Source organism: Stenella coeruleoalba, assembly GCF_951394435.1.
Source record: "Stenella coeruleoalba genome assembly, chromosome: 5".
NCBI lineage: Eukaryota > Metazoa > Chordata > Mammalia > Artiodactyla > Delphinidae > Stenella > Stenella coeruleoalba.
Genome location: NC_137150.1, coordinates 46,392,198 through 46,448,082, shown reverse-complemented (window position 1 = coordinate 46,448,082; position 55,885 = coordinate 46,392,198). Strand labels below are relative to the sequence as shown.

Here is a 55,885-nt window from a genome sequence, read left to right as displayed (position 1 = left end):
GCATTTTAACAAGACTTCTAGGTGATTTTTATGCACATTAAAGTTTGAGAAGCACTTACCTGGAGGACTTAGAATAGGATGGAGGATGTGAATTGAAGAGAAAGTTTTCAGAATACCGTATGTTCATAAACTAACAACAGCTGGTCATTGCCAGGGTGCCTTTGTGAGGTTTGCCACTGTTGTTCATCTGATATATAGTTAGTCTCCAATTATGGGGCAAGGGAGGGATCAGATGATAAAGATTAACTTTGCTTTATGAAAATCACTGAATCATTTTATTTTAGTGAAAATGTTTGAATGCTTCATGGCTACCACATCTTTCATTTTCATCGCTTTTAAAACACTTTTGGTTATCATTATAACAAGCCTTGTTGGGCAGCCAACTATAAAATGAAGTGATTAATGTATAACGTCATCTTTTCCCAAGTAGGAAATAGGGAACATAAATGGTTACCAATAACACTTGATGTTAATTTTTAAGAGCAGGGGTTGCGGTAAGTGGATGGATATATAGATAAATGACACAGAGGACCAGCCTTCTACTACCATAATAGAGGCCCTCGGGTCTCTGGAAGGCAGGAATTCCAAAGTGTGAAGAGGGATCCTTTACAAGCCTGGAGGTATCTTCATTCATTTGCTCATTTATTCAACAAATACATTTTTGTGACCATCTTCTATTGTAAATACCAGACACAATGCTGGGTGCTAAGGGTATATGGGGTATAAAGACAAACAAGGTCTTTGCTCTCATTGAATTTATCACCTAGGGTCATGATAGACAATAAATAAATAACTGAACAGAAGAAGATACGTTTGGATAGTGATATTGATAAAAGGTATGAGGAAAATAAAGCAAAACAATGTGATGGAACGTGACTAAGGAGGGGCATCAGTGAAGTTCTCTCTGATTGTTGGGCTGAATCCTGAAAGATAAGAGGAGGCAGTTCCACAAACAAATGGGCACAGAACATTCCAAGGATGGGAGCAGAAGTGTAAAGCTACTGAGGGACAGAAAAGCTATTCCAGGGACAGAAAAGTCAGCGTTGCCAGGGTAGAGTGTGAGAGATGCTCACAGAGAGCCCAAGATGAGGGTGGAAGAATTAGGGATCAGTTCATGTGGGATGAGGTAGCCTGGGCAAGAAACTTGGGTTTCTTTTAAGTGAGAAGGAAGCCTTTAGAAGGTTTAAAGATGGGTCCATTTGGACGCAATGAGTCCAAATACACTGGCTGTTACTAACCCTTCTGAGTGAACTACTCACCAAGATTCTAAGTAAGTTGTTGGACCCATAAGGCAAGAAGTTTAAGGCTTGAGGTCCCACATAACACCTGTGTGGGAACTTGAAGGTGCTTTAAGATAAGCTGTATATTTGAATAAACGTAAATTTTCTTTTCAAGGAGTGTCCGACAGACTCCAGTCACAAACCGCAGGAACCTTGACAAACCAGTCTATTTGTCTCAATAAGAATGCTTCGCCCTTCACGATGATTCTGCGTTAAACAATGCACTTTATGGCAAGTGTATCAGTCAGGGTGCAGGGAAACAGAACGAGCAGGACCATGTATTGAAATTTATGGCAAGGAATTGCCTTATGGTATTGTGAGGGCTGGTGGAGCAAGTCCAAAAGGAGTAGAGCTGCGCCAGGAGGGAAGATCAGCGCAGACTGGGCACAGGCTAAAGCTGTTGTCCACAGGCAGTGAAAGGAAGAGGACTGAACTCCATGGGCACAGGCAGAAGTTTTGTCCAGTGTTGGCATTTCTTTTCTGTCTTAGGGAAGCCTCAGTCCTGCTTCTAAGGCCTTCCAACTGATTTAAGTCCGGCTCTCCCAAATTATCCAGGATAATCTCCTTACTTAAAATCCATTGATTGGGGACTTTAACTATATAGGCAAAATTTCTTCAGAGCAACACTTAGATTAGTGTTTGATTGAATAACTGGGAAGAGCCTTGCCATGTTCATCAAGAAAACAAGTCATCACAGCAAGGTTAAAGACATGCTTTTATAATCTTAAACAGGTTCAATAAATGGTTAATGGTTTCTTACATGTATCAAAATCCATGGCAGACTCACTTATATGCAACCATTATGCCATTAACCCAGCAAATGCTGTTACTCTGAACAGTGAGAGGAATCGATGACCATTATTCATTTAGAAGGTGTTAGGTTAATGACAAGGCTTTCGCCACATAAAGGAGATTGCTAGTGAAGCTAATGTAGGTTGTTTTATGAGCCTTATCTACAAAGTCCCTTGTGAGTATTAGGAGTTGCTGGGAGTTTTAGGGTGTTCTGGGTGAAGAGAGGAAGCCAGGTTGCAAGTAGGAATCATTTCCAGGTAAGCATTTCAGGTGACTTTCCTGAAAGAGATCTGAGAAGACAAGGATTCAGCTCTACAAAACTCCAGTAATTTGTTGAGATCTATTTTCTCATTCTAAGTACGTAACCACTTTTATGAATAATTTTGTATTTTAATTTTATGTTCATTTTCTTAAACAAAGCTCCCCAAATTGTAAGCTTTGGGCCCAGGAAACAGGTATCTACCCTTGCATATGAATTGCATATGAATTTTTTATCACTTGTTTTTTAACTCAGAAAAATAAATTATCCCAGAAAGATTATCCCTGTCAAAGAACTTGCAAAGGCCTATCGGTTAGTTATTGGTTTAATTGTCCTGAAACCCAGTCAATTACAATGAAAATTCCTTGTCTAGTTGAGAGACAAATCTCAGTAAAGCAGCTAGGGTTTATTTCAGAAGTAACATTTTGTCTTTCACAGTGGACCTCAGAAGAGCTCTGAGGCATTCAGAATGCCTTGTGATTCTGACGTGCTTACCTTCAGACAACAGAGGACAGAATCAACTAATGTGCAGAAATCCACACTATCTTGTACCACTGGTATTAGGCCAGTGGAAAGGGTTTTCATTTGTAACTTTGCTTATGAGGTAGGTCCAGGTTGCATTTTTGTCTTATTAAAAAACAGAATATGCTGTTTTTCATATACTTTCTTATATGAAAAACAACATATATTCACACTGATCAAATATTAGAACATATAAAAAATTATTCAGTGAGAAGTCTACCTCCGTTCCATGATGCTGATCTGTCCAGTTCCCACTATCACCTATTTCTGGCAACCACTACTGCAAGTGTCTGTGTATCCTTTGAGGGTTTCTTCATGCATCTATGATTTTAGATTTTGATCCCCACTTTCTTTTGATTTTGATTTGCCTGGTATACTTTTCCCATCCTTTTATTTCAAATTTTTGGAATCATTTTATTTTAGACGTGAATTGGGTTTTTGCCTTTGATCCAACTAAAAAATCAATTTTTTAAAATCATGAAATTGAGCACATTTAAATTTGTTGTTTATTAGACAGTTTGGTTTTGTATTTCTCATACTCTTTTCTGCTATTTACTGTGTATATATTTTTTGAAGTTTTCACTGGACCTGTAATCTTTTTCTTTGTTTTATTTGAGGGGGGTGGGTGGGTGGGTGTTATATGTTTGTTCTGGTAGTACCTTTATACTTATAGAGTCATATAATTATAATTGTTGTCACCCTTTATCTTTCTAGGGCAGTAACAATTAAATCCATGCTGACTGATGATAAATGAACATGTTTCTTCATTCCCCTCCCCCTCTTCCACCACACAATTTTGTTCAATAATATGATTTTTCTTTCTGCTTCTGTTTTGTTAAATTTGCTTATATGGCTATTACTTGACTTGTTGGTTTAAGTCCTTTGTCTCTCAGCTGTTACTGATCTATCATGAATGAAACTTCTTTCTTACTTTCCCAATTTTTGTTAATTGTATCATTTCTACGTTGTCAGGCATGTGGCATTTGCCTTCTAATTTGTCATCCTAAACTTTATGTTGTTTTAATCTCACTTCTACGTTAAAATATATTTGGTGCTCACCACCAAATCTTTTCCTCAGTCATTTCTCAGTTTATGTTGTAGTAATTTCCTCAAAAAGGACTCTTGGGAACAATAGTCCATGAACTCCCTGCACGTTGAAACTATTGGAAGTTTTCAGATTTGATGGACAGTTTGGATGTTTATAGTATTTGTACCTCACATGTTCTTTCCTTACTTATCTTGTGGGAGTTGCTCTCTTTACTGTCTACTGGTATTGATCATTGCTATGAAGATATCAAATGCAATACATATATTTCTCTTCTTTTTTACTTTTTTTTTTTTTTTTTTCGGTACACGGGCCTCTCACTGCTGTGGCCTCTTCCGTTGCGGAGCACAGGCTCCAGACGCGCAGGCTCAGCGGCCATGGCTCACGGGCCCAGCCGCTCCGCGGCATGTGGGATCTGCCCGGACCGGGGCACGAACCCGTGTCCCCTGCATCGGCAGGCGGACTCTCAATCACTGCGCCACCAGGGAAGCCCTATTTCTCTTCTTTTGAGTGGCTTGATCATTTTGCTTGGCTGCCAAATGATTCTGCCCTTATCTTTAAAGTCTAGTAACTTTAGTGGGATATGCCTTGTTTTTGACTCTTCTGTTATTCCTGGCACAAGTTATGTCCTTTTTTTTTCCCCAGAGCAAGAAAAGTTAGGTCTTTTATTTATATCTTTTTTGCCTCCAACTCCTTCTTTCCACTAGAGATATTGCCAAACTCCATCTTTGCCACAATTTTTAAAAATTGTCTCAGGCCAGTAACAAAGATTGGCTATCTCTAAGCTATACAAGACATAAATTATACCAAGAAATACCAAATTTACCAAGAAATAAAAGGATCAGGATTTTGGAAAAGTGAAGACACATTAATAAAACTGTGATTGTGTTTGGAACTGAGTTACCAAAAATGCAGAAGCACGGCTGAAGCTCCTGCAGCTTCACTGGTCATTTAAAAGTTCCAAAATATATGCTATGGGCTGAACTGTGTTTCCCCAAATTCCTAACCCCACAGCATCGTATAATGTGACTCCATTAAAGATAGGTCCATTAAAGAGGTAATTAACAGTATGTCCTTTTTATATATGTCAGGTTGTCTCTTATTTGAGGAAAGTTTTATTACATGGCACTTTATAATTTTTCTTAATTTTTCTTTCTTAAGGACTCAGCCCATTTCTGTATTTGTTGGGTCTTTTTTTCCCCAATATCTATCATTTCCTTCTAATTTGTTCTGTTTTTAATTTTCATCTTATTTGTTTTTCTTACTCATACACTCTACGCTTCCCATTGTGTTACCATGCAGTCTGTTCTCACTTGTGATATTTCTTTTCCTGAGTTCTGCCAGCTGACATTTCATCACTTCCCGTTGTGTCTTCATCTCATCCCTGAGATGAAGGGACTTCTGCTCTGTGATCTTCTTTCATAGAGACAGGAGCGTTTTCAAATTTTCAAATTTAATTTGTGGCAAAATGCTTAGTAACAGTATTTGTCCAATGGCAACACGTTCCTGGTGGCGATCTATGTATTGATTAGTTTTGCTGCTCTTTTTAAAATTCATTTTGTTTAGTTTTAAATTTTGCTTGTAACACATTTATGTCTATGCTATGCCAGTTTTTAAAATTTACGCTTTTAATCAATTATCTTTAATGAGTTTAGTTTTCTTAGACTTGAAATTTGTAGCAGGTCCCTGGGTGAGAGCCTGGGACATGGGATCAGTGTGGCCTTCAAGTTTTACAACCTACAGAGGCGGACTGCTTTTAGCAGAAGATGGCTCGTGGGTGTGCTTCTTTATATAGTCCTGCCTCATATGTTTCGCTGAACCAAATGAGGTTGGGGAGAGCTTTTGCTCCCAGCCTTCTTCACCCCGTGTAGCATCCATAGATAGAAAAGAAAGTTACAGCATTTGGACCGCAGGGTGAGCCCCTCATCTTTAGTGAGCATCTCTTTGCCAGCACTTTCTGAAATGCTGCAGCTGCTGCTGGCCTTTTTATACTCTCCATGCGGATTGATTCATCTTGTGTAACTTCTGCCCAAGCTCAGCTGTTTGGCTACCCTTCTTCATGTTATGTAGGCTGCAGGTTACATCTACCTTTGGGTTTTGCTGAACGTGGAATTTATTCTCAGAGTTACTTCCCCTCATTTTCTTGGTTTTTCTTGTATAATATCCAAGAGCAAAGGGGGCAAGATATTGACTTTTATAGTTATGTTTGTACGAGAAGTGGAGAGTTTTGTTGTTGTTGTTGTTTTTTAATCCAAATATATAAAGATGCCTCTACACTGTGAGGTTATTCAATGTTCATGTAGTTTCTTTGTTTCATAATTCTTGGCTTGGTATTTAAAGTGCCCCTCAGTCCAGCTCCAATCTCATTCTACTTTCCTCTCCTTTGTGTTAAATTGTGCTGAATTACTCAGAGTTACCTGAAGAGTAGCTCTGTTTCTCCATACTTGTATTTACTTTGTTCCTTCTAGTTGACATTTCTTTTCCCCCTTGCAAACCCTTCCTCATCTCCATAGTCCTCATTATCAGTGAAAATCCTCTCTGGGCTTCAAGATCTATCTCAAATAGCATCTGATTCTTCAAGCTCTTTCTCTGATCTCTGCGTATTGTTATAAGCTCTTTATATGTTTAACCACATAATTTACATTGCTCATATTCTCTTAGAATGGTATCATATTATAGATGACATTTTGGTTATTAGGCTACTGCTCCCACCTTCTACCAGTTGGAAGGAAGCCTGTGACTTAGTCATATTTGTGTCCCATTATGCCTGAGCACAGTACGTAATATATTTTCAATAAACATTTGTTGAAATGACAAAATTTAGCAAAAGGCCAAAATTATTTTTTTGAATGCATGGCACAGTTTCATTCCACTTCTCACTGATGCACATATAACCATTCATGGGGATAATTTGTCTCTTTTTCTTCTGAAGCCACAGATCCCTGCAGGTCAAACTATCTTATAAGGATGTGATTGCAGATGTACTTGTTTAGTCATGCAGACAGTCAAACTGTGTTTTGATGCTTTTAATTGTCTTATTTCAGAATAATTTGTTCTTTGCTTATTATGAGTCCTTGAGAGCTGTTAGGTAGATTAAAAAACAAAAATGGAAAACACAAACTTCTTTAGACTTCTCTTGTGAAATGGTAGATCTCTATCATGTTATAAATACATTACTAGGACAAACTCTGTTAAAATTTAACTTTTAAATTTAAATTGAACTAAAAGGAAGAGCAGAAGCTTAAGAGGAAATTTTCCCAGAGCACTCTTGGTTTTAAGAACATCCACATTTTGAGAAGTGAAATTTGAACATTTCTCCCCACTATTTCATTTAATTGGATCTTTTGCCAAGTATAATTTATATGTCATTTTCTTCATCATTTTGTAGCACTGAAAGCAGTATTTGATGAGAAAAGCCTATTCCCCAAAGAAATTCTGGATCGTGAACGAAGAGCCAGGCAATTATGTCAAGACACAAGTAGTGACGTAAAGATTAAAAGGAATAAGAAGCCATTATAATTGAAAGAAAAATAAATATTTCATGGTCACATAAAGTATGTATATAAAATGCAAAAAAAATGGAATCAAAAATATTGTTCCTTTCTTTTACTTTATATTTGAACTTCAGGAAGCTTCATTTTGAAACAATGTTTTAGTGCTGCTTTTATCCATCACCTTTCACTTTCTCTGCATTTTAAATAGAAAAATATGACTAAAGAGGGGGGCAATAGCAATTGGTATTATCTATTCTCAAGTGTTTTTATATAAAAAATGTACAACTCCAGGACAAAGTGTTCTAACCAGTCACACTTCTTGTTGCTCCTATAGATAAATATTTTTGGTCAGTTTTCATTGTAAAATCAATTTGCATTGAAATTAAATATGTACTGACACAGTGAATATCTATATAAACTTGACTTAGAAAAGCATTCAGACTTACATGCACTTTCTAGGTTTTTAAAAAATGATTCTGATAATGCAATTAAACCTTGTCAATAGCAGCTATTACTATTAATTTTTAATGACTTTTATTTATCCTTCCGTGTACTTCTTTTTTTTTTTTTTTTTTTTTTTTTTGTGGTACGCGGGCCTCTCACTGTTGTGGCCTCTCCCGTTGCGGAGCACAGGCTCCGGACGCGCAGGCTCAGAGGTCATGGCTCACGGGCCTAGCCGCTCTGCGGCATGTGGGATCTTCCCAGACCGGGGCACGAACCTGTGTCCCCTGCATCGGCAGGCGGAACCTCAACCACTTGCACCACCAGGGAAGCCCCTTCCGTGTACTTCTTGAGAAATTACTGCATATGTTCTACTTCTATACTTTGTTATACTATACTCTAAAATTGAGAGGCATGGCACACCAAAGAGGGAATAGCCTTGGGGGAAAAATAGGGGACTGGGGCTGTGTAAAAGCTTCATTTTCTGTGTAAGGTCAAGTAGGGACTGTGTCGTTCTGAAACACATCACTTTTTTGATCCATTTTTCTTTATAAATATTATCTACTAGGCAACCAGTATTCTTATAAAACATTAGCTAATGTGTCCTGTAGGAATAATTAATCAATTCATTCACATAACTTTAGTTATGTGAGTATTATCTACTAGGCAACCAGTATTATTATCAACTAGGCAACCAGTATTCTTATAAAACATTAGCTAATGTGTCCTGTAGGAATAATTAATCAATTCATTCACATAACTTTAGTTTTTTTTGTATTTTAAAGACTCCTTTAAAAATATGTTTTTTAAGAATTTTGCAGTAACACACACAAGTAAAGAAATTGACAATATGTAAGGGTCTATGGTCTACTCTGTCCAGTTACTGTAAAAGTTTATCATATTTAAACCTCACAATAATTGTATAAGATATATCTATTTTAAGGTTGAAATCTGAGATTTGCATACATTAAGAGAGTGCCCAATTATTGATGGCAGAGTTGGGATTGGAGCCTAGATCTGTTTTACTCCAAAGGCCATGGTTTTCACCTTTCACTATTCTGTTCACACATTTCTTATTAGTATAAAGTCAGTGGAATGAACTCTAACTGTAGAATTTTCAGCATCGGTGGAGCAAATGATTTAGCTTGGTAGAGAGGGTGGCAGAAGAAAGATTTTCAGAAGACAGTTGCCTATTTCATCTACATTTAAGTGAATCCTGAGTCAGACGTTGTGAGTTCTATGAATATCCTTCTCCTTCTCATTGAATGACAGTCACATATGGGAAAAATGTAGGAGAAAGATATTTGGAAGAATCAATCTCAACAAATGTTGGAGAATGTTGTCAGAGCAGTAATGGTCCTGGAAACCATATTCTAGAGGAACAAATAAAGAAATGGGGAGGTCTGACTTATGAAAGAGAATTCATGGGAGATACAAACTATCCTCAAATATTTCAAAGCTGCAGAGATACAAACTATCCTCAAATATTTCAAAGCTGCAGGGAAGAAAGAGAGTAGAACTGACAGGCACAATGCTAAGAAGGCAGATTCTAGAATTTCTTCCTAATCCCTGTTGAACTTGAAAAGGTTTCTTATTTTCCCTTTCCTTCCCATCTTCACTTCTCATCTTGGTACAGAATTGTTGGCAGCAGGCCCACTGTACAGCTAGGGAAGGAAATAGGAGGAGCTGAGAGAAGACCCAGCAGAAATAAGCTTACTGGACCCAAGAGTATGGGAGGGGTTCATGGGAGAGGGAATTAGTGGGTGGGAAGGCAGAGGGGTGAGTGGAGATGACCAGCATAGTTGGGAGATTGGTCATATTGTACAAATAAATATTGAGTAAATAAATGAATAAATTAGTAAATATATAGAGGATAATGAGAGCCGAGTGTCTCACTGTTATAGAAGGTATTTATAAAATTTGAAAGGGAGAACACTAGAAACAACCCTGAGATTTGGGATTGGGATTACACATAACAGTGTGAACTCATGATTTTAGATAGGTAGATAGATAGATAGATAGATAGAATGAAATGTTTAGGAGTGATTGAAAATTGTGATTGCATCTTGCTCTCAAATGATTCAAAAAATACTAATTATAATGTTTATATATATTTATGTATACAACAAACACACCACATATATTTATCTACACACACACACACACTATATATATATATATATATATATATATATGAAAGGAAAAAGAGAGAGAGGGAGGGAAAGAGAGATAGGTATATAGATAGAGCACACATATGTGGTGAAATGTTAACAACTGAAGAAACAGAGAGAAGGAGAGACGGAGATGGTAGTTCTTTGTATTATATCAGCAACTCTTCTGTAACTTTAAGGTATTTAAAGTAAATTATTTTTAAAAAATGAAAAATTTTGCCTTAATCCAAAGGGTTCCTTGAGATGTCAAAGCAGAGGCTGAATAACTCTCACAGGGATATTGAAGAGAATTCTTGGATTAGTTGGCAGGTTTGGCTGGACAATACATCATTTCAAACTTAGAGCATATGATCTATGAATCACAGATTGGTGACAGTACAGTGGAGTGAAATTTGAGCCTTATTTCCAGAAATTTAAAGGAATATTAAGATGTTAAAGAGATGTAATATGGTTACCAAATACTTCGTGAAGGCCCTTTTCTGCATCCATCCATCCATCTCTCCCACCAGTTATTGAAGGCATATGCAAGGGACTGTTTTAGACACCAAGAATACACATATAAATAGAATACACTTCTCCTGCCATCAGCTTTCTGGAGTGAAGGCACATAAAATGCAGTGGTTTTAAAGTAAAGATTGAATGAGCCCTCTAGTTTTTCTGTTATAATTTGGAAATTCTTTTACTAGACCTATTTTATATTTTTTTAGCCCTGGAGACAACTCTGTTTGAAGTGATTGTTCTGAAATAGCTTGGTTCATGTAGACAGAACTTCTCTCTGTGGCCTACTACATGTGCATAGCACTATGCTGCGTGTGACCCTAATTCATCCTTAGTTAACTTCAGGGCCTGCTTTGCAAAAGGAATTAAGAGGAGCTGTGTCAGACAGCTCATTAATAGAGCTGTCTATTCTCTATATTTAATGAGAATAGAACTTTTAAGAGTATGAAAGTCTCTTTTAATGTTACTGTTTCTAATAATGTGGAACAAAAACACTCACAAAAGGAAAAAATAAAAAGACATTTAGTTATTCTGTCTTAACTCTTTTATGTCTTACAGCATCTAATTGTGCCAGGCAGGTAGCAGGGTCTCACCTATCAAATGTTAATAGAACAGAAGACTTTATAAGCTGTTTCTGAAATTAACATTTAGGTTCAATTATTTAAGAGCCATTTTTCTGCAGTGGAAAAATGGCAAAATAGCATGTGCTATAATTTTCAATAGGCTACTTTGTTTGTATTGTGTAGACTTACACTAAATATAATTTAGCCTGTTCTCTTTACAGAACATTTTCCTCTTATCACTCAAAATATATAGAGCAAACTGACAAAGGAAAGAATGCCTGAAATTAATCCATACTCAGATGGAAGAATTAACTTCTATGTCCTTTACAAATGAGAGCGCTTGCTTATATGTTTTTAGTTTGGAATTAAATACATTTTTACTTTAAAAAAAACTATAAAACGCTAAGAAAGATAATGAGATTGAAGCTGCAACCCCTTGCTATTATTTTTATACACATTCAAGTGTATTTTTTACAGTGGCGGTAGTGATGGTGCTCAAATTTATAGCAGGATGCTTTGGCTCTCACTAATGAATGTTTTTTTTTTCTTGATGATCTAGGAGCAAATAGAGTTATAGAGAAAACAGATTTGTGAAAATATTTAAAAGGTTTGCAGCAATATTTTATGGACAATCATGGTATCTTTACTGTCAGTTTAAAGAGCTTAAACCAGGGAGGAGAAATTCATGGCCATTGCTTTTTACTACCCAAGAGACGGGAAAGTATACATTCTGCTGGAACTGCTGTAACGTGAGGTTCTTACCGAACAACTTCATTAAGTGATCTTACTAAGACAGAGTGTCTGTCTCTGTCATTGGAAGGAAAAGTAATGGCCTTTCCCTGAGTAAGTCACATTATGATCTGAGTAATGTACAGACATAATAATTTGGAAGCCAGGGGTACTTGTGATGGATATTTGCTGGTGTCACTGCATGGGTAGAAGAGCGTTGATTGAATGATAGTCTTAGGCATTCAGACTTATTTATGAATTGCCGAGTAGAACAGGAGGAAGGATAATGTTCTCGTGTTGTATAATTCTGTGTTTGGAAAGTTATCTCCAACAGCGTTAAGTTGAAGCTGGAATAGAGTTTGCTTATGTTAGAGTAAGTAATACTAGAATATAACCCAAGATTTAGAAAACATTTAGAGATACCTAGATGGAAAATTAAGAATTTTAGTAAATTAAGAGATTATGGCCTATGACTATCATCAGCCTTCTGTGGCCTGAGCTATAGCCCTGTTAGGACACTGAAAGAGGTTAACAGGGTCCTTGCAAAAGTTTTTTTTTTAATGAATTTTTTTAAAGGTATCTACATTAATTTTATTTCTTTCTCATAAATTTATCAGAAATAATATTACATTTAGTGATCAATAGTGAATATTTGGGGCTTCCCTGTTGGTGCAGTTGTTGAGAGTCTGCCTGCCGATGCAGAGGACACAGGTTCATGCCCCGGTCCGGGAAGAACCCACATGCCGTGGAGCGGCTGGGCCCGTGAGCCATGGCCTCTGAGCCTGCGCGTCCGGAACCTGTGCTCCGCAACGCAAGAGGCCACAGCAGTGAGAGGCCCGTGTACCGCAAAAAAAAAAAAAAAAAAAAAAAAATAGTGAATATTTGTTTAATTGAAACTGGACCAAAATTTCCCCTTCTCTTCTCAGAGGCCTCTGATGAATAACACAATGTGTTTAATATCTGATTGTCATTGAGGTGATTTTTTTTATAGTATTTTTTTTTAAATTTATTTATTTTTGGCTGTGTTGGGCTTCTCATTGCAGTGGCTTCTCTTGTTGTGGAGCACGGGCTCTAGGTGCGCAGGTCTCAGTTGTTGTGGCACGCGGGCTCAGTAGTTGTGGCTTGCAGGCTCTAGAGCGCAGGCTCAGTAGTTGTGACGCATGGGCTTATTTGCTCCACAGCATATGGGATCTTCCTGGACCAGGGCTCGAACCCATGTCCCCTGCTTTGGCAGGCAGATTCTTAACCACTGCATCACCAGGGAAGTCCCTGAGTGATTGATTTGAACTAGAAAAATGAGATCAAAACCCATTCAATTGTACATCCATTTTTTATTAATAACCTGTTTGTAGAGAAAATCATGTAGAATTTTAAAAGCATATACAAGTAACACCAATGTTTATTATCAAATTATTCATATTTAATAATATCTTGATATTATCCTGATAATTTGATAAGACAATAATCTTAATCTGGTGTTTTTGCTCAACATAAAGACTATATTTCTTCAATATTCTCTCTGTTTCCTAAGGATTCAAATGGGCCTTGTATCCCTAGGAAACTCCTCTGACTATTGTATAATTTGATGAATTGTTGAGAACTCTATAAATGCAGCAGTAATTTGTCTCTGCAGTTTGGACTTGATTTAACTTTATTCTTTTTCTTATAGGCATTCTGAAATATTTATGATGGAATACATTGGTAATCTGATATGGGAGTTCTGTAAAAAACAAGAAGAACTAATTACTAGCAGATTTACAACCACTAGCACATTCTTCCACATTGTTTCTACTTAAAAAAGAAGTGAAATAATGGATGAAATAATAATTCAAACTTAATTATTTTAAAAAATTCTAATGTTTTCTCCCTCAATTCTTGCATATTTCATAATTGATCATTAACCTGGTCATGTTAGTTCTTCTGTACAAATGTGAACACCTGCTTTGGTTTTAGAGGAATTAATCGAGCAGTGTTCAAGATAAGTAGAGTTGGCCTTGACTGATCAGGTGCTCCATGTACTAGTGTTTCCCAGCAGGCACATTTTAGCTGTAACATTACAGTGAGTAATCAGAAGCCAATTTCGGGTAAGTACCTTGAAATTAAATAGTGTTTGAATGAAGTATGTATGCAACAACATTGACCATGAGTGTTTAATAGAGTAAGGGAATGGCATTTCAATTCACTCTGGTGCAGGTATTATTTAAATGTATCAAATTAACACATTACTTTTATTTTCCTTAAAAGATTAAATTTTCCTTAAAATTTCACTACAAATTTGAAGGCCAAATTCTTATAAGACTATTCATCAGGTTGCTTAGTTCACCAGTGCTTTGTGTTTTCTGATGAGACACAATCCCAAACCCAATGAGGTAAGTGAATTTTTAAAACAATTTTTTTGCATGAGCTTGTAGTTTATTAAGGGTCTAAAAATTTCCTGGGAGAAATGGATGCTCAAAGAATATACATTTTGATTATTAAGACTGTTAATAATGATAAGGCAACTCCCAGATTCTACTACTAGGGAAAAATCACATCCTTCATAATATTGCTTATTATTCTAATATAAACCAAGTACTTAAAAATGGGCCAAATGAATTGCCACTTGCTGACTTAAAATTTTTGATAACATTTTGACTATTTATGTATCTACAAACTGATATTTTGGTCAGAAATCTTCTGAGATATTGAATATATTAGAAAATGATACTCAGAAATTTATTTTGCACGTAAAACATCTTTTACACTTTTACTTTTACTATTGTTGCACTACCACTCACAACCTTATGTGCTAATTTAATCTTCAATAAGACATTTGCTTGATAACATATATTTATATTATCAGTTTATCAACACATTATTTTCTAACAATTGCTTTGGATTGTGTTTTGAGTTTTTTTTCCTTTGTAAATTGTATATCTAAGTTTAACTACACATATTAGAAAAGAAATGGAAATGTCTACAACTTAGTTTTGGAAAATAATTGACTATTAGTAATCTATTAGTAATCTTTATGTATAATAGTGATTCTTAGCCATTTAGGGGTCATGGAATCCTTCCTAATAATCTGCAAAACACACTAGAACTATAGTTCTTCATTTCTTTAAGGCTAACAAAACATTATTCCGGAGGTTTTCATATTTACGTCCAATAAAGGATTACTTCCTAGTAACCTATTAAACTAGTAGGAGTTATTGAAAGTGACTAAAATGGATTATTTGTAAGATAAAACTAGTGTTACTAAAATTTTAAATACTTTGAAATTTTATTTTAAATTTATTCATTTAAAGTACTTAAAATTTAAAATACTTCAGAGTCAGTATTCTACTAAGTCTGCAGTAATATTGTAAAACTCATTCTGCTCCAGAGGTAATGAGATGGTTGAATTTCCTGGAGTTTTAGTGGAGAGCAGTTTAATACGGTGTCATTAGTGTTGTGAATTGGTTACAGTTTTCAGTTGCAGTTTTCTTATATTTGTTAATTTATTTGTCAAATTATTCTTTGATTTAAAAAAATTGCTTTCTTCATTTCTTGTTATTGTACCATTTATATTTGATTGTAATTTTGTTTCTTTATAATTTTTTTCTGAGTTTTTAAAACCTCTCTTTGGAAAAGTACGAGGTGGGTTTGGAGGTTATTTCACCATTCCGTGAAGTGTGAGACTTGTTGCTGTAAGAAGTTAGCCAGATTACTCAACTGATTTAGAATACTTGAATTTCCTAATATTATAGGTTCAAAACCACACTGGAGTGTGTTAGGTTTTTATTCCATTTCTCCTTTTGTTCTTTAAACTATTTTAGAGTAGTCTGAACAGAAATTTCCCTTGATATCAGAGCAGCAAGTATCCCATTTAAAACCATGGAAAAGATGCAAAAAACTATCACATAGCTATTCAGAGATAGTATTGCTATTGATGATATTCCAGCATTATAATTTCTCCTTTAATTTAAAAAAACTGCAGTACATCTGTACTGCTTCCTGAATGCATATTAAAAATGCTATTAACACATGGCCTATTTCTCCTAATAGAAGATGCTTAGTCTGAGAATTGACATTAGAATCTTCTTGTGGTAGTTTGTAGACAGAAATAAGACAGAAAGTTCTAATAGATAGAAATCTTTCTATTGAGCTTTCTATGGTAAACTCTGATTATTTTGAAAACTAACAAATTTTGAATTAACCAATGCAGAGAGGTCAAAATGGATAAGATCTTGTTGTGGAGTCTCCTGTTGACTTTTTCTGGAAGTCAAGCCTCAAGCCCCTTGGCTCAAAGAAATACCGAATTTGCAGTGGATCTTTATCAAGCTGTTTGTTTATCTCATAAGAACAACATCATAATTTCCCCTTTTGGAACAACTCTGGCCCTTGGAATGGTACAGCTGGGAGCAAAAGGAATAACACAACAGCAGATAAGACAAAGTTTAAAATTTCAAGAAACCTCAACTGGTGAGCTTCTTACATATGATTATTTATACTGGATAAGATCTGGCCAAATTTATTTTTAAACTATCAGAGAAGCTCAGGGTCATAGAACTTTAATAAATATAAAAAGTTATGAAAAGTATGAAATTATAATAAAATGGAGAATTTTAAATGCAAATAATTGTCAATGTAAATAATTATAATTGTTTCTTAATGAAAATATTACCAAAATAATTTATTAAAAAATTAATTCTATACACATAAAAATTGTGACTATGTCTGTATATTTTATTCTAGCCTGTTTTAGCCAGTTTTAAGTGAGATTATGTTGTATGTGCACATGTGTATGTGTATGAGTAGATATACACCCATATATTTGTATACACATATTCTTCTACTAGCACTTACTGTGTCCTGATCATTTTTTCATATCATGCAACTGCTTCAGAATGTAGTTTTTAATTGCTGTGTCTTTTTGCCTCTGATGAAAACATTATTGCGTACTCACCTAACCCTTCTTCATTAGGTAACATCCAATACTTCTCTTATAAAAATGCTTCAGTGAGTACCCTCACCCAGAAATCTTTGTGTGCATCTCTTATTATTGTGTAAGCTTTTAAAGATTAGTTTTTAATTAGAATTTAACCTTTTCACTTAAGTGAGACCAAGAAAAAGCATTCATTTATATTTTTAAAAGCTTATTTAATAGTTTTTAAAGAAAAATTTAAAAAAGAAGCATTTATATAACCCATTGCATGTGAGTAGTTGTTTTCTAGTGTCCCAAAGGCCTATCTGAGATACTGTGTTGATGTTTTAGTGCTGGTATCCCATTTCAGGGGGTAGTTTTCCATCTCCCTGGTTATCCTGTGCTTCCAATTTCCATTTTAGTTTAAAATGTTTATATCACTGTCAGATACTGTGTCCTAAACAACAGAGGTGACTTCCAGATTTTTGATTTGGACATTTAGTGACTGTAACTATAACCAATTGCAGTATGTTTGCCTTAGCACAGAGTAGTTATTTTTAGGAAATTGTTTTTCTGAATAAACTATTTACAAGGTTTTATTTGCTTCGTTTTAAATAAAGGCAATTTTATGTAGAAAAGAAGTTGGTGATAGTGAAGTTAATTGCAAGAGTTTTCCTTTGTAGATAATGTAAAATGAAGCCACTGTGTTGCAGATCTAGTCTTCATTGTCTGTATTAATTTCAGCAAATCCCACTACCCAGTCCCGGAAACATTTATATCACATGATACTGCTTTGGAAAGTAATAGAGGATTTATGAAGATATGTAAAGTTGATTCCACGATAAACTAGCAAAATTAGAGCCTCCGAAATTTAAATTACTTTAAATGAATCCATCTTATAGAGGAACATGGGAGTCTTAACAACTCTGGATTGTGAATATAAAAATAATCATAGTAATAATAATGATGACATTATCAAACATATATATATAGTGTACCAGTCACTGTTTCATGTGCTTATCTCATTTAATCCTCACAATTACTCTGTGAGTCAGACATAACCCTGCTATACGGATGAGGATACCAAGTCAGAGAAAGGTTGAGTAACTTGCCCAGAACTAATTCTAAAAATGATTCCCTGAGGGTTATAGGTCACAAGAGCAATAATGAACATTTTAATATTTTCTTTGAAAGAGTATATATGGACAATAAAACATTAACCTTTTAACACACGTAACAAAATCTACCAAACTTGCTTTCTATTATACTTCGTTAAGGGAGGGAGAAAGAAGCACAGATGGAGGATAAGTACAAAAAAGAAAAGAAGACCAACCAAAAAGGGAGAAAATAGAAATATTAAACTCTGGAAAATAAAAAAAGGAAGGGAAAATTAAGAAATAAAGTAAAAGAAGACAGAGTTAAGGAAGGGAACAGAGAGAAAAAGTGCAGGAAAATGAAAAGAAAGAAAAGCAAAATGGTGTTAAGGGTAGAACAAAGGGTATGACAGATTAGAAGGTAGTGCCTAGCAGAGCCATATTGGAACCCAAGACAAAAAGAAAAATCAGTAACAATGAGCCTGTCTTTATTTATTTAAAATTTTTATATTTTATTCATCATGGATTTCTTTATGTTAATATTGATTTAAAAATATATTGCAGTAAAATATTACTTATCTTGATTACTGAATTTGTTGGCAACTCCTTAAATTTTATGCCAAAATGAGTGTCTCATTGACCCATCTTGGTCCTGGCCCTGCCTTCAGTTCCCTCTGATTGTCAAACGGTGCTATCTGTTCAGTCAGGCTATATTTTACTTTTCCAGCTACCAACCTGTTTCACATCTAAACTGCTTATTCTTCAGATGGGCATACAACTCCTAGCACCCTACCCCCACTGGAGCTCTCAGTATCCTCACTTATCCTTCTTTCCCCATTGCCAAAGCGTCGGCTCAGAATTTACCTTCTCCAGTTTACTGAGCATCTGATAATACTCCATTTTGCTTTGCCTCTAATGATGCTGCTTATTAATCGAAGACTAACTTAAAGGTGCTTCTTTATTCCAAGAGGGTTATAGAAAGAGAAGAGCATGAACTCCTGTCTCAGTTAAGCATACAAATGACCTTGTGATCGGGTACCTTTCAAGTTATCTTATCTCTCTGGACTTTATTTATTTATTTAATTTTATTTTTTTTTCTCTCTGGATTTTAGATTCCTCATTATAAAAAGAGGAGTTTGGATTAGATGATTTCTCTGGACCTTTCAGCTAAAATAATCTATAATTCTATGACTGCCTTTGTTTTCATCTTTGGATCTCTCACATTGTACACATGGTTGGTCTTTGGGCTTTTAACAGCAGGAGAAGTAAACATGTACTAAATTTTAGAACATTTTTTTGGAGGTCTGGTACAACCAAACCAAAAGTCACATTCACTCCATGACTGGTAGGTTTTCCATGGCTCTATTTTAGGAAATGAAATAAACTTATTCTCATTGCTTACTAGGAGCCATGGATATGTATTCTTTTTGATCTGTGCTAAAAGAAACTATTAATCTGTAAATTAAATCAAATGTATAAGGCAGATAACTTTATATTCTCCAAACTTGTGCTACTGGTGACATTTTTTCATTGACTTCTGAGTCCAGTGATTTATCAAAGGGCAGCTGACTGTCAAACAGTCTTAGACCTTAAGTACATGACATAAATTTATTTGCTCTGACAAATGAGTTGGAACTATTTTTTTCTCCCCCTCTCCTTTTTTCCCCATTCCTTTAAAGATGTTCATAAATTACAAACTTCTGAAAATTGGTTTCAAATTCTGCCACTTTATTTCTGACCTAACTTAATTCTTTTGGAGAAGCTCTATGCCTTCCCTCAGAAAGTCTTCTTTGTAGGCTCTCAGCTGTTGAGATATTCTCTCAGCTTCCAATAGCAAGAAATGATTGCATCTGAAATCATTGTATAAACAAGTAAAATAGATTAACATTCTTCCTTATGTAAGGAATTCCAGGGTTGTAAAGAATTGTTGATATTCTTCATATCCAATCATATGGAAGTAAGTTTTTGTAACTAAAATTGTTTATGTCTGTGTCTATATCGCCACAAATGGAGAATCATGGAGTTTGAAATATGATGCAATATACCTTCCAAGCCTGCTCTATGGTTATGTAGGTTGTATCTGCACAAGAGCACCAGGACAAAGAGGCAAGTGGGGACTGAAATGTAGTCTCCACTCAGCTGGACAAGGTATGGGCATGCAGCCTACCACCACCACTCAGTGAGGGCATGAGTTCTTATTTGCGCAAAAATGCCCTGTGGACTGCTAGCTCTCTGACAAAAGGTTTACACACACACTTACACACCTTATTTCCAATAGACACCTCATAGCAAGTTCCTCTCAGTCTTTATTTTCCCTCTTTATTCAATGGACATCTCCCAATGATGAACCATTTGTGTTTTCTTCAATAGAGATTAATTGCATGCAATCAACTTTTAAGTTATGAAAGCGGTATATTCAGTATTTAACTCAAAATAAACAAAGGCTCTGAAGGAACCTTGGATTTGAAATGCAGTTCCCAGATTCAACAGTTGAGTTCCAGAATTAAGCCAGAAAGGAATGAAAAATATTGGTGCCCTCTGGTAATAAATAGGAAGCCACTGAGTAAAGATCAGAGCTGAATTCTCTCACAGCACATACAGCTTCCTGAAAACATGGTGGTCAGAATGACCCAGTGATAAATAAGTAATGGGCCAACAGTGATTAGTAGCTGACTCTGACAGACTCATTTGGCTAGTGGTTATATTTGGAATGGTTAAAGATTTTTATTGTTCACAAAGACAGCCAAAGTATATAGATTCATGAACCTGAAGAAATAGGTAATTTTGATTCTTATGCATCTCCAGAGATAATTATAGGGGTACCTCATAAATTTCAAAACTTGGACAGGCACAGTTGCTCGTAAGAGAGCAAATCTTTCTTAAGCTGAAATAAAAGTAGTAGTGAAAAGGATTGCTCATCACTGTCTTAGCCCCCATCAGCATTCATTAGTATTCCTCTTTCATAAATATTGCATGTTATGCAAAGAATGAGATTCTAAGGATACCTTTCCAACAACTAAGAATGAGCTAAATTTGATTATAAAGAGGGAGTTTCCTTCAACCTGTTTAAATGCATATTCTTGTTTTTGACAAACTTCAAATTTACAGGGACATTTTTGTTTCCTGTATGAGAGCTGATTTCTCTACAAAATGCGTATTCCACAGGAGATAAATGCTTAAAATATTTATACTAACTTATAAAGGATCGTTAGTTATACCTAAGGGTGCAAAAAATGGTGATATGAATCAGAGCGTTTAGAAGCGAAGATGAGAAGCTGTTGTTCTTATGTTGTTCAATATGTCAGTATACATTATAATTATTTTTTAGGAGAAGAATTTTCTGTGCTGAAGTCATTTTTCTCTGCCATCTCAGAGAAAAAACAAGAATTTACATTTAATCTTGCCAATGCCCTCTACCTTCAAGAAGGATTCACTGTGAAAGAACAGTATCTCCATGGCAACAAGGAATTTTTTCAGAGTGCCATAAAACTGGTGGATTTTCAGAATGCAAAAGCTTGTGCAGAGACAATAAGTACCTGGGTAGAAAGCAAAACAGATGGTAAAGTTTCCTATTTTCATAAAGTCATTATTTGCCATTGTATTCATGGTTTTTAATATCCTAAAGCAAAGAATGGTTGAATATTTTCCTATTAAATTATGGTTCAGAGGGATCAAATCTCCTATTTTGCTCTCCTGTTATTCAAATTAATACTAAATTGTAAAACAGAGAGAAATTGTAAGCTGCTTTGAAAGGTATACAGATTATTATTTTTTGTTTGAGAGAGACACCTATTTGTAGAATTCTTGATGGAAGAATTTTAATAATAATTTTTGTTTAAGTATAGGATTTTTAAGTATGGCAGCAGGAATAATATCTTTGGCCAGGTAAAACTTAGATCTGTCCATCTCAGATGCCTTCTTTCCCACATATACTGTAAATAATTAACTCATGTTAGTTGGATGTGTTAATGTTTCATAATAAATATTGATAGTTCTGTCATAAAGTTGTAATCTAAACTTTAAGTGTAAGCTGGCAAAAATTCCAAAGGTGCTACTGAGTGACATAGTAGAACACAAGATGAAACTCATACAGATGTGAGTTCAAATTCTGCAGGTTCTAAACTATGCTCCATTTAAAATGAGGATACTATTAAAACATTTCAGGATTATTGGAAGGTTAAAAAAAATGTATGTGAAGTGAACAGCATATATCAGGTCCTCAGTTAATAGTAGCTTGTTTCTTTGTTCATTCGTTCTGTTACAAAAAGCTGTGATGTGTAAGACGCCACTATATTTTTCATGGGGAGCCTCCTATGGGGAAGCATAAGTTGAAAATATGAGATGGGTGCTGCGAGCAGTGTTCACAGGAAAGTCCTATTATTGGGATACACAATGATACGCATCCCTAGACAGCTCCATGGCACCTAATCATGCTGTTGACTCACAGCTTGGAAATACTCATTGGACATAGAAATAGGAGACTGGTTTTTTATTTTTATTTATTTTAAATTAATTAATTAAGTTATTTTTGGCTGCGTTGGGTCTTCGTTGCTATGCGCGGGCTTTCCCTAGTTGCGGCGAGCGGGGGCTACTCTTCCTTGCGGTATGTGGGCTTCTCATTGCAGTGGCTTCTCTTGTTGTGGGGGAACCGGCTCTAGGCGCTCAGGCTTCAGTAGTCATGGCACGCGGGCTCAGTAATTGTGGCTGGCGGGCTCTAGAGTGCAGGCTCAGTAGTTGTGGCGCACGGGCTTATTTGCTCCGCGGCATGTGGGATCTTCCCGGACCAGGGATCAAACCCACATCCCCTGCACTGGCAGGCAGATTCTTAACCACTGCACCATCAGGGAAGTCCAGGAGACTGGTTTTTTAAAAGAGGAAAATCATACTAGCAACCTTATTCTTGTCTTCTCCCAATGGTCAGTGGCTGCAGTAGCAAGAGTGGAGAATTTGAGTGAACCATTAATGTATTAATTCTGATTGACCTGCTGAAGAACCTTGAAATAAAGTTTAAAAATAACCAACAAATATGCAGGAAGAGATACTTAGGTTTTGTTTTTTCTGTCTGAAAAACAATTTACACAAATAATCTCACTAAAGAGAGGCCATTACTAGGTCTGTCCAAATTTGCCTAAGACAATCCTGTACCTCCTGTTTCCTAGTGAAATCCTGTTTGTACCTGTTTCTAAGTGAAATATTTAATAAAGCCCCCCTTTGTTGTCAAAATTGCCAAGTTTAAATGATAAAGCACCCTGTTTTTAGTTGATTAGCAAAATGAATTTTTGTTTTAATTCTATTTAAAGCAGTTCCTTTGAATAACTATTGCATATTTCTTCCCACCTCTTCCTCTATTCCTTTCACAGGAAAAATTAAAGACATATTTTCAGGGGAGGAATTTGGCCCTCTGACTCGGCTTGTTTTGGTGAACGCTATTTATTTCAAGGGGGATTGGAAACAGAAATTTAGAAAAGAAGACACAAGGCTGATGAATTTCACTCAGAAATATGGTGCAACAGTCGAAATTCCGATGATGAAGACTCTTCTGAGAGCAAAATATGGTAATATGGAAAAAATCACATTCTAAAGCACTATTTTGGGAATTGCCAAGTATATTAATATTTTATTTTCTCTGTTCCAGGTTATTTTTCGGAGTCCTCCATGAACTACCAGGTTTTAGAATTACCTTACAAAGGTGATGAGTTCAGTTTAATTATCATACTTCCTGCAGAAGATGTGAACATAGAAGAAATGGAAAAGCTAATTACTGCTCATCAAATCCTGCAGTGGTTCTCTGAGATGCAAGAAGAGGAAGTGGAAATAAGCCTCCCTAGGTTGGTAATGTCATTTTATCATTCTTTTTCTTATGTTTTCACTTATAGAGGGACTTGGATAGCCGGCTGAAAGATAGCCAATGCTCAAAAAGTCTATTGACAAACATAAAAAGAAAAAAACCCGTTTGGAGTTGTTACTCTACTTTATGGTTACAAAGGCAGGTTGAACATTGCCAGCATTGCTTTGCCATGACAAGGATGGAATTTAAGTACTCAATATTCTCTGAAAGAGATGAAGAAATGTAAGTCTTCAAAACAGAATGCTGGGATTAAAGGGAATTATTATTCTTTTTATTATACAAACTTATCTTTCTCTAACTTGTTTTTCCTGATTGGAATTTAAAATATTTTGTCTTCTATTGTGTTTAAGGAAAATATAATCCCCAAGACTCTTGCGATACTCTACAATTAAAAGATATGTAAAACTGCCTTTGACAGATAGTGCTGTAAGAGTCATTAAAATATAAAATATAAATCCTAGGGTCATTTTTTATTATTGGGGTATATATATTTATATACATATTTTAAATTTTTTTATTTTTACACAATTTTAAAAGTTACTTTCCATTTATAGCTATTATGAAATATTGGGGTCGTTTCAGATAGTTTATACAAAATGGAAATCACAAAGGTATATCTCAGGAAGCCATAATTATAAACACTAATTTTTTGATATCCTGGTTCCTGGAGACAAGAGAAACTTCAGAGAGTAAGGGGTGCCCAAATAAATCACACTCTACCTGAACTTCTAAAAAGAGACAGATGTCTAATAGATTATTTTCTGTCCCTTCATTTCTAAACTTTTCTTCAAACACTCATCAAGGCCTTCCTGGCCCTCCACCTCTCCACCCTCTTGACTTTTCCTTACTTTCCCACTTACCCGGGATTCAGCCAGTTATTTCAACTGTACTCTCACCAAACGTTTTAAATATTTCTGTCACCTTGTCTTTGTCCTTCTGTAGTTCTCTCCTCAGCAAGGTACTCCTGCTTCCCAACTACTGATTTTGTTAAGCAAAACTCTCCAAATCAGTCACTCTGGTCTCCCTGAGGCTGGAGCTTAGTAGTCTTTCTCTTCAGAGAACTTTCTCTTCTAACACCTCACCAAGACTTTACCTCTGCTCTCCAGGCACTGCTTCATGTTCATTCTCTTACTCTCAATGTATGTCTCAACTACCTGTTCCTTAAAGAAAACATATTAGCATGCAAACTCACCTCTCTACCCTTCGCGTCAAAAATTGTGTACATTTTTGCTAAACTTCTCTTCCTCTGTCTTCCTTGATATCCTGGAGAAAGAGGTATCCTATGATTCCCTCACCCTAACTCTGGGCTCTGGATCCAAATATTTTTAACCATCCCCTTTTTCTTGAAAACCCTTCTTTCTTTAACCCCTATGGCATTACTTACTTCTATTTATTTTTCTCTCTTTCTGTGAAATTTTCTTCTCCCTGACTTATACCTTTTTTCCTTCTGTCCCCAGATAATATTTACCAGACTTTCATTTTCAGAAATTTCCTCTTCTTCTCTCTTTTATTTGTTCCTTACTATTCATGTCTCTAATATCGACTCTCTCTTTCCAATCTCTCTGCCAGTTCTCTACCATCTGTAAATCTCTACTTGGATGTTATTCAGTCTTTCAAAGAGTATTTCTTTTAGCTCCTACTATGTGCCAAACACCAGGGATATAATGGTGTATGTGATAGATAGTTTACCTATTGATCATAGAAATAATCATTTTTGGAATTGGTTACTTTCAAATTTACTTCTCTCTCTCTTTTCCCTTTGGAAAGATTAATATTTGGGGTCACACACAAAAATACCCCTGAGTTTGAGAACTGTCTGTGCTATGTACTAGTAGTGGGGTCTTAGGAGAGTCACTTAATGTCCTGAGTTGTGGTTTTATTAGTACAAAATGGGGATAATGGTACCTATAACTAAGGTATCTTCATCTTCATTAGCCTAGATAACAAATGCCTAGATAATAATGTATAAGTTCCAAACTGAATTGACAATAGGAAATACAGGCATTTTCAGAATTCCCTTCTCCAACATTTTAGGAATCCCAACAGGAATGGTTCACAGTCCACAAATCTGCCTAGACTACTGTAGTCTGGACAGCTTTTCCAAACTGCTTGGCCCTGTTATCAGCCACTCCAAACTGTAGCCACACTTCTCATACAACTTCTCCCATAGTGTGGACACAGACTTTGCTTTTAATTTGCCCAGGAACAACTGTTATGTGTTGAATTATGAGCTCTGCAAATTCGTATGTTGAAATGCTAACTCCCACTACCTCAGGATGTGGCCTTATTTGGAGATAGAGTCTTTGTAGAGGTAATCAAATTAAAGAGAAGTCATTAGAGTGGCCCTAATCCAGTATGGATGGAGTCCTTATATAAAGGAGGAATTTGGATACAAAGATACACAGGGAGGGAAGATGATGTGAAGAGACATAGGGAGAAGATGGCCATCTACAAACCAAGGTGAGAGGCCTGGAACAGATCTTTCCCTCACAGCTCTCAGAGGGAACCAATGCTGCAGACACCTTGATTTTGGACTTCTAAACTCCAGAACTGTGAGACAATACATTTCTGTTATTTAAGCCATATAGTTTGTGGTAATTTGTTAAGGTAGCCATTGGCAAGCTACTACACGTAAGAGCAACTTCAATGTTTAACCAAACTTTACTGAAATCTAATAATAAAAAGGGCTTACAAAGAAATTTAAAACCAGGTTTCAGGGATGAGTATTCCTGGAATGTAGGTCATTTCTTGTACCAGGGAGTCTTCCCCTGTCCATTATTATCCTTAGCCTGCCATTGTCATGGTGCCAGGGCCCACTCACCCAAAAGGGGTGTCTTTCCCATCTCCATCCTACCCAGCATCCAGAGTCCTCCAACTTTTCCTAGCATAAAATGAAGGTAACACAGATTTTCTTCCATCCCCTCTAAGGCCAGATTCCTAGTTGTAATAGGAATCTATAACAGTAGATTTCAACCCTTACTGAAAACAGCGTCTTCATATGGGGTAGAATAGATTCCACTCTCATCATCTCAAACTTCTCCATCTCCATCCCAGGGGTTCTATTTGCATTAAAAAAGCTCACTACGTTGCTTTTCCCAAACAAATGAAGAACTTGCCTTAAAAGGTGAAATCGAATCTTCAGTTATATGGAAGCAGAAACATTAGTTGGTAGTTGTACCACCTTTTCCAAACAAATTCCAGGCACCAAATTCCAAACAATGTTATCACAACATTGTTTATTTTGAAAAAATACAGAAATAATGTAAAAGTTCAACAGTAAACGAATTTTAAGAAAAGTGTGGTAGAATGTAACCTAGCCAATAACAATGATAGGTATGGAGGCTGTGATAATGAGAAAAAATTATGGTATATTTTAATAGAAAAAAACTGGATTAAAAATTTTTTACAATGATTACAGCTATGTAAAGAAACAAATCTACAGAAAGAAACAAAGGAAATTTACCAAAATGTTAACATTAGTTGTAATAGGGTTATGGCATTATGAACATTTTGTTTTTCCTTTTCTATATTTTCTATTTCTTTCTCCTCCCTGCTTGCCTGCCATATAGAAAAGATAATACATGAGAATGAGTTAGGAGCTTGCTTTTCTAGATAGCTGCTGAGGTGTAGAAAATGTAAACCTACTAAGGTACTGGGTTCACTTGACCAAATAATGCAATCTAAAGATTGTGCAAAGTCCTGGGGGGCCCCATTGCCATTTTCTGGGTGCAATTCTTCATCCGCAGACTCAGAACATGGCCCTGTCTGTGTGTGGTGGTGGTGAGGGGTGGGTCTGATGTCTACCTGATGTCTCTCTCCTGCACTATCCCATGTGATTTAGAGGTTCTAGCACTGGATTAGCCGATGCTATCCGACCTCAACAACCGAAAGGGAAGAGAGAAGTGTTTAGGATGTTTGGAATAATCCCAGGAAATCTAGTTCTAAGAGATTCCCCCAGAGACCAGCTCATTTCTAGGCAGGGGGGTGGGACTGAATAAGAAGTCAGGATTCCCTTGGGAATTGGTGGTTGGTTAGCTCAGTGGCCTTTGTCTTTGGCGGGCTTTGTTCTGTTCTTTGATCAGTACCCCTGCTTAACCTCAGGATGTTGTATGCAATGTAATTAGCAAGTTGGTAGATCCCACTGAGCAAAGCCATTTGCTCCTACAAGGAAGCATCTCTGGGAAGTTCTCTACTGACTGTGAGTGCTATTTTGCACAATTATTGAGACACACTCAGAAGGGGTATGTACAGTGGTGAAGAACATGATCTTAGAGTCTGACAGTTCTGGATTTAAATCCCAGCTCCACCTCTGAGCAACTATTTAGCCTTGGGAAAGTTACTTAAATTTTCACACCCTCAGCTTCCACATCTGCAAATCGATAATACTACTCTGTACCTCATAAAGTCATTTAAAGGATTAAATGATATAATATATGTAAAAAGCTTAGTATAGTTCCAAGCAGTCAGTAATGGTAGCTAATTACGATTATTAGCTGCTGTAACTATTTGTATTTCAAAATACTACTCTTTTATTTTATTTTATTTTTAAATGTTTTTTTTATTGTGGTAAAAGTCACACAATATAAAACATACTATTTTAACCATATCTAACTGCACAGTTCAGTGGCACTAAGTACATTCACATTGTTGTGCAGCTCTCACCATCATCCATCTCCCAAATTTTTCACCTTCCTGAAACTGAAACTCTGTCCCCTTTAAACACTAACTCCCCACTCCCCCTCTCCCCTGCCCCCCCACCCCGCCCCCTGGCATCAACCAGTGTACTTTCTGACTCTATGAATTTGACTATTCTAGGTACCTCAAATAAGTGGAATCAAACAGTATTTGTCTGCACCTAATGTATATTTGAATGCATTTTTCAGGTTAACTTAATATATGTCCTGCAAACAGATTGTACCTTTTTTTTTCCCCCTGTGCTATACAGTAGGCACTCACCAGCCAACTACTTCATGCATAGTAGTGTATATACGTCAATCCCAAACAAACAGCTTTGGATCTCTAAGTGTGTGAATGTGAACTGTGTGTGGGTGAGAGAAAGTGACCTCAGGGAAAATGAGGCTGGGTGTGAGAATAGATAAGTCATGACCAGCTGCAATGATGATTCTAAATGTTCTTTCACTTTAGCCTATCAAACACTGATACAAATTGGAATCCAAGTTTACATTAAGCATTGTCCAGATATGTTTCCTATGTGACAGAAAGCATTTTTAATTCAGCCCTTGAGGCCAATGGAATATTTCGCACATACACACACACACACACACACACACACACACACAAGTGACCAGAAACTACTATGTACTCACATAATAGTCCAAGCCCACCACTGTCAAGGATTGTGTTATATTTTTATCCTTGTGGGCAGCCCTAAGACTTGGTTGTTTCTAAGCCTGAACCCTCCAAAGATGACTCAAGCCCACTGTATCAAAAGTGGAATTCCAAACAATAAGGACAGGAACCTTGAGGGAAATCAGTTGAAGACATTTTGTCATTAAACAAGAGTCCTGGGTATAAAGAAGAAAGGGACAACACCAATCCACAGTAGGGCCTGCAGACCAGGAGTGACTCCTTCTTCAAACAGAAATTCTGAACTGGGGCTTCCCTGGTGGCGCAGTGGTAGAGAGTCTGCCTGCCGATGCAGGGGACATGAGTTCGTGCCCCCTGCTGGGCCCGTGAGCCATGGCCGCTGAGCCTGCGCGTCCGGAGCCTGTTGCTTCGCAACGGGAGAGGCCACAACAGTGAGAGGCCGGCGTACCGCAAAAAAAGAAAAAAAAAGAAATTCGGAATTGTGTTCCTTCGTTTTCTGCAGCTTTAACCTGTGTGAGACCCCTTTAAGCACAATGGTAGCCTGTGGCAGTAAATTGCTGCCTTTTAAGGAGGCAGATAATGTTTACAGATGCTAAAACATTCATTTCATCATTGGTTGGTCATTGTCTATCCAGTCCTTTTGCTACTCATTCTTTTACCTTTAGCTGTATTTTTTTTTGACAATTTTAGAGGAGAGTCAAGGAAAAGAGGAAATGAACCACATCTAGAATAAATATTAAGATCCACAAAATTTGGAAGAGGGACACAATTAACACTACACATATTGTATTGATCGAGATTACGATTTTGGATTATATTTAGATTAGAAGGCAGTGGAAGTTAGCACATTAGCTCTGACTGGGAAGGGACCTGCATACTTCACACCTGGCTATTCATGGCTCCAATAATTATGGCTAATTAGAAATCGGCCATAGATTATACTTTTATTAAATGGTTGAATGGGTTTCTATCACTGTAGGTTTCATTGGACTATGTTATGAGAAAGACTGTTACTTAAGTGACTCTCTGGTATGATTAGACCTTATTAGAGGTTGTAATAAGTCTTGCAGTATTCTTGTCATTAATCCAAAATCATTGCACTATTATACTAAAAATAGCCAAATTATGGGTGGACTAGAGCATTGTTCCTCAACCTTTTAGAAGCCCATACTCCATTCAGTATAAAAAAAAGTGTGGTAATGAAAATAGAAAAAAAGAACAACCCCAAAGCCTCAAAGCCATCATGCTGCATATTATCTTTCTTAGCAGGAAGTTAAAAGGAAGAAGTTGAAAATGATTGGCATAAAACAAGTTATTTTCATTATCAGTAGGTTTTCATGTGCATGTTGAGTTGTGCCCATCTCCAGTTAGCTAGGGTTCTGAATGAATAAACATCTTCCAAAAGGGCATAATATTTTACCAAGAAATAATTTAGGGCCAGTAAATTATTGCCACAGCATGTTCCTTGTTTGGAAGAACTATAATTAAGAAGCTTGTTCAGTATTTGGCAATTAAAACAATGATCTAATTAGACTGATTGCACAAGCTAATTTCTAGCCCCAGATGTGGGCCTACCTGTTAGCTAAGCAAGGATCCTGTGCTTGGGCAATCGTGTCTGCAACCAAACCAGAGAGCACGCGGGCAAAGGCCCAGCTAGGGCACAGACAGAGCTCCTTGGGCAGGAGCTGTCCTGGGATTTCCCTGAGGCAGGAAATATACGTAGCCCCCTGTTGGAGGACTTTAGACTCTTTTCTTTCAGAAACAAATTCTCCAACCTGGTTGTAAAATGTAAATGGATTCTTTTAGCATCTCTAAAGCCAGTAAGTACTAGCTTCTTTCCGCCCCCCCCCCCCGCCCCCCTTATTATTGAAATAGGAACGCGAGGGTCACTGATTGCTGTTGACTTGGAATCAAAGAAGATCAGTACCTGAGAGAATCTTTGAGATTCTTTGGTGAAGCTCCCTCTCAGGCAAATGGAGGCTTGGAGACTTGCATAGAATCTGGAGTCCTACTTAGGGCCCTGAATTAGAAGTGTTGGCCAGCTTTTTTTTTTTTCCTATAATTTTTACTTTATTGGAAAGGAATTTAGTTCCCTTTCAATCTTTTACCTGTAAAATACAGGGCTTTGGGGAAAGATGTTAGGTGTGTCTGTAAACTGAAGGAAGTCACATCAACTGTGACAATGGATGGGAAGGCTCATAGGTTACTAATGCCCCCTCTCTGTACCTCAGTAGCCAACAATCTTCTTTAAGGACCGTTGGCTTCTGTTTCCGCCTCATAGTCTCTTGGATGCCTGCCAGGAACCATCTTTGATGATGTGAAAAATCTGAGTGTGTATAGTTGCTGGAGGGAAGCTTTACATTTCTAGCGAAGAAGCAAATAATTGAAAACTTAGCTAGAATTCACCGTTTTGTTAGGTGTTACTTCAAAAAATAGAGTATTTGCTTCTCCCTTCCCAGCCAACCATTTATCTGGGAAACAAGTTATTAGCAACTCAGAACTGCTCAGTGGAGCTGGGGAAAAATGGTGTGAAAAGTGAGGAAACGTAACTGGGATAATGAAAACAAAATATTTCACAATAAAATCTCTTCCAAGTCATCCATTTTATAAAAATCATTTTGGTAGAAAATGTGTACAGTGTTTCAAAAATTTTCCTCTTCATTTTTTAAAACAGATTTAAAGTAGAACAAAAATTAGACTTCAAAGAAGCTTTGTATTCATTGAATATAACTGAGATATTTAGTGCTGGCTGTGACCTGTCTGGAATAACAGGTAATATGGAAGATTATTCTTATATTATCATGTAAATATGTTTTCTTAGTAATGATGTTAACTGACTGATCTTAAAACTGAGAGAGCATTTGGCCCCAGAAGATACATGCACAGAGAATAAATGTCATAGTCATGTCAAGCTGTCTGTAAACAAGCACTCTATTTTGCACTTAAGTAGTTTTGCTTAATGAAAGTCAGACAGCATTATAGAATGTTAGATAACTTCTAACCACGCTTACAGTGAGACTGTGTAGGAAAAGTATTATATGGGCTTTTATTCCAGCCCTGTTTGGATTTCCTTATCTGAATAATGGGAATTACAACTTTGAGGCTCTCATCTAAGCAGAGCTAATAAAACTTTTATAAACCAATTAGCAAATGTTAATTCGGTAATATTAGAGGCCATGAAATAGACATCCACAAGCTGCTGGATGATGAACACAATCTAGAAATTGTAATGCTGCCGTTTGTAGATTTAGCTTGAGACTGACAACATATCTGAGGAGAGGGAGCTTTTATGCTAACTGGCACCTGGGAAATTGTGTACAGTTAAGACACTTACTTACACAACAAAGCCTAAGACAGTCTTTAATTTTTCTCATCCTGGCAGTACCCACTAGTTCAAAAATAACTAAAGAGAAAAAAAATGGATGAAGAGGGCCAATATGTCCTAAGTTATCTACGCTTTTTTAAATTCAGTCTTCTGTTTTATATATTTAAAGAAAAACACACAACAGTCCTAATGATACAGGCTTGTCTGTCTGATGGGGTTGGATATCATAACCCAGCTTTATTGTGTATTCCTATATAACATTTGGGCTTTGGAGAAGTATTCATTAATTTATGCACTCATCAATTATGTGAGTAAATGAATAGAATGAATGAATTTTCCTGGCGGAGGAGGTGGGTGGGGTACACAGGTGACATAGCTGTTCATTATCACCTTCACGCATGATTTAGCTGCTGTTCTCACGCTGCCAGATAGATCTGACTTCTCTGACAATTTCATCAGCATCAGGAATGAGACAGTCAAAATTAAATACTGCAACAGGATGCTATCTAAGTGTGTCTTGGAATGCAGACACCTCACCAACTTGAAATAAACCAAGCCATTTTTTAAATACCTCTTCCCCTTAGATTTCTTTCTGGCTTCGGAAGCTCACTTGCTATATCTCAGACTTTCAAACAGCCACTCACTCTTTAAATTCCCAGCAATTTGTGACTTCTATAAAATCTCCTTTTACAAGAAGATTTATCAAGAAAATACCTCCAAAATGCTTTATAAAAGAATTTGTGCAAGAGAATAACCCTGAACAGAAAAGAATAAATGTCCAACATATTTTGCTCTGAGTTGCCTATTTGAGTTGTTTTAACTACTTTGATTCTTTGGTTCTGTCTTATTGCCTGAAATAGAACAACCACAGTCAAGACTGGCACTATTTCTGGTCTTCAGGAGAATAGTGAATTAATTCCCTGCCATCCCTACTTACAATTTATAAGTAGACGATAAACATTTGCTAAAGGCTACTGTGAACCAGTCCAATGCTAGTGCTGTGTGATAGTTACACAAAAGAGACACTATCTTATACTCATGTCATTCACAAGTTTTGAATGAAATGTTTTCAAAAGAGTTATTTTGGAAACTTTACGATGAATATTTGACTTCTAACTGTTATTACTTCTTGTGTCACCTTTGGTAAAATATTTAACCTTTCTGAGCTTCAACTTTCTAATCTATTAAATGAGATAATATATCCTAGTGGTGGAAAAAAAGAATATATGTAAATCACCTTGTTCAACATCTATTATATAGTGGACACTCAGTAAATGTTAAATACAAAAAAAAAGTGAGTAAATGGCACATTAATATTTACTTGCACATCTTCTAGCAAAGCTATTGAAAGTTTCTTGTCCTCTTAACTTGACAAAGACATACTTGGAATTTTCACAGGAAATTAAGGGAAAGAATTATTGCAAAGATGTAGAAACCAGTGAGTTTATGAAGTTCAGATCCTTTGTTCTAATCTATTATCTCCCAAGTCCTGTTCTTTTTCCAAGACCGGGCCCCCTCTTTGTAAGATGGAATACAGAAGACCAAATTGCTCAGTCTAATGGCCAGGGAGTTACTTGGTCTGGTGCCAGTGCTAAACCGCATGCGTGAAATTCTCCACTCCACCCCAACCTGCTTTTCAGTCTTCATTCTTTGCATGAGCCCCTTGGTCATCTACTCTGTGCTCTATATGTGAATCCCATCTTATTCCAGGCAGTTGTGGGAAAAGAACACGCTTATTTGCATGACCTTAAAAAACCACACTCCTGCATTTTAGTTAACCCACACTAATGATGTGGATGCCCCCTTTTCTCCATCTTACATGTTTCTATCACTAGACATAGCCTTATCCATTGATTGATTTATCTGGTAAGTATTTATTGAAAGCCAACTATGTGCCAGGCAGTTTTCTAGAGTTGAATAAAATCTACACATTCCCTCTTCTAATGAAGTTTACATCTGTTAGGGCAGATGGACAATTAACAAGTAATTAATTAATTAAATGGTGAGGTGATAGATGCTATGGATTAACTAAAATAGAGTCATGGGATAAAGAGATTTAGATCAGATAAGAGCAGAATTAGACATGGTGAGAAGGGACAATTGCTTTGAGGAAGTGTCATTTTGCTGAGACCTAAGTAACAAGGGAGCCAATCAGGGAAAGTTCTGGGAAAAGGGATTTTCAGCAGACGGAGAGGTGGGGCTAAAGTCTTGATGCTTGACCTTGTAGCTGGAGCTACTGGACCCGGAGAGGAGGGTAGTAGATGAGGATGAGAGGTAATCAGGGGCCCAGACAGAGTCATTACAAGCAGTTTGGAGTTATTTTTAGGAAGCCATTTTTAATGCAAATAACCCTTTGATGACGTCTCTGTATTTGCCTGAGGGGATTTACTTTTCTGTAAGCTGTCAGAGCTGGTTCCCCTTGACTAAATTATTTCTTCATGAATCCTTCTAAATTCGGTCGTCTTGGTGGAGTCCACCTGCATCACATCAGCTTTCTCTCTCATGAGGGACAAAGCTCCTTTCTCTTCAAGTTTCAAGGCTCGCTTCCTTTCCTCACCCTTTCGCCACCACTGAACTCACGACCACCTTTCCGTTGTCTCTCTGAGGAACACTGTCAGATCTATCTTGTCTGGACACGGGGGTGGCAGGTGGCTTCTGAACTCATGGTTTCAATCCCCCTTCTCAAGGAGACTCTTCACAGGTCACTATACCAGAAACGCTTCACACATACATCAGTTCCACCAAGGGGAGGAGAGGGGCCTTCTCTCTCAGCTTGTTTCCACTGCAGAACAAAACGTTAATAAGACGCTATGTTACACTAGAAATTTGACAGGTTTTAAAGCATAGCTCTGAAGCTATTTTGTAACAGATGACACAAAAGCTCTTTAGACTTTTATCGCCTCATCAGTCTTGAAGGAAAGTAAATTTTGTTCTAAACTCAGATCAAAACCCAATATGGAATTTAAAAGGCAAGTTGGCTTTGAGGTCGAAGACATAGGGTGGGATTAATTCAAATCTGTAAAGCCTTTTTCATCTTGCCTGTAGATCATGACTAAGGCAGGCAAAACCCTTTGTCCATTCAAATATTTCACTTAGTGGGGTACCTGATTTGAGGCTTATCGCCTTCTATCTTTATCTTTTATATCTGAGCTAAACTTGGTCTCTCCATATCTTCTCTACATCATCTCTGCAAGAGCTAAACCTAAACCACATTTATCTCTAGCAAATTAACTAACTTGGAAAGAGTTTGGAATTTTTTCCTTTTCTTTGTTCATTTGAAAATGTAATTCACCTGGGATCCAATAAGTAATAGCGCTGAGTTTTAACCCTTCAATGCACTTTCATATTTTCCTACAGATTCCTCTGAGGTGTATGTTTCCCAAGTCATGCAACAAGTTTTCTTTGAGATAAACGAAGATGGCAGTGAAGCTGCAACATCAACCGGTAGGACAAATGATGTCACAGCAAGCCATGAGGAAGGACTGGAGGAAATGAGCGTGAGGATGCTGCCACTTTGTGGTCCTCTGATCTGCTTTTCTCCTCCTGCTGTCCAGTACACTGAAGGAAGGGAAAAATGGCTATAGAAGCTATTTCTGCATCTGTGCGGCTGGAGCTTAAGGCAAAAGGAAAGGGAAGGGACTTGATTACTAGTTGAGGCTCATCTACTGATATCTACTTATTTGTCAATTGGATTACCTGCCCATTAGCAGATAGGACCCGTGGAGAAAACTGTAGGCTCAAACCTGAAATCATGATTGCTCAGGAATGTTCACTCGTAAGAAATTGTATTAATTTCATTCTTCCTTTGCACTATGGCAATGGCTCTCGAACTTAGCTGCACATTAGAGTCAGCTGAAAAGCTTTTAAAAATTCTGTGCCCAGACCGCACCCCAAAATAATTAGATCGGTATCTCTGCGGATGAGATTCAGCCTTCAGTATTTTCTTACCTTTCCCTAAGTGATAACAATGTGAATCCCAGGTTGAGAAACACTGCTCTCCAGTAACTTGGAGCCTATCCTTGCAACTGCGAGTGTAATGCATAGACCAGCAGCATCAGTGCCCCTTGGGAACTAGTTAGAAATGCAGAACCTCAGGCTCAACTCCAGACCTACTAATCCAGCATCAGCATTTTCCGAGGTCTCTTGGTGACTTGTGTGCATATTACAGCTTGAGAACCACTTGTATGATATATTTCCTTGAACAAATGATATATTTCCTTGAACATTTTGAATAGTATCTGTGCTGCGCAAAAGTAATACTCAAAAAATAATTGGAGAAAAGCCTTACATTCAATTAGAAATGGAAGGGGAACTTTAATGAATTCCTCATAAGTCTATTTTAATTCTTCAGACCATGACTTTAACCTGTATGCAAAAGATATGCATCCTTTAAATAGTCATATTGATAAATTTATATCCACATTATTAATTTCTTGATTAATTTATAATGCTATGTAATGGCAATGGATTTTGGCATCTGGGTGGGGCACACTGGACTCCCACTACTGTTCTGTCATCTCCTGAAGGACTTTGCATTACTGTGCTCAAGGAACTTAGATTGGAGGGGATGAGCTATTACAATCCTTGGAGAAATCGAAGGTGGCTTTGGGATGAAGTTGCTAGTTCACGTAGACAAATTTTCCACTTGCTTTTACACAGAATTGGAAGAGTCCTTATAGACCATTGTCTGAACCTCTCATTATGTCGGTGAAGAAACAGGCACACATGTGACGTGGTCTGCCTAAGGTCATGCTAATAATAGACAGTAGGGTTTGGACTGAAATCAGGTTCCCTGACTTCAAGTTCAGAACTCTTTCTGCTATCACCTGATGCCTCTTGTCTTAAGTGTAGAACTCTCTAAGAGGATGTAACCATCATTAAGGGATCAGCAGTGACCCTGATGTATCACACCTAAATAGTTAGTGTGAGTATTTTGACTTTCAGGCATCTACTCAATGGATACTCAGGAACAAAAGAACTCAAGTATTCGCCCAAATGAGAATGGGCGTGATCCTGACTATGCTTTTCTGTATTATCTCATTAATTCAGACGTGAGTCTATATTCACTGGTAATTTGGTTACCATAGCCCTGTTATTTCAGGTAGAAGAATGCCATGCGTTTATTATTACTAAGGTTATTTTGGATGGTGCAGGAAATCAGAATATACCACCCCCAAATATGCCATTTTTGCAGAAGAGTTATTTTGAGCTGAAGGCAGTTGAGAAACAGCAGATACAAAAAGAGCTCTCTACCCTCCTCCTACATGTCTAAAATCAGGGCATAGATTTCCCTTGTGGAGGTATCTCCCTTCTTATCTTCCATGCCAAGAGAAGGAACCTTTGGCATAGGAGATGAAAGTGGGCACTGATATGAGTCTGCATAAGAAAACCTTACTAAATAATCCTTATATTTTCCCCATACATTTACCTTCCCACAGTCTACCACCCCTAGACACTCAAACCCCTTTTCCTTTATGTAGTCACTTCTCCACAATTTACCACTTTTTGTTAAAATGATATAACCCCTTCTTTGGGTATTCACTTCTTTTCTGTGAAGCTCCTGTGTGGATACAAAATAAAACCATTGATTTTGTTCATCTGTCTTTTGTCAGTGTAATTTGCACACCCCAGTTACAAACAAAAAGCGTAGAGGGATAGTTTTTTCCTTCTCTACCTTTGTTTTTCAATTCTGATCACGTGTTGCATTTTAAAAACCGTTTTCATAGGTCTGAAAAAATTATACAAAATTATTACATTACTGGTAAATAAAGCATCTAAATTGAGTGCAGAAATACTTAATCTAGAAAGAAAAACAATCCAGCCATTTAAATTTATCCACTCTGAAATACTGATAAATGCCACAATGGAGAAGCATGATACAAATTATTATAGTAAATAATTGTCAAGGCAGCAAACTTCTAATATCATAATAAAAATCCCATACACATTCACAGCACAAATCCTAAAAGTTCTGAGCTCACAGAATAATTTTGGAAAAGTTAAAAAAAATAAATTTGAAGTCAGATGTGATTACTACAAGCCTGGAGAATAGAAATAAAGTACAAACATACCTGGTTAGGAATTAGGAGTTGAAAAATTATGAGATAAATCATATAATGCAAATAAAAAGTGAGCAGAAAGTTACTGCTTAACAGATGAAATTTTCAACTGCTTTCACTAAACTGAAACAAGTTTTGGTTTTCTTCTTCATTGAGCATAAATGTGAAGTTAGAATTATTCAATGAGTAATCCAATATTTATTCTTCTGATCTTTGATTTTTACATTTATTCCAAATTTCTTTGTATTTAGAAAATGGTTATTTTTCCACATGTTAATTTCTCAAACAAAATGACCTTTTCTGTCTACAAAAAATAGTATGGATATATTTTCTTTACTGATCTTTTAATGTGCACATCTAAATAACTGTTGTCTCTATTTCATAGGCATACACATCCCTGTGATCATGAGTCTGCCTCGAAACCAATTTATAGCAAACCATCCGTTTCTGTTTATTCTGAAGAATAACCCAACAGGTACATTTTTGAGACTTCCCTGGAGGGACTGCTTAAGTTAAATAGACTTAGTCCTGGATGCTAATCTCAGTCTATACATCTGAGATCATTTGTTATTTCAATTTATTGAATTTAATTTTTTTCAAAATTTTTTTAGTGTCTTTTTCTTGAGTGCTTGTTTTGTACCCGGCATTGTGTGTTAAGAGATGACAGTGACCTAAAATAGAGCAATAGTAGTGATAGCTGCCGAGATAGTTACTATACGTGCTGGTGATTTTAAATACCAATCTCGACAGCTAACACCATTCCAATAAGTTAGATATTTGATGAATAAAGACATAGATGCTCAGAGAGAGGTTGTGTAGTTTGTCTAAGGTCATACAACTGAAAAGTGGCGTAGTGAGAATAAGACGTTTTTGTTTCAGAAGTCAACTTTTCTTTCAATGATGCCACAATGGGAGTGGAAATTGGAAGTTGCACAGTTGTGAAAGTTTTCCTAGGTAAATTCCAAAAGAATAAGTGACTAGCTATAGGCTCTGAGTGGGATGGAGGAGTCAAATATTATTCCAAATCTGCAATCTGGGCAATTGTGAAAGATAATACACAAAAGGTAGGGGCACAAAAGGTAGGGGTAGTAGTCGATTGGACTGGCGTTAGACACAATGGCAACGTAAATGTAGATTGTCCGAGTAGATGTTTTTGCAATTTCTCTTATGAGAAAGAGAGGCCAGAAATGTGGATACAGTGAGGAAACTTTCTTTAAGTGTATATTTAGGACTTCTCAGGAGTCATAACCCCATGTGAGGACTCTAAACCAGGGGAAAATAGATGATATCTTATTCATTTCTTTATCCAGCTCAGTATTTGGCAAAGTGCCTTGCACTTAATATCAGTGCCCCTAGAGATTGAAGGTTTGGACTTGGGGTTCAAGTCCCAGCTTAATGAACTAATAGTTGTAAGACAAGTCACATACTTTCTAAACCTTATTTTCCCCACCTCCTATTTGAACATAATATTAGTACTTATAGAGTTAAATAAAAGAATATATGAAACCTGTGACACTGCCTGGCACATAGTGTTCATTGTGAATACATCAATAAATGTAAATGAGTGAACGACTGAATAAATGAAGGAAGAAAAATGGAAATTTTCTCTATATAAATTGTTTTACGTGGAGAAGAGACAGAGTTAATTTCAGAATCTGAATCTGTTAGATTAACTAGCAATACTGATATTATTGGTTCCCTAAGGGATATATCAGTCACTTTTTTTAAGTTCCATGAAACTAATGCCGAATGACCTTTCCGAAAGTTATATCTTGGAAACAATGGGACAGTTTCAGATTTGCTGAGATTGTATTAACACAACTTCAATTCTAGTAGTGGACGTCAGTGTTAAGAGATATTCTGAGTATGTCATTTGATCTATACATCTTTAACCTTAGGGTAACTCTAACTTCTTGCCATCAGTGTGTAACTACTGAGTATGGAGAACAGAAAGAAATGAAGCTCATTGGGCATCAATACACTGGGAAATAATGGTGTTTAGCATAATGATGTTTTACTCTTTATTTTCCAAGTTGATGACTATGGACATGTAATAGCTATCAGTTAAACAGCAGTGAAAATTCAAAACCCAAAATAATTCACTTATTTATTTATTTATGATAATAATTAACTATCAGACCCTTAATGGCTATTTCCACTGTTTTATGATCTCTATTGTAATGAGACTTTCTAAACTAGGGTTACTCCCTTAAAGTATTGTTTAAAATGAATGGTCACTCATTTATTGGAGGCTGTAAATTGTTGCCATATAAAATGTAGAATGGGTTATTACCTTAAGACAATACACATTCAGTGATTTATTTATTTTTCCTCTCACAAATGAACTGAAGAAATCATTGGGATTAACGAAGCTGGTGATTTAGCATGGTGTAGTAAACTACTAAATGGCTTAATGATTTATATAAAATATATTCATTTGACAATTTCTGGAGTATGAGGGTGAATAAGTTTAGATTTAGTACAACCAATTTTTACCTCAATTTTAAATTTTGTTTTGGTCAAACAATCCTCTTATGCAAAATCCATACATTACTTGTATTTTCCTGTCAGTATTTGACTTCCTATCATATATATTTCAGTATATTCATCCAAACCTCTTACCAAGCCAAACTTCTAGGGAAATGAAGAACAATTTTTCTTCTTTTAGGCTGCGGGTATAGGCCAGCGTTAGAGACTTTCAGAAGAAAATTGTCAAAGATGCTACATGAAATGTGCCATTTCTCAGAAAGTAGTGAATCATGGTTTTGAAACTGACAGTACTCCATACATAATAAAAAAATGTTGTGTTTATAAATTTTTCAGGTCGTGGGTTGAAGGGAGAAGCAGACTGCAGGGTATTCACTAAGAAATCTTTTTATCTAGGTCATTAGCTTTGGTTATGCTATTGTATTTTTACATTATGAAGTAAAAACTGCTTCCATCTGATGGAGATGTTTTATAACTATATTGATTAAATATGAGGGACACTTTTTAAGAAGTGAGCATGAAAAGAAATGTGGAAACAACAATGATTTCTGCTTCAGCCTGCCTGTGAGTCCACTGTGACTATGTCAAGGAAGATTTCACGAATCTGTCCAATTTAGTACTGAGTAGATTGGTGACTGCATGAAGACTCTACTCAAAATGTGGTTCTCTCGGTCAAAAAAACAGATTAAAAAGGCTGGGACAAATGGCTTTTATGTAATGTCCTACACTTCTCAGTGTTTAAAACTTTAAACTATTAACTTCAATGTATGAGGTTAGTTGCTATGAAAGTTACTCGAAAAATTCCCCAAGCAAGCAATTCTGATAAGCATTTTAATGCCATAGAATTATAAAGACACAAGAGTTACTACTGATTCCTATTGTGGCTAAATGTAGTATACATCCTGAGGAAGTTGTTTATGTATCTCTATCTATCTGAAAAATAGAGTATTTGTTTTCTTGTGTTTGGGAATTATTCTGAGAATTTTGAGGCAAAGTATTATTAATTATAATCATAAAAAGAAAAAATCTGCTAGAGATTATGTCTATTTCCATGTTATTGACTCTTCTAAGACTGTGTCTGTCTTTGGACTGAACAGTAAGGAGTTAATGAAAAAGTGTTCTTCCTTTCTATTTCATTTCTGCCATTGTTATTTCAAATACATGTAAGCTTTAACATTATGTAAAATTTTATTTTATCACCTTTGAAATAAACCTTTATTACATATGACTTTAAGGGACATAACTCAAGGCAACGCTTGACATAGAGCCACTTCCCTTACCCTAGTTGAAAAGAAAGGTGAATGCATTTTAACATATTTATTTCTGTTTTGTCCTCTAGTTCTTAGTTCCTTTTCACTTGCACACACAGAATGGCTGGAAATAGATGTTTACGTGTTTACATTTATGCTTTATACTATATCACCGGTGAGGATTTGAAAGCACTAGAGATGTGAAAATATTGTCTTTAGCAGTAAGCTTTGATTCAGAGCTGAAGGAAGAGATGTGAGAAGCTGCACTTTTAACCCCAGTGGTTTATATTACATGCATAAAGAGATGACTGCTAATACCTTAAATTTAAAATGCGTCCATGCTCATGACCATTTTATTCTTCTATGTTTGCCTGACTGAGTCTCTATATTTAGAAGAACACCTCTCTGTCACTTTATTTTGCTTTCCTTTATGAAAAACAGAACTAATGCATTTTCCATGACAAGCTGTTGTGGGTGTTAATTTACTTCATAAATTATCAGAAAATGATTAATAATGATATAATTATCTATTTTAGACAAAGGAGTGGGTTTTGCTATTAGACATTGCTTATTTACCATATAGAGAAAAAAGACAATGATTTGTTAAAATATTAAGAAATATTATTGTCACTTTTTTCTCCAGAAATTCCGAAAGTTTTTTTTTCTTTTCCTAGATTCAATTTTGTTTATGGGAAGGGTGACAAATCCTGACACCCAGAAGATGACGGCAAGAGATTTGGATTCACTGTGAATGAAAATCACAGCCTCAGAATATGGAAAATAGTTGATTGTCAAAATATCATCAAATATTTTCTATACATCTTTTTCTGTTTTAAACTGTGCCTTTATTAATCTGTATTCATAAATAAATGAAATTATGCATTAAATGTTTTTGTTCTTTCTGTATTTTTATAGAGTATACATGAATCAAAAGTAGTGAACTTACATAAGATATTAATATTAATGTGGTAGAACAATCCATCTAAGATAGCTTAGATATCAGATTCCTGTCTTGGATATCAAAGTCTGTATTCTTCTTTTTTTTTTTTTTTTTTTTGCGGTTGTGGCTTCTCCCGTTGCGGAGCACAGACTCAGGACGCGCAGGCTCAGCGGCCATGGCTCACGGGCCTAGCCGCTCCGCGGCATGTGGGATCTTCCCGGACCGGGGCACGAACCCGTGTCCCCTGCATCGGCAGGTGGACTCGCAACCACTGCGCCACCAGGGAAGCCCTGTCAGAGCACTTTTTCCTCCTGCCATTCCTGTTTTTTCTGGCTCCTTGTTTGATCATCTCTAAATCTGAAGCCTAAAATTCAAGAGGTCAAAAGTCTAGTTTCTTTCTCTTTTTGATGCCTCAAGTCACCACCTTGATGGCATATAATATAAAGGAAATGAAAGATGATATATATTTTCACTGCCTAACGTTATATTTTTGGCTTGTCACCTCAATTCTCTGGAACTTCGATGTCCTCACCTGTACAGTGAAAAGTTGGACAAATCCTATTTAAGTCCTTTTCTCAAAGTCCTATGTTTGTAAATCTTCTCAACAAAGATACATTTGGAATAATGTCTTTTGAGTCAATATTGTCTATAAGCAGTGTTTTTTCATAAAATAAAACAAAACAAAAATCCAGGATGCATCTCTCAGTAGAAGTTTATCCATGACATTATCTTTAACTATTTACAGTTGTTTCTTTTTAAAGAAATAGTTTATTGGAGTATAGTTGATTTACAATGTTGTTTTAGTTTCAGGTGTACAGCAAAGTGATTCAGTTATACATATACATATATCAACTCTTTTTCAGATCTTTTCTCATATAGGTTATAAAAAATGATACAGTTGTTTCTTCATAAATTTGAGATTTAATTTTTAAAAATAGAATGCACATAAAATGATTTTACCATTGTGGCAGAGACCCCTATCTAGTGAAGACTTTTGAGCGTGGTTTTGAGGTGCAGAGATGTTGCTGGGCAGTGGCAGCCTAGCTGAGGACTTCATTTCTCCTACCATTGCATTTATCTAAGTGGACCCTTGTAATTATTTCTCCTTAGTGGAATTTGAGTGGAGGTGAGTGTGTCACTTGTGAGCCCGAATGATTAAGAAATAAATGTCCCTCTCTAACTGCTCTCTTCTCCTGTACCAGCTAGATGCCAATACTCAAGGACACCCTGGAAGCTCTATTTAGAAGATGACAGAGCCTCTGTTAGCCTGGGTTCCTCTGTCATCGTGTGTCCAGATCCTCTCTGCTGCTGGGGCCAAAGTCAATCAGGAATACCTACCGGCCTGGGACTGATGTGAGGAAGAGTTACATTTTCATTGAAATTTAAGAGGTTGTAAGTGACACTAGTGGGTGTTAATTTGGTACCTTTAATGGGATGCTTTCGTAAAGTATGGAAAGTATGTGGTGTAATTTGTAGTTGGACAGCAAAAACAATGACAGCAACAATAAGAACACAGACAGAGCAGGCTGAAAGCAGCAGAGTTTGTTAAGCTGTGGAACTATTTGGTAACTGTTGCCTGTGATAACCTGGAAAGTAAACCATGTGTATACAGACCCAGTATCTAGCTAGAGACTACATTTCATATCTCTCTTGAACTTGAACTTGGTAGACTACTTGACCTGTCTTCACCAGGTGGCATATGAGCAGAAATGTTATGTGTCCCTTCTGGCCACAGTGGTGAGGAAGCAAGTTGGCCTACTTTTCTTTCTCTTTTGTTCACTCTGTTGGCTGCATATCAACATCAAGGATGACGTGGAAAGCCTTACAAGGCATCTGGAACATGACAAATCTCCATCAGCCTGGGTTCCTGAATAATTACATGGATCACAACCATTCTGTTCTCTGCCCATCACCCTTGACCAGGGATTCCCATACTGGACTCTACTAGGAACAAGAAATATACCATGTGATGTTAAGCCACAGGAACTAGGTACCTAGTGCTCAAGTAAGTAGTACACCTATGTTTTTAATACATGTTTTCCATGTATTAGTCTGTACTGTACGTTTTCTCATCCTGGTGCTGTCACCTGGTAAGACCAAATTCTGGAATGCTATTTCATTTTGGCTAATTCTGTGAAAGAAGTTCAGGAATGATCCACTGCATTTTCCCATGCTAACTGCTCAGCTCCATGGTAAAAATGTATCTTCACCAAAAGAGAGGAAAGGATGTAAAATGCAGAGAGCTCGCTAATGGGGTGCTTTGCTGGCTGCCACATGGCTTTCTTGATTGAGACTCTTTTCGTAATATAAAACCAGCTTTACCTCCTAGTTACTCTGTGTGTGGTGTGTGTGTGTGTGTGTGTGTGTGGTATATGTCTGTGGTGTGTGTGTATGTGTGTGTGTGGTGTGTGTGGTGTGTGTGTGGTGTGTGTGTGTGGTGTGTGTGTGGTGTGTGTATGGTGTGTGTGTGGTGTGTGTGGTGTGAGTGGTGTGTGTGTGTGATGTGGTGTGTATGTTTGGTGTGTGTGTGTAGTGTGTGTGTGGCATGTGTGTGTTGTGTGTGGGGGGTGTTTGTGTGTGTGTTGTGTTGTGTGTGTGTGTAGTGTGTGTGGGGGGGCGTGGTATGTGTGTGTTTGCAGTGTGTGTTTGTGTGGTGTGTGTGTGTTTGTGTGTGGGGGGTGTGTGGGGTGTGTGTGTGTGTGTGTGGTGTGTGTGTGGTGTGTGATGTGTGTGTGTGCTGTGGTATGTGTGTGTGGTGTGTGTGGTGTGTGTGTGGTGTGTGTATGTGGTGTGTGGTGTGTGGTGTGTGTGTGTAGTGTGTGTGGGTGGTATGTGTGGTGTGTGTGTGGTGGGGGTGTGTGCATGTAGTGTGTGTGTGGTGTGTGTGTGTGTGTGGATGTGTTGTGTTTGTGTGGTGTGTGTGTATGTTGTGTTTGTGGTGTGTGTGGTTTGTCTGTGTTGTGTGTGTGTAGTGCGTGTGTGTGTGGGGGTGTTTGTGTGCGTTGTGTGTGTTGTGTTGTGTGTGTGTGCATGCGGTGTGTGTAGTGTGTGTGTGGGGGGTGTGGTGTGTGTGTGTGGTGTGTGTTTGCGGTGTATGTTTGTGCATGTGGTGTGTGTGTGTTTGTGTGTGTGGTGTGTGTGGTGTGTGTGTGTGGTGTGTGGTGTTTGTGTGTGTGGTGTGTGCTGTGTGTGCGTGGTGTGTGTGTGGTGTGTGTGGTGTGTGTGGTGTGTATGGTGTGTGTGTGTGGTGTGTATATGGTGTGTGTGTGGGGTGTGTGTGTGGTGTGTATGTGGTGTGTGTGTGTGATGTGTGTGGTGTGTGTGTGTGTGTGGTGGGGGTGTGGTGGGGGTGTGTGTGTGGTGGGGGTGTGGTGTGTGTGTGGTGTGTTTGTGGTGTGTGTGTGGGTGGTGTGTGGTGTGGTGTGTGTGTGTGGTGTGTGTGGTGTGTGTGTGTGTTGTGTGTATGTGGTGTGTTTGTGTGTGCGTGCAGTGTATGTAGTGTGTGTGTGGGGGCGTGGTGTGTGTGGTGTGTGTTTATGGTGTGTGTGTTTGTGCGTGTGGTGTGTGTGTGTTTGTGTGTGTGGTGTGTGTGTGGCGTGTGTGGTGTGTGTGGTGTGTGTGTGTGGTGTGTGTGTATGTGGTGCGTGTGTGGGGTATGTGTGTGTGTGTGGTGTGTGTGGTGTGTGTGTGGTGTGTGTGTATGTGGTGTGTGTGTGGGGTGTGTGTGGGGTGTGTGTGTGGTGTGTGTGTGTGGTGTGTGTGTGGTGTGTGTGTATGGTGTGTGTGTGTGGTGTGTGTGTGGTGTGTCTGTGTGTGTGTGTGGTGTGTGTGTGTGGTGTGTGCGTGTGTGTGTGGAAGTGGGAGGTGGTGGTTGAGGGTATCTTTAAAGATTTGTCATGAAAAGATTTTTGACTTATATAAAAAATTACGCCTACTTGCAAGGGATGCAGATGTGGCCTCGCTAATGATTCTTAAAAGCATGTGCTCAATGATTCACAGAAAATGTTAGAAAAAAAGCTGGTCTTAGAAGATCTCAACAAGCATTTGTGGAGATCAAAACAGATTTTCTTTTGGATTCTCTATACATATTAGATTTGATTTCTTTGGCTTGTCATGGCCTGTATCACATTATTCATATTCTTTGTATCCATGAAAGAATACAGAGAAAAATTTCTGGCAATTAAATTTCAATTTTGTAATTAATTATAGCTTATATTTACAGAGGTCCTACTATCACTGAGTAAAGTATATACAGCATCTTACATAATCCTCACATTTCTGCCCCACCCTTTGCAAAATGAGAAAATTGAAACTGAAATATTAAGATACTTTGCTTAAGGGCATGCATGGAGTGTAAATTTGGTATTTGAACTCTGGTTCTCTGACTCCAGACCTCACATCTTAATCACTAAGCCAGTAGTTCTCACACTTCATTGTGCATCAGAATCACCTAGAGGGCTTGTCAAATCACAGATTGCTGGTCCCTACCTCAGGGTAGGTGAGGACCACCCTGGGAGGTCTGGATTGGGTCCTAACTATTTACCTTTCTAACAAGTTTCCAGATGGTGCTGATGCTACTGGTCTGGGAACCATACTTTGAGAACCACTGAAATAAGATAAACTGCTTCTCTTCTATGATTTTTTTTTTTTGCTATAATTAGAATGATCCAATAATCAGTACGATTTGAAAGAAGCCACCAGAACACAAGATTCAGTGAAGAAAAAGGCCAATAAGAAAAGATTACTTTAAAATCCAAATGAAAGGGGGGCTTCCCTGGTGGTGCAGTTGTTAAGAATCCGCCTGCCACTGCTGGGGACACGGGTTTGAGCCCTGATCCAGGAAGATCCCACATGCCGCGGAGCAGCTAATCCTGTGCGCCACAGCTACTGAGCCTGTGCTCTAGAGCCCACATGCCACAACTACTGAAGGCCGCGTGCCTAGAGCCCATGCTCTGCAACAAGAGAAGCCACCAAGATGAGAAGCCTGGGCACCGCAACAAAGAGAAGCCCCCGCTTATGGCAACTAGTGAAAGCCTGCGCACAGTAACGAAGACCCGACACGTAAAAAAAAAAAAAAAAAAAAAAGAATCCAAATGAAAGGAGGTAAATAAATTACAAAGGTGATGACTCTTCATTGCATGAAGAATAAAACCAAGACTCTGCAGCCAATATTCAAAGTCTTTCATAATTTAATCCCAGACTTCTAGACTAAGACTTCTAGACTAGTCTAGCTTCTAGACTAGTCTAGCTTCTAGACTAAGCTTCACTCATCTGTGCTTGGTCATCCAGCACCTCTCTGATCTCTCACCTTGGGTGGTGTCTACTAAAGCTGCTTCCTTTGACTGGAAATGCTTTACTCTTCTGCCTGTCAAAGCTCTAATTGAGCGTCAGGACTTAGTCCAAATATTTCCTTTCCTAAAAATGCCATCCAAGTCTTTCTTGATTTCTACTTCTTCCCTCCAACATTCTCCCCTGTATCATAAGAGTTATCTGAGTTGCTCATATAACAATGGGCCCAGGAAGAGTTGTGTGTTTTTTAACTGCATCATAATAAAGCCTTATTCACATTTGTTTCTCATAGGACCTAGGACTCTGCTGCATCCTGGCAGTTGCTCAGTGAGGGCGTCATCAAATCGAAGTTATTAAAGAACTTCGTTAGAGTCACCAATTCAGGTATATGTTTGCCTTATCAGACAGTATGAGGACCCCAAAACTGTAGATAATTGTGTAAGGTAGAATTTGTTTCAACCATGAATAACAGTGACTCAAAAAATAGTGACTTAAAATAACAAAAGTTCACTGACTGGGGGCTGTCAGTCCATGGCTGGAATAGAGGTCCCACGACTATCAGAGACTCAATCGCCCTCAGTAATTCCATCCCTATGGTGTTGTATCTTAGTCAGCTCAGGCTGCTACAACAAAATGCCATAGACTGGGTGCGCTTAACACAGACATTTAATTCTCACAGTTCTTGAGGCTGAGAAAGGCACAATTAAAGTGTTTCCTTTAGGTAATGTGGCCCTGTTCTCTAACTGCTTTTCAGCAATTTGATAACAATGTGCTGTGATGTTATCTTCATTGTGTTTATTCTGTTTGGGGTTGTTGTCCTTATTGGATTCATGGATTAATAGTTAAGATCAGTTTTGGAAATTTTGGGCCATTATTTTTCCAAACATTTTTTCCTCTCCCCACCTGGACTTCAATTGCATGTATGGTAACTGCATTGCATCACTCCACAGGACACTGTAGCTTTGTTTATGTTTTTATTTATCAGTTGGTTTGCATAGATTCCATTTTAATATATTTAAAGTTCATTAGTCTTTTCTTCTGTAGGGTCTAATCTTCACTGAATTCCATCTAGTAAAATTTTTATTATATCATATTTTTAGCTCTAGAAGTTTTATTTTTAAAAAACCTTCCTTTTTCTCCAATTTTTTAAAAGTTTTCCTTTAGATCCTTAAATATATTTATAATAGCTATTTTAAGCCCTTGTCAGCTAAATCCATTATCACTGTTATTTTGGTTGATTTCCTTTTATTGATGGATCACATTTCTGCTTCTTTGCGTATGTAGTGATTCTGATTAGGTGCTGGTCATTGTTAACGTTTTTATTATGTTGCTGTGATTTGGATTTTGTTGCCTGACTTTAAAGAGAGTTGAGTTTTATTTTAGCAGCCATAAATGACTTGCAGGTCAGTTTGAAGTTTTCAAGGCCAAAGACAGAAAATTCAGCTATATACAGAAAATGAAAGGGAAGAATATGATTTGCATGTAAAAGGGTTAAGTCTTAAAGGAACTGGAAGCTGCTGACATTGCTTTCCCTGCTGATTGTTAAAGTCAACATAAATAGTTACTTATTTAGTTTAGTATCCATATTTTCTCATCTTGTCTCCACCTTGGAAAAAAAATCTAGAATTCAACAGGGAAAAAGTAGATACATATTTTCCTCCATGTCTCGTGCAATGTTTCACTGCAATCCAGGTAAACTACTTCTTAAATTGATTTCCCAGCCCTTAACATCACCTTGAAGTGTTGTACCTGCCCAGAGTGGAGAAAAGAATAGGAGGTAACTTTCTATATCTTTATAAATATTGAATTTGACATGGAACTAATCATCTAAGAACAGATAGAATATATTTAAGGGAGTTCTACTCTGGTGCATTTTCAAAAGACTGTTAAGAGAGGAAATTGTGTTGGATCAAATTATCTAGAGATTATTGAAGAAAGATAATTTGGGAGTTGAGGTGTTTGAGCTTTCTCAGATGTACCAAATCACAGCATACATTTTCCTTTTAGAGATTTATAGAATTCTGCAATTCGATTTTGACTAGTATATTTATTTATATACTTATTGTACCAGTAGGTTAGGATAAAAAATATATCAAATTGAAAAATGCTAGAATAGTCCAATTCTGTATGTGGGCATTCAAAGGAAAAAGGTTATGTTAGACTTCTAAGACACTTAATAAAGTAAGTTACTAATTTATTCATTCTATCTATCAGACAATGAAAAGTTAACAAACTAGTCCACTATATGGATAGATTATATAAGCTTTTCCAGATTCAATTTAAATTTCACGAAAGTATTTTATGCATTAGCAAATTTATAACAGGAAAGTAATTTTCCCTTCAGAAATTAGTGGTATAAGGTGCCACAAATATGTGAATTTTTTTAGTTTAGTTAAAAGCCAAAACAGAAAGATTTATGTTTTGTAAAATATTTAATATTTTATTTTTTGATTGTTAGATTAATATTGTGGTTTTCTAGTATGTGGCAGCACTTTTTGAAGTATGGTCTAGGAACGCTTGAAAGTATCTGAGACTCTATGAGTCTGAACTATTTTCATAATAATATTATGAAGGTATTTGCCCATTTCACTCTCAGTCTCTCATGAGCGTGGACTGGAGTTTCAATAGGCTACATGCAAAATATATGATATTGCAACAAATTGAATGCAGATAGATACGAAACTATAGCTGTCTTCTATTAAACGAGATATAAAAAGGAGATATGAAAAATATAAACACCTGCTACTCTTCCCTGTGATTGTTTTAAAATTTGGAAAATGTAGTTTTTTAAAATAAAGATACATAATTTATGTTAACATGTCATAGGTTTATTATTGCTATATTAAAATGAACTAATATAAATATTTTAAAAAATTGCTCAGTTTTATTCTTTAGTATGAAAAATAGTTACCTCTCTGGTGTGCTCAGTGATTTTTAAGTGTGGAAAGATACACTGAGACCAAAATTCTTGTAAACCCCTAGTATATATTTACATAGGCCACATTGATATGAGATGGTTAAAGATTACAAAAACAAAAACAAAAAAATGAGATGACTGATGGGTGGAAGAAGTAGCAGCATAAGTCTGGGAACCAGGAGTGTATGGTAATGTGAGATAGGCACATCATAGAGATATCTACATAATGTGGGTAACTATTTCAAGTACTACTGTGCCCCAGCTCCCCAATTTTTTCTCATACCAGAAAAAGAAACAGAATAGCTATAAAATCCTTTACGTGACTGCAGGACAGATGGACTGCAGAGCCTGACTACAGAGCAGAATATAGGCATAGGAAGGGCAACAGAGCGTTAATGCAATTAAAAAAACTACGTGTGTGTGCGTGTGTGTGTGTGTGTGTGTGTGTGTGTGTGTGTGTGTTTGTATTTTTTCCTCTGAGGAAATAAAACATCATCGAAATTGTTTTGTAGAGAACATGCGTTAAAAGAAGAGCAAGTCTCATCTTTATCTACCCAGTGTTTGCAGAGTTCTTTACAGGGTAAATTAGAAATTCAAGTAATGTTTAGTCAAGGCTCTCTGGCTACAGAAACCTACCATGCTGAAACAGGAAAGAGGTTTTATTTGAGGATATATATTTGATATATTTGATTACCAAGGGAGAAACTGCAACCAAGTTTCAGGAAGGACAAGAAACTGGAAGTAACCAACATCAAGTGTTCAGGAGGTTATTAAAGCATTATCCTTTTTTTTTGGAACACTATGGTTTCTCATCTTTGCTTCTCATTGGGATCCTGATAAATTCATTTGTCTCTGTAGATCAGCTTTTTTGCTGCTTTATGCATATGGTTAAGTATGAAGTAAGTTCCCACGTAAGTTTCCACATTTACAAGCCAACCCACCAGCAGAGGCTGGCTAGCATCACTGAATTCCGATTCCAGATTATTCCAGCTGGCAATAATCTGATTAGCCCAATTTGGGTTATATGTTCAGCCCTGATTAACATAGTTATTGCTTACAGGTATTTAGGGGCTGATGTTCATGATGGAATATAAATTAGGTCTCAGAGGAGTGCCTTGAGAGCTGGACAAACACTGCCTTTCACTAGAAATAAGAGATATGTAATTATATGCTACAGATTTCTACTTATATCTAAGTAACTTAGTTACCCTACCCAGAGTCTCAGTCAATCATGATATCAGCACGTAATCACTGCAGTTTTAGTAGCTGGCATAAACCACATTCTTTACATATCATTGTAGGTATCTGTTTTGGTGTTAAGTCCCCTGGACAGTTCTCTTTATGAAGTTTGGGCCTCCCTAAGCAATTGCTATGTTATAATGAACTTTCTCTCTTTGGGCACCGGACTCTCACTTAAATTAATCAGAACCTATATATAAATGGGGGCTGATGCAACCTGAGAAAATAACTCGTGATATCTGTAAGTCTGAAATGGGAGCCTGTGGTTGACTTTTAGCATTGGCATCCCTTTTTAAAGTGCTCTGTCCAGAACGCTGTTTGTCAGAGTGCCTCGTCACTGTTGGTGATGTTAGAATTACACCCAATTGCACTCATAAAATGGAAGGCCTAAATGCCATCCCACCCTTACAGCCTAAGTCAGCAGGACACGAACAATTTGGTCTGACATGCAACCATGGGCTTCTCCTGGAAGAGCCAAAACACTGTTTACGAATGCGATCTACTCCTCTTCAATCCTGCCTAGAGAATGCTGAAAAAATGTAACACCCAAATCTCTTCCTTGGCCATGCACTGTCCTTGATTCCTCTAGTTAAAGGGAGAAATTGGAAGTGGTATTCAGGCTTGCCTGTGTCTTATCAGTACTGTCTTACACATGTCCCTGTGTAAGTACCCACTTAATTAAAGGGGAAAAAAATCATTTCTATAGCTCTACACTTGGGACTAGAGAGTTAGATCTTAATTAGACTAATTTAGTAACTAGGGCAATATGACATATGCTTTAGTAATAGTTCTTTTTGTAAACAATTCTAAAATTCTCATTTCCAATGCTTATCATAGCTCTGCCTCAAATTATTTCTTCCTAGTCTTTCACCAGTCTTGGGAACCTGATTTGATGTGATCAATCCCCATGCCATCGTATAACACAGCTCACCACTGATATACTCAAAAGGATCCTTTCCCAAATGTTGAAATCAGGTGGCTGTATTAGGAAACAGGACCAGAACCCAACTTCCAAATCTTCTCCTGACTGCCTACTGCTGCCCTAGATTCACAATTAGTCCCAGGCAAGAGAGTTTGGGTCCCCTGTTGTAAACCTCCTTTGACCAAGGAGCTAAAAATCTGCAAAACCAAGGGAATGAGTCCATCCAGAGCTTGGAACTCTCTCTTTTAGATCTTTTAGATCATGCTTTGGATACCTGAAATCCTAGAATTCACTTCCCAAACAGTCCCAAGCCTTCTTTCAACGTTAGGGTAGGGCACTCCCAAGCGTCTGTTCCCTCTAAGAATTGTTGCACAGCTAGAGGGACCATCTTGAGACCCAAGAAAGGGCCAAAGGACTGGTATTTGCAGGGTGGTAGATGGAGCTTGGACTCACAGGTTGGGATGGGCATGCAACCAGACTCCTTCCAGAGTGAGCCAGAGGCAGGGTGAAAGAGAAAAGTGTGGGTTACTTCCTTTTGGGGATGAGGGGCTGGCTGTCTTTATGCTGCCCTATTTTGCTAAAGGAACCCAATTAATTCAAGAATTCTAAATTCAAATCTGGCCTTCCAGGTTATTTTGAAGTTTTATTTATTAAAGTAAGAGAATAGACATATTTCCTTTAAATTTTTGGCTGGATTTATAACTTTTAAATACTTGGACATATGGTAGGTGGGCCTCCATTTGACTCTTCCCAAGGACTTGCAAATATTAGCGGTCAGCATGCCCAGATTCTTAGGAGTTTCCAGACCAGGAAAATGCAAATGCTTTATTAATAATGACCTTTAGCCTTAACTCTAAAGTATTTTTTTCATAGGCTGAACTGGACAGAAAGAGACAAAAATGAAATCCTCTGGCTTATGATAGGGCAGCTTCAACTGGAATCAGATCCGGCAGAGCAGCTGGTTTATATCTCTCCCAAGCCCAGAGCTACCTATCATCCCTTTTATATTCAATCTTCCAAAGCAAGGGGAGGTGAATCTAAAAAAATGCCTGACAAAGAAGAGTGAAGGAGAAAGGGCTCACTCTAAGACTCAGAGAACAGTAGACTAAGACCATCCTGTATCTTAGACTTATCCTGGGTCCTGAGAGACATTTTCTCTGTCTACACCTGGCTCTGATTTTAGTGAAGAGGCATTGAAAATTACCATCAAGATATTATTTGTATTTCTTGGGCATATATTAAGTCAAAAAACTATAGGTTGAGTACATTCTTCCATGACTTATTTTGCTGTTATTATCAAGACCAGAACAAAAATCACTTTCCAGGGTTGTTATAGATGGGTACCTAGACTTGGCAGACCAAATATACAACTGAAGCTAAGATTATTGTGTAGAGCAGATTAAGAAATGCTCTTAAGCAGTGTCCTTTAGAGAATAATGCTTAAATGAGGTCAGTGTTGCCCAGGTGTGCCCTAACTTATCCAAACACAGCCTTTGATGGGGCACCAGGGAGAGCCATGATTGCTTTAATACAGCATCCAGACAGTGACATGAATGCTAAAGATTCAAATTTCTTATTATCTTTCATCTGGTAAATTAATTCCACAGTATTTTTTTAATTAAGCCTATAGGTATCTCGCCATTCCTGTAATTTTATGACACCTAATATTAAAGCACAGTTCAGAGGTCAGTAAAGTTAGCAATGTCAATATTACTGCTGATCTTCTGATGAGCTGCCACATTTTCTGGCAGGTCAAAATGTGGATGCATTAGCCATATGGTCTTTTTTCTGGCTTGATATTATATCCATCAATGTAGCAGTAGTAGTTCTCATAAAGCCTAACCTTTTCAGGGCTCACCCTGTGTGTAAGTAGGTTAAGTGGCTGCCAATGTGGCAGGACTTTAGAGGCTGTAAACCTTTCCTATTCCCAATATTTTTAAACATCTATTCTATGCAAACATCTATTCTATACCTACCATTGTACTAAAACCTGTGCTAAATGCTAAAGCTAGAAAGACATAGTTTTTTCCTTCGAATCATTAGTGCTGGGAGAGTAGCGGACATGGTTGACTTGCTAGGTGTGGAGAATTCTTGTAGTAGAGGTGCTATTTGTCATTAAGTAAATAGGTCTCTGGGCCACCTGTGTCAAAAATGCAAACGTGGGAGATGAAACTAACTGCTCTATTAACATCTGTATTAGTTAAGTAACGGCTAAATTGCTATTTAAAAAAAGTAGGTCCTAAATACAATGACTTTAAAGATCTGTCAGTTCCTAGGAAATGTCTTCATCTCTGCAATAAAAGCTGAACTGCCACAAGTCCATGTTCTGGCTGAAGTCTAAGACAGGCAATTTTATTTTAAACCAGTGAGGTAGAAATTGCACTTATCACTTCCATGCACAGTTCCTTGATGATAACTAAGTCACATCCCAGCTGCAAAGGAATCTGGAAAACATAGTCTCTAGCTAGACAGCCACATATCCAGTTTGAACCCTATTACTATGGAAAA

At 37.1% G+C, this 55,885-nt stretch overlaps 2 protein-coding genes across 2 annotated transcripts in view; both read left to right on the top strand.

Moving 5' to 3' along the window:
• WDR49 (WD repeat domain 49) overlaps positions 1–7,441 on the top strand; it is a 133,533-nt gene extending 126,092 nt beyond the window's left edge. Inside the window, 1 exon segment of the mRNA XM_079921400.1 lies at positions 7,287–7,441. Coding sequence (XP_079777526.1) covers positions 7,287–7,417 — 131 coding nt within the window. The 3' untranslated portion in view covers positions 7,418–7,441.
• An 8,549-nt stretch (positions 7,442–15,990) lies between these two features.
• SERPINI2 (serpin family I member 2) lies at positions 15,991–43,130 on the top strand (the record flags this gene model as incomplete). The annotated part of the gene is made up of 8 exons (XM_079922081.1): positions 15,991–16,237; positions 21,102–21,332; positions 23,134–23,328; positions 23,409–23,601; positions 31,624–31,721; positions 35,632–35,718; positions 38,719–38,808; positions 42,745–43,130. 8 exons carry the CDS (start codon positions 15,991–15,993, stop codon positions 42,819–42,821), a joined length of 1,218 nt encoding a protein of 405 aa, XP_079778207.1. The 3' UTR covers positions 42,822–43,130.
• Positions 43,131–55,885: the final 12,755 nt, after the last annotated feature.